At 45.2% G+C, this 72,089-nt stretch overlaps 1 protein-coding gene across 1 annotated transcript; it reads left to right on the top strand.

Moving 5' to 3' along the window:
• Positions 1–24,812: 24,812 nt before the first annotated feature.
• Positions 24,813–61,514, top strand: LOC144680393 (heme-binding protein 2-like). Its single transcript, XM_078541362.1, has 4 exons — positions 24,813–24,993; positions 34,149–34,278; positions 51,773–51,947; positions 61,358–61,514. Exons 1-4 carry the CDS (start codon positions 24,862–24,864, stop codon positions 61,512–61,514), a joined length of 594 nt encoding a protein of 197 aa, XP_078397488.1. The 5' UTR covers positions 24,813–24,861.
• Positions 61,515–72,089: the final 10,575 nt, after the last annotated feature.

Genomic DNA, 72,089 nt, shown 5'->3' with positions numbered 1-72,089 from the left:
GGCTATTCCAGATCAGTTGCACAGCTCGGATGATCACTCTCACTTAAGGTAGAGAAAACAGGCCTCACAGATATTTAACTGTGTCTGAAGAACTGATCTATCTCTCCCCAAAGGAAAGGAATTAACAGAGATTATTACCATGCTCCAGATAGCCTTTTTAACAAGTTTAAAGCTAGATTATAACAACCTGGATATTACTGGAGTCCGGGCATCTCTCCTCAACAATATACTTCTCCACTGAAGATTGTATGGAGATGGGTTTTTGAGTTTGATACAATAGACAATATGAGACAATACAGTTTCAAAATTATATTAAAGTTGTTTTTGGAACTGAAAATGAAATTCACTTTTTATGGTAAATCAATCGTAACATTGACAGTTCTAGGAGAAGTAAATATATTCTTGACTATAATAGAGAATCCAGATGTTATTCATGTTACAAAAAAAGTTGATATCTATTAATATTTGTAGTTGTTTTCTAGTAGAGAACATGATCATTGCTAAAACAGAAACATGTCAAAGCTTTTCATCTTGCACTCATCAGGACTCTCCTCAAGAACACCAATATAAGGGGAAAACAGCTGTTTATACTTTATGAGAAGTGAGTGCTGATTGGTTGGCAAGTGGACTCTGTTTGGTACAGGCATTGATATTATGTAAATCATTATTCATTGAACTTATGAACTTGGCAACTTATGCAGTTGAGTTCAGTTTTAACCACGCCATGCATACCCAAATAGATGGTGTAGCCATAGGATCCCCTCTAGGCCCAGCTTTCATGAACGTCTTTGTTTGGTTCTATGAGAAACATGCCTTTGATGTAATGACACCTAATCAACTACCCCTCCCACATTTCTGATATGTGGATGATGTGTTTGCCATATTTAAATCTGCAGCTGCATATAATAATTTCCTTACATGTATAAATGGACTCCACCCCGTGCTCTGATTTCCCTGGAAGGGCAAGTTATCCCAATAATTTGTGCAGCAGCAATAAGAGTGGTATTCACTAGTAGCAGGATGCTGCCATCAAGTCAAAAGGTCATTCTGCCGATCAGACAAATGAGTGATGTGGTATATGATTTCTCGTGCCAGTGCGATGCTAGGTATGTAGGACGGACGTGCCAATGACAGGGGATCACATCAAACAGCATGTCCCAGCCACTGTTCACAACGGGCAGGGTACAGGCCGTATCCAACCAGCCCGACCTTGCAAAAGTCAAAACACAGCGTCCAACATTAGATGTGATTCGGCGAATGGACAACATTTGCTAATTAATCCTCAGTGTGCTAAGACTGACACTGACAACCAATTGAAGATTGTCAGTTGGGCTCACAGTGTGGCACTTTTACATGAACTGGAAGCTACACATATTAATACACGGGGCCCTGCTCATCGCAGACAGAAAGAAGATGTACACATGGGGAGGTGATGGTGTTGTGGTATTTTCACTGGACAAGTAATCCAGAGACCCAGGGTAATGCTCTGGGGACCCAGGTTTGAACCTGCCAGCGCAGATGGTGGAACTTGAATTCAAAAACAATCTGGAATTAAAAGTCTAAAGATGATCACAAAACCATTGTCGATTGTTGTAAAAAACCAACTGGTTCACTAATCCCCTTTCGGGAGGGAAATCTGCCGTCCTTACCTGATCTGGCCTACATGTGACTCCAAACCCACAGCAATGTGGTTGACTCCTAAATGCCCTCTGAAATGGAGCCACACAGTTGTATCAAACTGCTAGAAAGTCTCAAAAAGGAATGAAAACGGACAGACCAGTCGGCATCAGTCAAGCAACTGCCTGACATATTCATACTCACAGAATCATACTTTACAGATAATGTCCCAGACACTAGCAGCAGAGATGGTGGCACAGTGGTATAAAGGTGGGAGGTTGTTGCCCTGGGAGTCCTCAACTTAAACTCCGGACCCCGTGAAGTCACATGGCATCAGGTCAAACATGGGCAAGGAAACCTCCTGCTGATTACCACGCACTGCCCTCCCTCAGCTGATGAATCAGCGCTCCTCTATGTTGAAAACGACTTGGAGGAAGTTCTGAGAGTGGCAAGGGCACAGGGTATTCTTTGAGTGGAAGACTTTAATGTCCATCATCAAAAGTGGCTCAGCTGCACCGCTAATGACTGAGCTAGGCGAGTCCAAATGGGCATAGCTCCTAGACTGGGTCTGCGGCAGGTGGTGAGGGAACCAACAAAAGGGAAAAACAGAAGTGATGCTCACCAACACAGCTGCTTCCATCCATGACAATATCGATAGTAGTGACCAATCGCACAGAACTTTTGAAGACGAAGCCTCATTTTCACACTGAGGATACCCTCCATCATATTGTGTGGCTCTACCACAATGCCAAGTGGGATAGATTTCGAACAGATCTCACAGCTCAAGACTGGGTATCCATGAGGCACCCAAGAGCAGCTGCAGAAACATGCTAGAAAACAACCTGTAACCTCCATGGGCCGGCATATCCCACACTCTACCATTACCATCAAGACAGGGGATCAACCCTGGTTCAATGCAGAGTGCAGGTGGGTATGCCAGGAGCAGCACCAGGCATGCCAAAAACTGAGGTGTCAGGCTGGTGAAGCTATAACACAGGACTACTTGCATGCCAAACAGCATAAGCAACAATTGATAGACAGAGCTAAGCGATCCCACAACCAATGGATCAAATCTAAGCTCTGCAGTCCCGCCACATCCAGCCATGAATGGTGGTGGACAATTCAACAACTCATTGGAGGAGGAGGTTCCACAAATATTCCCAACCTCAATGATGGGAGAGCTCAGCACATCAGTGTAAAGATAAGGTTGAAGCATTTGCAACAATCTTCAGCCAGAAGACCTCTGAATGGTCATTCTTGGTCCCTCCGGAGGCCCCCAGCTTCATGGATGCCAGTCTTCAGCCAATTCGATTCACTCCTCATCTGAAGGTACTTTATAGAGCAAAGGCTGTGGGCACTGAAAATATTCTGGCCATTGTACTAAAGATTTGTGCCCAAGAACATGCCATGCCCCGAGCCAAGATGTTCCAGTGAACGTCCAATGCTGGCATCTACCCAGCAATGTGGAAAATTGCCCAGGTATGAAAGACAAATCCAACCCGGCCAATTAATGCCCCGTCAGTCTACTCTCGATCAGCAGTAAAGTAATGGAAGGTATCTTCAACTGTGCTATCAAGCTGCACTTACCTCGAAATGACCTGCTCATTTATGCCCAGTTTGTGTTCCTCCAGGGCCACTCAGATCCTGACCTCATTGGAGCCTTAATTCAAACATGGACTAAAGAGCTGAACTGCTGAGGTGAGATGGAAGTAACTGCCCTTGACATCAAGGCCGCATTTGACCTAGTGTAGCGTCAAGGAGCCCTAGCTAAACTGGAGTCAATGGGAATCAGGGGGGATATTCTCCATTGTTTGGAGTCATACATCACACAAAGGGAGATGGTTGTGGTTGGTGGAGGTCAGTCATCTCAGCTCCAGGATATCATTGCAGCAGTTCCTCAGGGTAATGTCCTCAGCCGAACCATCTTCAGCTGCTTCATCAATGACCTTCCTTCCATCATAATGTCAGAAGTGGGGATGTTCACTGAAGATTGCACAACGTTCATCACCATTCACGGCTCCTCAGATACTGAAGCAGTTCCATGTCCAAATATAGTAAAACCTGCACAATATCGAGACTTGGGCCTACAAGTGGCCATAAGACCATACAGTGTACGAGCAGAAATTGGCCATTTGGCACATCGAGTCTGCTCTGCCATTTAATGAGATCATGGCTGGTCTGATAATCCTCAACTCCACCTTCCTGCCTCTTCCCCATAACCCTTGATTCCCTAACTTATTAAATATCTATGTATCTCAGTCTTGAATATACTTAACAACCTAGTCCCTCCAGCCCTCTGCGGTAAAGAATTCCACAGATTCACTAGCCTCTGAGAAAAGAAATTTCTCCTCGTCTCTGTCTTAAATGGGCGGCCCCTTACTCTGAGATTATGCCCTCTGGCCCTAGACTCTATCACAAGGGGAAACAATCTCTCAGCATCTACCCTGTCAAGCCGCCTAAGAATGTTATGTGTTTCAATAAGTTTGCCTCTCATTCTTCTAAACTCCAGTGAGTACAGGCCCAACCTACTCAACGTCTCCTCAGAAGAAAATCCCTCTATACCCGGGATCAACTTAATGAACTTCTCTGGGCTGCCTCCAATGCCAGTATATCTGTCCTTAGATAAGGGGACCAAAACTGTTCATAGCATTCTAGCTGTTGTCGAAATAGGACATTGTATAGTTTTAGCAAGACTTCCTTATTTTCATACTCCATTCCCTTTGAAATGAAGGCCAACAGTCCATTTGCCTTCCCTATTACCTGCTGAATCTGGATGCTAGCTTTCTGTGATTCATGCACAAGGACCCCAAATCCTTCTGTGCTGAAGCTTTCTGCAGTCTTCCTTCATTTAAATAATATTCAGCTCCTCTATTCTTCCTGCCAAAGTGCATAACCTCACATTTTCCCACATTATATTCCATTTGCCAAGTTTTTGCTCACTCGCTTAACCTGTCTATATCCCTCTGTCGACTCTTTGTGTCATCCTCACCACTTACCTTCCCACATTTTATTGTGTCATCTGTAAACATGGCGATAGTACATTCACTTCTCTCATCCAAGTCATGAATGAATATTGTAAATAGTTGTGGCCCCAGCACTGATCCCTGTGTTACAGGTTGTCATCCTGAAAATGCCCCCCTTGTCCCAACTCCCTGTCTTCTGTTCGTTATCCAATCTTCTATTCATGTGAATATACCACCCCAAACACAATGGGCTCTTATCTTATTAAGCAGCCTTATGTGCGGTACCTTCTCAAATATCTTTTGGAATTTCAAATAGATTACATCGACTGATTCCCCTTCATCTGTCCTGCTTGTGACCTCAAAGAATTCCAATAAAATTTTCAGCCATGGTTTCCCCTTCATGTCGCCTCTGCTAGACTATATTATGCATTTCTAAATGCTCTGCTATTACATTGTTTATAATAAACTCTAACATTTTCCCAATGACAGATGTTAAGTTAACTGGCCTTTAGTTACCTGTTTTTTCTCTCCGACCCTTTTTGAATAAGGGTGTTACATTGGCAGTTTTCCAACCCTCTGGGACTTTTCCAGAATGTAAAGATTCTTGGAAGATTGCTATCAATGCATCCACTATCTCTGTAGCTACTTCCTTTAATATCCTAGGATGCAACCCATCATGTCCAGGCTATCAGCCTTTAGCACCATTAGTTTTCCTATTACTATTTGATAGTTATTATATTCATTTCCTCCCCTGCTCCCCCGCTCCCCTCTTTTCCCCTTGATTATTTAGTATTTTTGGAACGCTATTAGTGTCTTCTAATGTGAAGACTGATTCAAAGTATTTATTCAACTCCTCTGCTATTTCCTCATTCCCCATTATTATTTCCCCAACCTCGTTCTCTAAAGGGCCTATGCTCACTTTGGCCTCTTCCTTCCATTTTATATATTTAAAGAAGCTCTTACAGTCCATTTATATATTACTTACTAGTTTACTCTCAAAGTTTATTTTCTTCCTCTTCATTTTGTTTTGGTCATCTTTTCTGGTTTTTAAAGCTCTCCCAATCCTTTGCCTTACCACTAATCTTTGCCACATTGTATGTTTTTTCTTTCAATTTGACATTTGGGATTGGAACATGTTCAGAGGTGACTTAGAGCATCGGTATTTGCTATATGAATCCCTGGTCTATGTACAAAGGTGTATTCATATGCCTCCAGAATTCGGACCCATCTTTGTATTCTTGCAGAGGCTATGGGTGGTATAAGGTTTTCCTCGCTAAGCAGACCCAAAAGTGGTTTGTGTTCTGATGCTATCATGAAATGTCGCCCATGCACGTATTGGTGGAATATTTTTACACCAAAAATAATCGAGAGACCTTCCATTTTGATCTGAGGATATCGTTTTTCAGCTTTTGTGTCCTGGGTACACAGCCTATCGGCCTCTCTGTGCCATCGTCCATTTTGTGAGGTAGTACCGCTCCCACTCCATAGGGGGAGCGCAGATCAGCTTCACTTCCTTCATCTGGTCATAATGCACTAAAACATTTGAGGAGTGTGAGAGCTGTTTTACTTTCCTGAAGGCTTCTTTTTGAGGTGCCTCTCAAAACCAACACTGCTTTTTCCTTAGCAGAGAAAATAGAGGGATTGGAATTGTGGACAAGTTTGGTAGAAATCGCCCATAGTCATTTATCATCCCTAAAAGTGATTGAAGTTCAGAGTTGTTCTTGGGTGCAGGTGCCTCTCTGATTGCTTTAACCCGATCTTCAACTGGGTGTAACCCTTGGGCATCTACCTGGTGGCTTAAATAAGTGACTTCATTTTCTTAAAAAGTACATTTTTCCTCCTTCAAGTACACTCCTGCTTCTAGAAATCACTTCAGGACTTCCTCTAAGTTAACCAAGTGTTCCCTTTCAGTGAATCCAGTTATCAGTACATTGTCCAGGTAGACCACAACCTGAGGTAGTCCCTGTAATAAGCTCTCCATCGTTCTCTGAATAATGACACAGGCTGAGGAAACACTGAAGTGCAGGCGTGCGTATTGGTATAACCCTTTGTGGGTACTGATGGTTACAAATTCCCAGGAGGCGCCACCTAGCTCCAGTTGCTGATATCCTGACTCATGTCAAGCTTTGTATACATTGTCCCTCCTGCTAGTTTAGCACATAGGTTTTCAGTCTTGGGAATAGGGTAGCTGTCCAGTTTGGCTGCTCTGTTGATCTTTAGTTTATAGTCCCCACACATCTGGACGTCTGGTCTGATTTAAGGACAGGGACTATGGGTGCTGCCCACTCTGAGAACTGAACTGCTTTTATGACACCCAGGCTCTCTAGCCGGTTCAGCTCAGCATCGACCTTCTGTCCCAGGGTGCATGGTACCAGTCCTGCTTTCAAGAAGTGAGGGGTTGCTTCTGGGTCCACATAAATCGTGTCCTGTAGGCCTTTGATTTTTCCCAGTTCATTCTTGCGGACAGTGTGATTTTTTTTTTCCAGCTCTTGTAGCCCACCTGCTCACACCTGGAAGATTTCAGACCAGTTCAATTTAATCTCCTTCAACCAATCACGCCCTAGAAGGCTTGGCCCTTCACCTTCTACCACCATCACTGGGAGCCGTACCGATTGGTGTCTAGAATGAACAGTTACTCTGGTGATAGCTTTTACTTGGATTTCTTCGTCTGTGTACGTTTTCAACTTGGCAGATGTTTGTTTCAAATTTAATTGTTCATTACCTTTATTTAAATCTCTGAAAGTGTGTTTTCCTATTCCAGTGGTAGAAGCACCCGTGTCTCCGTCCACTTTTAATGGTTTACCATTCACTTACGCTGTAACAAATATTGGCTCTGTCTTCCCAACTCTAATGTTGAATAATGAATAAATGTCAGGATTGGCTGTTTCTGCCTCTTCTACACTAAAGAGTTCATTGGATTTTGGCTGTTGATTGGAGGCCTGTTTAAATCTCGCTTTGTACTGTGTCATTATTAAGCTCGATTTATGCTGTTAATTCATTTATTTTGCCCCAAATACTATGTGCATTTAAGTGAAGGGAAATTAACTTTTCTTTTTTACTATTTGTTTCCCCCTTTGACCTATTTGCTGCTTTTTTTTAATGTTTGCACACTCTGTCCCTTCCTTTCACACACTGGGTATCATTACATCAATAGCTGCCCTATTCTGCTGCCATATCCATTTGCTTTGTAAGCCTACATATCCCCTCTCCAGAACCATCCCCAACTCTATCCAGTTTAAGACAAGTAACATTTGCCCCACACAAGTGCCAGGCAATGGCCAACTCCAACAAGAGAGAATCTAACCATCGCCCCATGACAGTTCATGGCATTACCATCACTGAATCCCCCACTATCAACATCCTGGGGATTACCATTGACCAGAAACTGAACTGGACTAGCAATATAAATACTGTGCTAACAAGAGCAAGTCAGAGGCTAGGAATTCTGTGACAAGTTACTCAGCTCATAACTCCCCAAACCCTGTCCAGCATCTACAAACCATAAGTCAGGAGTGTGATGGAATACACCCCACTTGACTGGATGAGTGCAGCTCCCACAGCACTCAAGGAGCTTGACATTGTCCAAGGCAAAGCAGCCTGCTTGATTGGCACCATGTCTACAAATATTCACTCCCTCCACCATCGATGCACAGTGGCAGCTGTGTGTACCATGTACAAGATACACTGCAGGAATTCACAAAGGTTCCTTAGGCAGCACCTACCAAACCCACGATCACTACCATCTAGAAGGACAAGGGCAACATATAGATGGGAATACCACCACATGGGAGTTCCCCTCCAGGTCAATCTCCATCCTGACTTGGAAATATATCACCGTTCCATCACTTTTGCTGGGTCAAAATTCTGGAACTCCCTTCCTAACAGCACTCTGGGTGTATCTACATCACATGGACTGCAGCAGTTTAAGAAGGGAGTTTACCACCATCTTCTCAAGGGCAACTTGGGGTGGGCAATAAACGCTGGCCCAGCCAGTGAAGCCCACACCCACTGAAGAAAAAAGATACATTGCACCTGTTTCAGCAAAACAAGATAAGTGATCCTATTCGCTGAATCATTCTTCAAGCCAATGCCTTGATGAATAAGGGTCAAGCTGCCTGGTTTAAATTTTAAACAATACTTGGCAGTTAACTGTCAGTCACCATCACTGGTGCATTCTCCGTGGCAATACCTCAACCAATCGGAGTCCAATTGCAATCCAACCAGCACTCTCTTCACACTCATTAACATTTATAGTAATATTTACCTTAAATCCCCAAGCAGAAAACTGCCAAGTCTAGTAAGATGCCTCGATTCAAGTTAAGGGGTGAACTATCATCACTACACTATAGCAGCATACCTTCACCTTGAGAGATGCTGGAGTGAATCCAACAAATCTAAATATCCAACTGTGTAGTTCCAATATATATACACGAACATACGAACAAGGGACAGGAGTAGGCCATTCAGCCCCTTGAGCCTGCTCTGCCAGTTAATAAGATCATGGCTGATCTGATAGTAACCTGAAAGCAGTATCTCACATCCCGCCGATAACCTATCACCCCCTTGCTTATTAAGAATAAGGGGGAAGAAAGTACAAGAGAATTTATGGTAAGGAAGAATTCATTATAGGGGAATGAATTACTTAAATTAGAATCTATAGGCAGGCCAGCACAAATCAGTAAATCAACAATTAAACAGTTAAACCAGATGATCCTTATATGCTCTCAAACTTTGTGCACACTCGGGGTTTGCAATGACCATTAAGGTCCTGGGAGTTAGACTGGAGTCAGAGAATGGCAGTTACATAGGTTAAGTGTGCTCTTCAACAGATAGGGGAAGGACAGATGGTCCCAGCTTAGATAGGAAGGCAGGTCTCTGCCTGGGTGAAAGTAGGGTCAGATGATGCATGTCCCTTTGTACCCTTTGTTACCAGGGACGTGTCTGTATAATGTAAACCTATATGTTGATAAGATGGGAATCTGGAGGATGTTCTTATCTGTGACCAATAATGTAAAAATATGGTGAACACTTGTAGCTTAGCAGAGTGCTGTCTCAAGCTGTATTGAGAAGGTGCTCTTCTTGCAATTGCTCGAATAAACGATCGTAACCTGTACCTGAGTCTCCTGTGGTCCGTTCATCAAAGATACCACTTCACTATCCACCTCGGCCTTAAAAATATTCAAAGACTCTGATTCCACCACTTTTCCAGGAAGAGAGTTCCAAAAACTCACGACCCTCTGAGTGAAAAAAAAATTGTCTCATCTCTGTTTTAAATGGGTGATCCCTTCTTTTTTAATCAGTGACCCTTAGATCTAGATTCTCCCACAAGAGGAAACATCCTCTCCATACCCACCCAATCAAGGCCCCTCAGGATCTTGACAGGTTCTCAAAATTCCCACATTTTTCATCTCATTAACAAGGATATGACTTTTGAACTTTTATGGCAGAGGACCCAACTGCTGAGTTAAGTGTAGAACCCTGCAGACAGGAGGCTAGGCCCATGAAGGCCTGGGACTTGACATGCCCAGGCTTGTTGAGTGAAATGTGGATTGTGGCCTGAAACCAGACAACAAGAGGGGACAGAATATACATTCTTCCCTTTAAAATAATCAACCCAGAGAAAGACTTCATCTTACTCGAAACTAAAGCCCATCAAAATCTTGCATAGATAATCGATACTAACTACTAAGGCAGGAAGGCTGCAATCAATGCAATTATGCGAACCTATCAATAGTCCACATATACAATGGCTTGCAGTTCAAGACTAGTGACGGGGTCAAGAAGACAATGATAAACAACATGCAAGCCCATTAAAAACAACGAGACAACAATCACTTGAAGAAGCCCACCAAAATCAAACAAAGAACTAACATTGATTTGGTTTCAGATAAGCAATTTGAAAAACTGTATAACTGGGGCACTAGTTATGATGGGGAGGAGGGTGAGCAGTTTTGGAGCAGTTGATGCAGATTTTAAGCAGGGAGTGGTAGCTGAGCCAAGTGGAGGGAGGAGATCTGGAGGTTTGCAGGCCCGCAGGCAACATCATGGCAAGGGGCATGGAGTGGCAGGCTCAACTGAAGACAACAAGGACGCAACCGCAGCCCTCCACGAAGACCGACCACCCACAACCGTGCCCTCCACCCAACTGAAGAACCTTCACAGATTCCACAGGACAGGACCATGTGGGGACGGCAGGCCCCAGAGGACACAAAGAGCGTACCCCAAAACTGCAACCAGCTTACCTGGCCGGATTTCGAACTCTCAAGGGACCCTGGTTGGTGAGCATGATCCCTGACCTCGCCAAGATCAATTTAGTTTGGTTTTGGGGGTGGGGCAAGGGTAAGGCGATTAGTAGCGTGATTTTCCCTCGTTATGCCGTGTGTTCCCCATTCTTAACTAAGTGTACTTTGTAAGTCAGTATAATCTCAGTGTAATCCTAATGTTTTCAGTTCATTTGTGACTTCAATAAACCCAGTTTTTATTTTCTTGCACCAAAACCAGTTCCTGCTGCACTTTGTCACAACCCCCAAATAAGTCCAATGTCTAGAACCCAGGGAGTTGGAGTGATTTGAACTGCTCAGAAGTCAGAGGAGGAGCTGACACACACACCACCATCCACTACACCATATGCCTTCTTAACCACCTTATCGATCTGGCCCACTACCTTCAGGGACCAGTGGGCATGCACAGTGGGGTTGGGGATAGGGGTAGTTGGGCATTGGGGGGCCCCTGTAATCTAAGGCAATCCTCCTCACTATTGACCACTCCACCATTCTGATTTTCTTCATATCAAAGTGAATAGCCTCACACTTGCTCACAAAATATTTCATCTGCCAACTTGTTGCCCAGTCACCTAACCGGCATATATCTCTTGGCAGCAGAAAAGACAGCACAACCTTCAGAACACCCAGTCATAGCTGCAGAGAATCGTATCGATCCACTGAACTGAATCCTAGGATGTAAACTATCAAGTACAGTGAATTGGTCAGCCTTTAGTCCCATTAGTTTCTCTAGTGCTTATTTTCTTCCATATTAATTACTTCAAATTCCACACTCTCTTTCACCCTTTGGCTCCCCATTATTTTATGTGGTTAGCCGTGGGTGGACCAGTATTCCCGGAGAATTTATTGTTTCTCAATGGAATGTGTTTTCACTGAGAATTTGGAATTATTTCTTTAAATGTTTACCACAGTTTATCAAAACCCCATAGCTCTTTCTGTCCATTATACAATCCCCTATTCATGTTAATGGCTCATAAAATCCGGGGAGTGACAATCACCTTTGGATTTCCACTCGGCTCCTTTTCACTCACCTAGGTGTGGGGGAGGGTCAGGATGTCAGGAAGGGTAGGGAGCTGTGAGAGGAGGTGGGGGGTATTCATGGGGGGATGGGAGTTCAGGTGATAATCAGCGGGACTGGTAGGATAGTTGGGTCAGTGTGGGTTAGTTGTAGGGTCATCAAGGTAGAAAAGGGGTGTGGTGGTTGGGGGATAGTCAGGGGTGGGATGTATTCAGAGTGTTTTGCGATAGTCATAGATTGGTGTTTGAAGGGGTGGGGCGTGGGGGTTAGTCAGGGGGTTGTGGCGTAATCAGGGAGTGCGAGGGTCAGAGGATAATGGTGGGGGGTGGTGATGAGTGGTCAGAATGTTGGAAGGTCTATCTGTCTATTATCCAATCCCCCATTCATACTAATAGCTCACAACTTCCTTGGGGTGGAGGGGTTGGGTCCAGTGGTTGGGGTGGTGGGGGTAGTTTCAGACACCTGAAACCCACTCTGAGAACTGAACTGCTTTTATGACACCCAGTCTCTCTAGCCACTTCAGCTCAGCATCAACCTTCTCTCTCAGGGCGTATGGCACCTGTCCTGCTTTCAAGAAGTGAGGGGTTGCTTCTGGGTGCATTTACAGGGCCTGCATTTCAGAGCAATAACTGGAGCTGATTTTTATATTTTAAACTGTTCAAGTGCTCTTCAATCACAAAGGCCTGAAACTACTCACAGGGCAGCCTTCCAGACTGACTATCGAGTTCAACAATTTTAGATCATGAGCTCTCTCCTCTGTCCCCACCCCCTTTCCGATTCCCCCCCTACTTTTTTTCCAATAATTTATATAGATTTTTATTTTCCCACCTACTTCCATTATTTTTAAATGTATTTCCAAACATTGTTTTATCTCTACCTTTTAGCCTTTTTTGATTCCTTCACCCCAGCCCACCCCCACTAGGGCTATCTGTACTGTGAGTGTCCTGCTTTCTACCCTTAATTAGCACATTCCTTAGATAATATCACCACCTTCAACACCTCTTTGTCCTTTTGTCTGTGACATCTTTTGGTTATCTCCACCTATCACTGGCCCTCTATCCAGCTCTACTTGCCCCACCCACCCCCATAAACCAACTTATATTTCACCCCTTTTCTATTTTTACTTAGTTCTGTTGAAGAGTCATATGGACTCGAAACGTTAACTGTGTTCCTCTCCGCAGATGCTGCCAGACCTGCTGAGTTTTTCCAAGTATTTTTGTTTTTGTTTTTGGATTTCCAGCGCTCGCAGTTTGTTGCTTTTCTCTGTAGGTAGATTATTGTTAGGCAAGGGAAACAAAGGTTTTCGGGGGTAGATGGGAATGTGGAATTCGAAACACAAGAAAATCAGCCATGACCTTATTGAATGGCGGAGCAGGCTCGAGGGGCCGAATGGTCTACTCCTGTTCCTATTTCTTTTGTTCTTAGATTCTTCTGTTACATTGGCAAGAATTCAAGTTATCAACCATCTTAAGTAGTTAAAGTCAATTCTGCCTTTTTATGTCGCTAACCTGATGCTGCTAATCTGGTTCTGCTAATCCTGGGATTAACAGCTTCAAATCTTAGATTTGCCACCTGATCTGTAACTGAATTTACAGCCTTATGCCGTGTGCAATCGCACTGCTACCCACCGCCCACCTCCTCATGTCTGCTAGATTCGGGTTTGACTACAAGCTTTGTAACTAATCCAGGGAATAAAGAGTCAGAGAGAATTACAGGTACATTTTGTGTCTCAGGTTGGAAAATCGCCAGTTATTAAAATTCAAGTATTTATTTTGTCCAGGTGCAGATTAAGTCACTTTATGTCTTGTGATGCTGTTTTTCTTCATCTCTCATTAGTTTTACATAAAAAGATGCAAAGCACATTGTAAATGTTACTGAGAAGAGGGGCCAAGAGATGACATGTTACTCTCTCAATGCAAAGTAATAAAATCAGCTGAGTACCTCACTCAAAAACAGGGTCATTGTAAATGTGGGTAAGATCTGGACCACCCAATCATCACTGAAGTAAAGCTGCCTCCAAAGATGTGAAATCAAATCCCAATTGTCCTTCCGGACATTTACTACATTTCAGAGCAATAACTGGAGCTGATTTTTATATTTTAAATTGTTCAAGTGCTCTTCAATCACAAAGGCCTGAAACTTCTGGTCGGCGTGTGGGGGTGGGCCCCTCTCACCCATGGGTAAATTGACACGCGGTGATGTCGGGCATGCGTCCTGATGTCACCGCGCGTCATTCTGACCCTGAGTTTGGCAGGTGCCCAGCGGAATCAGCTGCGCGCCCGTCGAGCTGTCAATGACCTATTAAGGCCATTTAAAAACGAATTGAAGTAATTAACAGGGCTGCCCGGCCAACCTTAAGGTTAACGGGCAGACAAAGAGCCCAGGCGGCCTTCGCATTTTACATGGAAGCTCATCGACGGGTGGGATGAGATTTCATGAAGGCTTTATTAATTTAATAAATTGTTTCATATGATTTGATAAACATATCCCACCTCATGTAACAATGTCACATGAGGGGATGTGTCTGAATAATTTTATTTTTTTGTTGATCAATTTTTATGACTTTCCTTAATGTCCCTGAGGCAGCTCCATGTGTGTGAAAGAGTGCAGGCCCCGACTCTCCCTCCTCCCCCCGCCCGCACAGGTAGCCCTGAGCACTTCCGGGTGTGCGTCTCGCTGGGCCCACCCACGCAAAATGGTGGCGCCCAGCCGATTGCGGGTGGTGATCGGCTGTGCGCCCGCCCATGCCCGGACCCACCCGACTCGCCAAAGGGGAGAAAATTCTCCCCATAGTAAAATGAAGCTGTAAAAACTTTAACCAGAGACATATTTGTTCGAGTCATTGCACATTGTGGTCACATGGTATTTATTATTGCTTCTTGGGATGTGAGAGTTGCGGACAAGGTTGGTATTTATTACCCTTCCCTTGGTGCCCTAAGATGGTGGTGAGGCCTCTTTTTGAATGGCTGCATTCCATGTGGTGCAGGTAAACCAACATTGTTAAACTGGGAGTTCCAGGGATTAATCCAGCGACAGTGAGAAAATGGAGATTGAGATCTTGGAGGGAAACTTGGAGGTGAAGGTGTTCCATTGACCTGCTGCTCTTGTCCTTCTAGCTGGTGAAGGTTGTGGGATTTGGAGGTGCAAATGAAGGCCGGCCCAGCGTGAAACAGGAGCAGCAGCAGCAGCGCTGCCTCTGCGGGCGGGGGAGGAGGGTGAGCGGGGCGAGCGCTAACTTCACACATGTGCACGAGTGAGTGATTCAAAATCTCCCTGAGGCACAGAGCTGCCTCAGGAACATGAAGCGTTTAACAAAAATAAAGATTTCAAAAATGTAATTAAAAACTCTGTCACATGAGCAGGGACATGTTATTAATTAACTTTTAAAACTTCTTTTTTATTTTTTATTTGCTTTTGGAAACCTCAACCTGCACTTGACAGCTTGTACTCACTGTACCAGGCGCTTAGTGACTCCCTGCCATGCATGGGCTCACCCTTCAGGTGGTCGGCCCGCTGGACGTTGTCTCCCCACATCTTCCTCTTTTGTGAAGACAGAACAGAAAATATGTGTTTAATTTTTCTGGCATTTCTTAGTTTCCCATTATAATTTCCCCCGTTTCTGACTGTAAGGGACCTACATTTGTCATTTTCTCTTCATACGTTTGTGGAAGCTTTTACAATCTGTTTTTAACGTTCCCTGCAAGTTTACTCCCATACTCCATTTTCTCCTTCTTGATCAATCTTATTGTCCACTTTTGCTGAATTCTAAACCACTCCCAATCCTCAGGCTTGCTGCTTTTTCTGGCAATTTTAAATGTCTCCTCCTTTGATCTGATACTATCCCTCATTTCTTTTGTAATCCATGTTTGAGCCACCTTTCCTGTTTTATTTTTTAACAGACAGGAATGAATAACTATCCTAATTCATGCATACGTTCCTTAAATGTTAGCTGTTGCCTATTTCTCTCTCAATTCCTGGTGATAGACTGTCTACCAATATTCATTACAAGCCCACTGACTCCCACAGCTACCTCGACTACAGCTCCTCACACCCTGCTTCCTGTTAGGACTCCATCCCATTCGCTCAGTTCCTTCGCCTCTGTCACATCTGTTCCACTGATGCCGCTTTCAAAAACAGTTCCTCTGACATGTCTTCCTTCTTCCTTAACCGAGGTTTCCCACCCACGGTGGTTGACAGGGTCCTCAACCATGTCCGACCCATCTCCCGCACATCTGCCCTCACACCTTCCTCTCCCTCCCAGAACCATGATAGGGGCCCCCTTGTCCTCACTGATCACCCCACCAGCCTCCAGATTCAAAGGATCATCCTCCTCCTTCTCCACCAACTCCAGCATGATGCCACCAGCAAACACATTTTCCCTTCACTCCCCCACTGTCGGCATTCCATAGGGACCGCTCACTCAGTTGCACACTGGTCCACTCCTCCATCACCCCCTACACCTCAACCCCCTCCCACAGCACCTTCCCATGCAACTACATAGGGTGCAACACCTGTCCCTTTACTTCCCCTCTCCTCACCGTCCAAGGGCCCAAACACGCCTTTCAAGTGAAGCAGCATTTCACTTGCACTTCTCTCAATTTAGTCTACTGCATTCGTTGCTCCCAATGCGGTTTCCTCTATATTGGAGAGACCCAGCGCAGACTGGGTGACTACTTTGCAGAACACCTTCGGTCTGTCCGCAAGCAGACCTTCTTGTCGCTTGCCATTTCAACAAACCATCCTGCTCTCATGTGCACATGTCTGTCCTTGGCCTGCTGCAATGTTCCATTGAAGCTCAACGCAAACTGGAGGAACAGCACCTCATCTTCTGATTAGGCACTTTACAGCCTTCCGGACTGAATATTGAGTTCAACAACTTCAGATCATGAACTCTCTCCTCCATCCCTACCCCTTTTTGATCCCCTTTTTTCTTATAATTATTATTGTTTTCTATATATATTTTTTTTTCTTTTTCCTATTTCTATTATTACTTTAAAAATTTATTTCCATCCATTGTTTTATCTCTACCTTTTAGCCTATTTCAATCCCCTCCCCACCACCCCACCCCCACTCGGGCCATCTGTCACTTGCTCATCCTGCTTTCTACTCATAATGTCACCATTAGCACATCCTTTAGCTAATATCCCCACCGTCAACAACCCTTTGACCTTCTGTTTATGACATCTTTGGCAATCTCTCTTTTGCCTCCACCTATCACTGGCCCTCTAACCAGCTTCACCTTTCCAACTCCCCTTAAACAGCTTATATTTCATGACATTGTTATTTCTCTTTATTTCTGATGAAGTGTCGTACGGACTCGAAATGTTAACTCTGTCTTCCTCGCCACAGATGCCGTCAGACCTGCTGAATTTTTCCAGCATTTTTTGTTTTTGTTTTTGTTTCAGATTTCCAGGATCCGCAGTATTTTATTTTTAGCTTGGTGAGACCACACCTGGAGTGTTGTGTGCAGTTTTGGTTCCCCTACCTAAGAAAGGATATACTTGCCATAGAGGGAGTGCAGCCAATGTTCACAAGGCTGATACCGGGGATGGCAGGACTGTCGTGTGAGGAGAGATTGGTTCGACTGGGCCAGATAAAAGCAAAATACTGCGGATGCTGGAAATCTGAAACAAAAACAAAAATTGCTGGAAAACTAGAGTTTAGTAGAGTGAGAGGGGATCTGATTGAAACATATAAAATTCTAACAGGGCTAGACAGACTGAATGCAGAGAGGATGTTTCTCCTGTTTGGGGAGTCCAGGGACCAAACTCTCAGGATACGGGGCAGGCCATTTAGGGCTGAGATGAGGAAAAGTGCCTTCCCTCGGAGGAAGCTCAATCTGTGGAATTCTCTAGCACAGAAGGGTGCCGAGGCCAGGCCGCTGAGTATATTCAAGAAATAAATTGATAATTTTTTGGATATTAGTGGTATCAAGGGGTATGGAGAGAAAGTGTTGAGATAGAGGATCAGCAGTGATTATAGTGAATGGTGGAGCAGGCTCGAAGGGCCGAATGATCTACTCCTGCTCCTAGTTTCTATGTTTCTTGTGCCACAGGAATCAGTGCTGGAGCCTCAACTTATCACAATTTATATAAATGACTTTGATAAAGGGACCTAAGGAATAGTTGCTAAATGTGCTGACAGCACAAAGATAGATAGGAAAGTAAATTGTGAAGAGAATGTAAAGAGGCTAGAAAGTGACATAGGTAGGTGAAGTGAGTGGGCAAAGATCTGGCAAATGGAGTATAATGTGGGCAACTGTGAACTGGTTATTTTTGTCAGGGAGAATAAGAAAGAAGCTTATTATCTAAATGGTGAGAGATTGCAGATCTCTGAGATTCAGAGGGATCTGGGTATCCTCATGCATGAATCATCTGGAGTATTGTGAACAGCACCTCTCTCTATACTTAAAAGATAGATGTAAATGCGTTAGAAGCAGTTCAGAGGAGGTTAACTAGATTGATGCCAGGAATGGGCAGGTTGTCTTATGAGGACAGGGTGGACAGGTTAGGCTTGTATCCACTAGGATTTAAAAGAGTAAGAATTGACTTTATTGAAACCTTTAAGATCCTGATGAGTCTTGATAGGGTGGATGTGGAGAGGATGTTCCCCCTTGTGGGAGAATCGAGAACGAGAGGTGACTGTTTAAAAATAAGGACAGCTCATTTAATACAGAGAGGAGGGGAGATTTTTTCTCTCAGGTAGTTGTGAGTCTTTGGAACTCTCTTCCTCCAAAGGTGGTTAAAGCAGAGTCTTTGAATATTTTTAAGGCAGAGCTAGGTAGATTTTTAATTAACAAAGAGGTGAAAGGTTATTGGGGTAGACAGGAAAGTGGGGTTCAGTTTACATTCATATCAGCCATGATCTTATTGATTGACAGAGCAGGCTCGAGGAGCTGAGTGGCCTACTCCTGCTCCTAATTCATATGTTCATTTGTATAATCCAAAATTGAAAGAAACACAGAGTACAGCTAAACCCTGAAGCTAAATTAGTTTTGGAAGGGAGCCAACCAGCCAGTCACTTCAAAACACCCCATTACACAGGTTGGAAAGAAAACATTTAGCCTTCACTAACTCTTCAGTGATAAGATTTATTAATAAAATAGACAATAGGAGCTTGTTTTGTCTCTGCAGGCACTGGGGGAATTTGTCCCAGATTTGCTTTAAGTGCGGTAGCAGGCGGGTAAAACAACATTTTACCCATCAGCCAGAAAACAGCTTATTGTCCCAAACCCACCGTGTTATTTATGCATTCCCAGGAAACACACTGGGCAGAATTTGGCCCTCGGATGGTGGGCGGGCCCCACTGACTCTGTGGCGGGCGGACAGCCGACCCCCACCACCGAAACGGGGCCCGCCACCATTTTGAGTGGGCGGGCCAATTAAGGTCCGCCCAGCGGCCTGCCCGACGGGAAACACTTTGCGCTTCCTGTGCAGGGTGTGGGGGGGTGGATTCCCCATCTGTCAAAGTGCGCTGCTTCCTGAGGCAAAGTCCTGACTCAGGGAGACTAGTGACAGGTAAGTAAAGTCTAAAAATAGATAAATATTGAAATTATTAACATGTCCCCCTCATGGGACAATGTCACACGAGATGGGACATGTTAATAAAAATGACATAAGCTTTATTAGACTTTTTAAAAACGGATATGAAACCTCATCCCGCCAGTGGATGAGGTTTCATGCTTTACCAGGATCCCGCTGGGGCTCCTGGCCTGCCCGCCGGCCTTTAGCTTGGACAGGCAGGTATTTAATTATCTTAATTAGCCTGTCAATGGCCTCAATTTCGCTGTCCGCCCACCTTCCTAAAAATTTAAAGGGGTCGGGATGACGTCGGGGGTTCCTCGCGATGTCATCCTACATCATTTTCCTGTCGGCGAGCAGGCCCCGCCCCCAAATCGCCGACGGGAAAATTCAGGCCAGTGTTTCCATGCCAGGCGAGCTCTCATTTGCCCTCCACACCATCATCTCACCGCTTCACACTGGGCACCATATTTAAAGTGTAGCTGCAGCAAAACCTCTCAGTGCTTCCAGCCCACGGCTGCTGCACAGAAGACATAGTCCTGAATGGAAAAAAGACTGCAGCCCTCCCAGTTCAATGACATGTCTCTCGAGCATCTTTTGGACGTAGTGGAGACTTGCCATGATGTCCTCTAACCCCACTCTGGCCGCAGGATGGGCAGCAACATCACCAATCCGGCTTGGCAGGCTGTGGCAGTGTGGTCAGTTCCAATGCCCTGCACAAGAGGACTGCCACCCTGTGCCACAAGAGGATGAATGACCTCCCCCATTCCACCAGGGTAAGTCTACCCTTTCTCCTCATGGAGTCAGGCAGGGGCCCTTGGGCATCCATAGGGGGGAGGATCAGCAGGTGCACACCCTGAGGCCATCCATCCAGGTGACGCCGGGAGTGTCCGGCACATCTGAATCCCCTCTTCTTGTGGCCTGAGCAGCTCCAGCTGCACAGGCCAATGGTGGTGCCAACACCACACAGCAGGACCCCAAAAGCTGGCTGGGGCCCTCCAGGTCTCAGCCTCCAGAGGATGCCAATCCTCTGTCTCCTTGTCTGACGAGCACTGTTCATGACACTCAGATATGAAACGTTTCTGCACAAGATAAAGGCAGGTATCTCAGTCTATGGCCTCTTGCCTGTGCTCTGTGCAGCCTTCAGAGCAAGGTGATGGTCCAGCCTCACACTCCCTGGACACATTACTGAAGCCTGCACCTAGATGGTGCTTGTTATTGGTGCCAGAATGTCATGGGCAGGCGTCCCAGAGATCCATCACTCTCTCTCTCTGTTCTCAGAACCTTTAAGGTGGGGCTGTCCCCCATCTCCTCAGCATCTGTGACCAGTGACGCTGTGCACCCGAAGGGCTCAGGTGCTTAAGGTGGCCAAAAGATCTGATGCTTCTTAAGTTTCAGGGCTATGTCTCTATGACATGACCCTGATCCCAGAGCGGAAGCGAGCTGCCCTTAGCCAGACAGGAGTCAGACATTCTCAGAGGCTACATAAAGATATTAGGTGAGTCCTCACTGCATGTCATCATCATCCTCCTGCAGTCGAGTGACTTTTAGGGCCTCCCCTGCATCTCCATGACAGGAGCATTATCACAGAGGGTATGTGCGCTACCATATGCCAGACAGGATTCAAAAATTCATAGATATAATTTGAGGATCTTATGGTGTCTCTCCACTGCATGTTGTCATCATCCTTGACAAGTCTAGAGGCAATGATGGCCTCCCGAGCACGCCTGCCTCGTTTGGCCAGTGTGAGGGCCTCATCCCCGTCATGGTCGCCTTTGAGGACTTCCTCACCCTCATCATGGTCGACATCCTCAGAGTAGGAGGAGACCTCCAGCTCCTCCATCTCCTCCTCAGCCAGCTCCTCTCCTGTTTGCAGCACCAGATTGTAAATGGCATTGGGGAGACTGGTCCAAACTGGGTTGATGACATTGCAAAGGGCTACAAGTGCCTTCACCAGTGACTGATCCATGGCCAACTTTAGCAAAGAGATTGTACAATGTGCTCAATCATCCAACAGTTCTGCAGTCCACTAAAACACTAATTTGTTTACATTCTGTGCCCGAGGGGTAATAAACTCTGGAGCACTTGGTGGCACTTTAATGCCTCTGTGTTGCTTGAGTGGGCAGATAAGCTCGAGGCCCAACTCCAATCATATCAATGTGGCTGCTCCAGAACTGTCTCAGCTGCAGAGTAAGGGTCACTTTATACAAGGTGTCCCTAATGCGTGGCCGCTTCCCTTACTCACTCCCCCACCCACCACCCCACACGGGCTTGTGCGCTACCTTCAACTGCAGGGCAGCCTTTGCCCCAAACCCCCTGAAAAACACGCCTGAGCCTTGAAGTCTAACAGGCGTCCTTGGTGAGTGCTCTGCAATGTTACTGTGCACTTGCCTCCAAGTTTGCCTCAAAGTGCAGCCCGTCAAGTGCACGCCTTTTATATGCTGTTGTGAAACACATCACGTCAGCGTGGGCGGACGATCCGGCCGGGGGAGGAATGAGTCTGACAGGTGAGCCTTACAATGATATGTAGGTGTACGACATTGAGGTTCCCCATGTCCAATGGATGGAAATACGGCCCGCCATCGATGGACTGAGTGGACGATCGCAAACTGGTTTCACAACTCCCTGGAACCCATTTTTGGCCTTCTTGCCATATTGTCCGCTCACAGCACCGAACACGCCCGACGCCAGTGGGCACAGACGATTCCACCCACTGCATTTAAAAGTTCACACCATGAGGATTAGGTCAGTCAGTCACCTTTGGAACATAAAGCGTCAGTTTTACCTTTTGAGAATTCCCCTGGGTTGAGACAGAGATATATCAAAATTCAATATCACCATCTTGAATTCATGAGTAAATATCTTTGTTAATTGCTACTGTTTGCGTTATCCAACAATATTTGCAGGTAAGTTGGATTTATAAATTCCATGCGTTTAAGACTATTATTAATGTGCTTTGTTTAGCTTTAATTATCATTTATAACTTCATGTATAAGCTACAAACTAAAATGGGCTTTAATAAAATGTGTATGTTTTTGAAGCAGGTGAAACGTGTAGTCTTAAAAATGTGTTATCTCGGCAATCTGCATAAATACGCTACTCCTGAAGTCTTATTAAGATGTCTAAGAGCTGATATTTGTTGACTTTCAAAGAAGTTGGTCAGCTAAGACAGGCCTCAATGTATGTCCCATCCTAAGATAATTTTGTGGGCTTTGAAACTCCTGGAGGAGAAGGCTTGTATTTGGGGACCCAGTCTAAGATTATGTTCCTTTAATTCATAGAACCCCTTTTAGTTGGGACTTTAAGCAAACAATAAGTTGAAGGCTTACCCTGACGGGAGCTAATAATATTGGAACCATTAAAAGGCTACTAGCTGAGACTGGATCGCATTGGGAATGTGGTCAGGGAAAAGGTCCGAAAGTGAGTGGAATTGGGGAAGGTGAAGGGATACCTGCACCAGAGGTTGACAAGGGGTTTGAGTGGATCCTGGAGTGACACTCATATAGACTGTTGGGCCTGCATGGAGGGACAGTCTCGAGGGGTTGTACTATCTATCCCTGTCCTCTTTGCCCAGTAGGAAGCCTTCAAAACATTAAAAAGATGCACATGCCTAGGCATCTTCTTATTTTTACACTGTGCCCCCTCATTCCAGGTTCCCTTTTACCCCAGGCAGTCAGTGCCAGGGGAATTGCACCCCAGTGAGAATCAGTGCCCAGGAAACAGAAACTCAGTGAGAGGCAGCGCCAGTGATAAAGTAACCTGGTGAGAGGCAGTGCCAGGGATAAAGTAACCTGCTGAGAGGCAGTGCCAGGGATAAAGTAACCCAGTGAGAGGCAGTGCCAGGGATAAAGTAACCCGGTGAGAGGCAGCGCCAGGGATAAAGTAACCCGGTGAGAGGCAGCGCCAGGAAAGCTTTTTTAAATTATTCATTAAGGGAAGTGGGCTTCGTTGGCTAGGCCAGCATTTATTGCCCATCCCTAGTTGCCCTTGAGAAGGTGGTGGTGATCTGCCTACTTGAACCAGTGCAGCCCGTGTGGTGTAGGTACACCTACAGTGCTGTTAGGAAAGGAGTTCCAGGATTTTGACCCAGCGACAGTGAAGGAATGGTGATATATTTCCAAGTCAGGATGGTGAGTGACTTGGAGGGGAACTTCCAGGTGGTGGTGATCCCATCTGTCTGCTGCCCTTGTCCTTCTAGGTGGTAGTGGATGTGGGTTTGGAAGGTGCTGTGTAAGGAACCTTGCTGAATTCCTGCAATGCATCTTGTAGATGATACACACTGCTACTACTGTGCGCCGATGGTGGAGGGAGTGAATGTTTGTGTATGTGGTGCCAATCAAGCGGGCTGCTTTGTCCTGGACAATGTCAAGCTTCTTGAGTCTTGTGGGAGCTGCACTCACCCAGGCAAGTGGGAAGTATTCCATCACACTCCTGACTTGTGCCTTGTAGCTGGTGGATAGGCTTCGGGGAATCAGGAGCTGCGTAGTTTGTCGCAGGATTTCACATCTCTGACCTGCTCTTGCAGCCACAGTATTTATATGGCTGGTCCAATTCAGTTTCTGGTCAGGATGTTGCTGGTGGGGGATTCAGTGATGACAATGCCATTGAACGTCAAGGGGCAATGGTTAGATTCTCTCCTGTTGGAGATGATCATTGCCTGGCATTTCTGTGGCACAAATATTACTTGCCACTTGTCAGCCCAAGCCTGGACATTATCCAGGTCTTGCTGCATTTGGACATGGACTGGTTCAGTATCTGAGGAGCGGCGAATGTTGCTGAACATCGTGTAATCATCAGCGAACCCAAGGCAGTGTCAGGAACTGGACTTCAGTGGGAGTTGTTACCAAGGGTTATGTACCTCAGCCAGTCTCAGTTACCTCAGGAGAGGAGGGGAAGAAACAAACAGGAACAATGTGAAATGCTCAAGTTATTGGGCAGTGAGACCCACACAGTCTTAAACTACTCAGTGAGGAAATGGTGGTCTGTCCTGCGGTTGGAGTGCAGCCTGGCCACTGGGTTCCCACTTTCTGCCGGTGCAGGAAACCCAAGAAATGAAACTGTGCAGACATGAAACCCGAATGTGAAATTGTTTTCTCCCGGGTCACTAACACCAGCGACCGGCAGATCAATCTTCCATTCCAGGCGACTCCCAAACAGGGAGGGTTGACAATCCTGAGTGTGTGAACTGGAATCAATTGTAAAATAGCTTCCCGAGTGTTCAGACTTCCCGGGAACCGGCACTCTGAGAGTTAATGGTTTCTAATGTCAAGTAACATTTCCATAATGATTCAGCTATTGCGTTTCTTCAACACAATTTGTTGCTACCTGCAGCTAAACAAAATTGAAAATCATCTTCATGAAACAATGTAAAAAGACCTGAGCTCTCTGCTCAATCTGCAGATCCACCTGAAGGTGCTGAGAGTCATTCAGTGCGTTCACCTGTGATCTGAGCAGACACCAGGATGCTGAGACTCTTCCTAACTGTGTCTGTCCTCTTCTGGCAGCAACTTGCTGCACAGGATGAGCTCCAAGAGGTGATCGACTTCTGTAATGAAAGTGACTGCATTGAGCCCGCAGAAGTCATTCAGCACACGGTAAGTATTGTTCAGAGTTGACTGCGTTCTGTCATGTTTGTACGTGGGGAAATTATTTAATGCCCAATTTTGGGGTACATAAACTGTGGTGAATTGACAGCGCATCCCCCAACCCTGAAACATGAGAATGGACTGAAACATAGAAACTAGGAGCAGGAGTAGGCTGATCGGCCCTTCGAGCCTGCTCCACCATTCATTATGATCATGGCTGATCATCCAACTGAATAGCCTGCTCCCACTTTCTCCCCATATCCTTTGATCCCTTTCGCCCCAAGAGCTATATCTAACTCCTTCTTGAAAACATACAATGTTTTGGCCTCAATTACTTTCTGTGGTAGCGAATTCCACTGGCTCACCACTCTCTGGGTGAAGAAATTTCTCCTCATCTCAGTCCTAAATGGTTTACCCCATATCCTCAGACTGTGACCCCTGGTTCTGGACTCCCCCACCATCGGGAACATCCTTCCTGCATCTACCCTGTCTAGTCCTGTTAGAATTTTATAGGTTTCTATGAGATCCCCCCTCATTCTTCTGAACTCCAGCGAATGTAATCCTAATCGACTCAATGCCTCCTCATATGTCAGTCCCACCATCCCAGGAATCAACCTGGTAAACCTTCGCTGCACTCCCTCTATAGCAAGAACATCCTTCCTCAGATAAGGAGACCAAAACTGCACACAATATTCCAGGTGTGGTCTCACCAATGCCCTGTATAATTGCAGCAAGACACCCCTGCTCCTGTACTCGAATCCTCTCGCTATGAAGGCCAACATACCATTTGCCTTCTTTATCACCTGCTGCACCTGCATGATTACCTTCAGCGACTGGTATACGAGGACAACCAGGTCTTGTTGCACATTCTCTTCTCTCAATTAATAGCCATTCAGATAATAATCTGCCTTCCTGTTTTTGCTACCAAAGTGGATAACCTCACATTCATTCACATTATACTGCATCTGGCATGCATTTGCCCCCTCACTCAGCTTGTCCAAATCACACTGAAGCATCTCTGCATCCTCCTCACAGCACACCCTCCCACCCAGCTTTGTGTCATCTGCAAATTTGGAGATATTACATTTAATTCCCTCATCTAAATCATTAATATATTGTGAATAACTGGGGTCCCAGCACTGATCCCTGCGGTACCCCACTCATCATTGCCTGCCATTTGGAAAAAGACCCGTTTATTCCTACTCTTTGTTTCCTGTCTGTTAGCCAGTTTTCTATCCATCTCAATACACTACCCCCAATCCCATGCGCTTTAATTTTACACGCCTTCTGAAAGTTCAAATAAACCACATCCACTGGCTCCCCCTCATTAACTCTACTCGTTACAGCCTCAAAAAATTCCAGTAGATTTGTCAAGCATGATTTCCCTTTCGTGAATCCATGGTGACACTGTACGATTCTGCCACTGTTTTCCAAGTGCTCAGCTATTAAATCTTTTATAATAGATTCTAGAATTTTCCCCACTACCAACGTCAGGCTGACTGGTCTATAATTACCTGTTTTCTTTCCACCTCCCTTGTTAAATAGTGGGGTTACATTAGCTACCCTCCAATCTGTAGGAACTGTTCCAGAGTCTATAGAATCTCGGAAGATGACCACCAATGCATCCACTATTTCTAGGGCCACTTCCTTAAGTACTCTGGGATGTAGATTATCAGGCCCTGGGGGTTTATCGGCCTTCAATCCCATCAATTTCCCCAATGCCATTTCCCTAATAATACTGATTTATTTTAGTTCCTCCCCTCACTAAACCCTGTGTTCCCCAACATTTCTGATATGTTAGTTGTGTCCTCCTTTGTGAAGACAGAACCAAAGTAACTATTATATGGTCAGCCATTTCTTTGTTCCCCTTTATGAATTCCCCTGTTTCTGACTGTAAGGGACCTACTTTTGTCTTCACCAATCTTTTTCTCTTCACATACCTAAATAAACTTTTACAGTCTGTTTACGATTTTCCCCTTTTTAATCAATCCCTTGGTCCTCCTTTGCTGAATTCTAAACTGCTCCGAATGCTCAGGTCTGATGCTTTTTTTAGCCAATCTGTATGGCTCTTCCTTGGACCTAATACTATCTCTAATTTAAAAGCAAAATACTGCGGATGTGGAAATCTGGAAATCTATCTCTAAATTCCCTTGTAAGCCATGGGTTGGCCACCTTTCTCGTTTTATTTTTGCGCCAGGCAGGAATAAACAATTGTTGCAGTTCACCCATGTGCTTTTGAATGTTTGCCATTGCCTATCCACCGTTATCCCTTTTAGTAACGTTCCCAATCCATCATAGTCAACTGGCGCCTCATACCATCGTAATTTCCTTTATTAAGATTCAGGACCCTACTCTGAATCAAGTACGTCACTCTCCATCTTGATGAAGAATTCTTATTATGGTCGCTCATCCTGAATCATGAAATTGGTCCTTGGGTCTTATTAACATTTTATACATGAGCTGCTGTCGGCTGATTGGTCTCCACTGCCAGTTTGTGTAGTCATAATATCAGGGTTTCCATCTCCAGCAGAGGGTCAAGAGAGCGGTTGGCGTGGTAGTAGAGAGGTTAGAGGGACGATGAGAAGGTCTCTAGAGTCGGGAACATTCCTCCCACTCCTGTATTCACTGAATCTAACCCAATTTCGGAAATTTATAACAGACTTAAGTTCACTATGTTACATCTGTAAGAAGCCAAGTCTTGTTTTAGGCGATACCCCCACACCACAGATACCTGGAAAGTCACATCAATACAGCAGTGTCCTTAAAGCAGGTTTGGCTGTGACAATTACATTCCATCCTTGCTAGGGTAATATAAATTGGCCCAGAACTTCTGATCTCTGGGGAGTTTTACCCAGGAGGTTCCCCTGAAGATGTGCTGGGGACACCGCAGATGTCCCCATGCAAGGACTGCACAGGATTTGTCCAGGAATGTTTAAACTCCCGATGGGCAATTATCCTATACTGGGAACTATCCGATACTCCGATTTACATCAGTGACTTTGGATGGTTCCGACTCTCTTAGCAGAATAGTTACCCAGGAAAAGTTAGACAGATTAAACCCACTTCTAACTCCTGGCTACCTATGGTATTGAACCTCCAACTCCCCATTGGAACAAACCCCACCCCCACCCTGACCACCCCCCACTGCCCAACTACCCCTATCCCCAACCCCAACTACCCACTAACCACAAATAACCCCCCCACCCATCTGACTAAACCTCCCACCCCTGATTGCCCCCACCCATCCAATTACCACCCCTGGACTAACCACCCCAACCCCAACCATTTCCCGACTACCCCCACCCCTCCAATAACCACCCTCGGACTAACCACCCCACCCCAAACATTTCCCAACCTCCGACTACCTCCACACCTATCTAGGCCCCAATTTCCATCCAAGCCGCTTACTGCACCCCAACCCTTCCACCCAAACTCCAGATCTTCCCCCACACCGTGACTATCTCCGACCACCCCAAGCCCCATCTACCCCCCACCACAACCCAACCCCCCCCCAGACTACCCCCTGGTCCGCTCACCCCATGATTGGTCCACAACCCACTGACTAACCTTCCCACTCCCCGAGCTCCCATCTGATAGCCCACCACCCAAACCCCAGACACTCCTCCCATACCACAAATACCTCCCTCCACCTCGACTACTCCCCACCCCCTCCACCTACCCCTGGCCCTCCCACCTCCTGATTTCCCAACAGCCCCACAAACTCAGCCCCACTCCCTGACTACCCCACCACCCCGACCACTGGACCCCCGCCACCCGTCTGGCCCGCCTCGGCCCTCCTCCACTCCAAGGAGGTTGTGAGCCATTAGCATGAGTGAGGGATTGGATAATAGACAGAACGAGGACAGAAAGACCTTCCACCACTCTGACCACTCACCATCCAACCCGCGATTATCCCCTGACCCTCCCACTCCCTTATTACACTACAGCCCCCTGACTAACCCCCACACCCCACCCCTTCGAACACTGGACTCACTGCCCCTCCTCCAATCCATGACTATCCCAAAACAATCCCACCCCTGACCATCCCCCAACCACCCCCCCCCCCCCACTTACTACCTCAATGACCCTCTGACTAACCCCCACTGACCCAACTATCCCACTAGTCACGTCTATAGTCCCACCTATCACCTGAACTCCCACTTCCCCGTGAATATCCCCCGCCTCCCCTCACTGCTCCCTACCCTTCCCGACATGCTGACCCTCCCCCACACCTGGGTGAGTGAAAAGTAACGGAGTGGAAATCCGAAGGCGATTGTCACTCCCTGGATGTTGTGAGCCATTAGCATGAATAGGGGATTGGATAATGGACAGAAAGAGCTATGGGAGGTTGATAAACAGCCTCAGTGAACAGGTTATTTCTAAGCAAGTGCTCCATGATAGCATTGTTGATAACCCCTTCCTTTTCTTTACTGTCGAAACTCTTGCTATCCGTTTTTACATTTCTAGCTAGCTTCCTCTCATACTTTAATTTCTTCCTTCTCATAAGCCATTTAGTAATGCGCTGCCATTCTTTGTATTCTTACCAATCACCTGACCTGCCACTCAACGATGCACAATTATCGGCTTTTTTCTTCAGTTTGGTGCTTTCTTTAACTTCTTTAGTTAACCATGGATAATCGGTCCTCCCTTTAGGATTTTTCCTTATCATAGGAATATACTTATTCTGAGTATTCTGAAATATCCCCTTAAATGCATTCAGCTGCTTCTCTGTTGATCTATCCCCTAGCCTAGTATCCCAGTTCACTTCAGCTTGCTCAGTTTTCATGCCCATGTAGTTACCCTTATTTAAGTTTAAAATACAAGTCTTAGACCCGCCTTCCTCCCTTTCAAATTGGATATAAAATTCAATCATAATGTAGTTGCTGCAATCTCAGAGTGCCTTCACTCTGAGGTCATTAATTAAAAACAAAAACAGAATTACCTGGAAAAACTCAGCAGGTCTGGCAGCATCGGCGGAGAAGAAATCAGTTAACGTTTCGAGCCTCCATGGTCCTTCAGCATCCGCAGTAGCTTTTAGCTTTTTGTTTTTGTCATTAATTAATCCTGTCACATTACACAGCGCTAGGTCTAATATAACCTGTTCTTTGTTTAGTTCTGCTGCTCTAAAAAAAAATCTCGAAAGCATTCCATGAACTCTTCATCCAGGCTATCACTACAAGCCTGATTTGTCCAGATTATATCTAGTTTAAAGTCACCCATCCCTTTATCAAAAGCACCCAATATTTCTTCTTATATACTTTGTCCTATACTGTGGTTACTTTTAGGGGACCTGTAGACCACTCCCACGAGTGACTTCTTTGCCCTACTATTTCTCATCTCCACCCAAACCGACTCAACATCCTGATCCCCTGAACCAAGGTCATCTCTAACCATAGCACCAATGCCATCCTTGATCAACAGTGCTACCCCTCCACCTTTACCGAGCTTCCTATTCTTCTTGAATGTCATTTGCCCTTCAATATTCAGAACCCAATCCTTGTCATCCTAGCAGCTACTTCTCTGAAATGACTCTCAGATCATATTTATTTACTTCAATGTGTGCTATCAATTAATTTACTATGTACTGAATGTTTTGTGCATTCAGATACAGAGTCTTTGGTTTTGTCTTTTTGTTATCTTTGTAATAAATAGCCTTGACTGTTGGTGTATTCTTAAGTTTTTTTTCTCTCTGTCCCTGCCATTCTTTAACCCTCATTTCCTATATTACTATTTTGCTCCTCTGCCTTGTCTCTACACCTTGATTTTCAATACCCACACAAGCTTGATGCCTCACACCCTTTATTTAGTTTTACCCCTCTCTGTTTCCCCAGCTATGTAGCTCGCTAGAACACTTGTCCCAGTCAATTTGTCTTATGCCAATTTACACATGGCTCAGGGAATAATCCAGAGATTATCACCTTTGGAGTTCTGCTTCTTAATTTGGTGCCTAGTTCCTCACACTGACTATGTAGTACCTCCTTCTTTCTCCTGCCTATGTCATTGGTACATGGACTATGACAACTGGGTTCTCCCCCTCCCAGTGCAAGTTGCTCTCCAGCCCTGAGCAAATAGCCCTATCCCTGACATCGGGCACGTAACACAGCTGCCTGGACTCTCATTCTTTGCTGCAGAGAACAGTGTCATTCTCCCTCACTATACTGTCCCCGACTATCACTATATTCATTATAGCTCGCTCCACTTGAATGGCTTTGTGTTTGCCCTGGATGACAGTGGTATCCAGGAGATCCCACATGCTGCAGCTGTGTCACATCACCTGTGCTGCCTTCCTTATGTGTTTTAATTAACTACTTAATTATTTTATTGAATTATTTATTTTATTTTATGTATTTTATTAATCTTACCACCAGTTCCTATGCTATTTGAAACCTTAGGAATAGAATAGACCTGCACCACAGACCAGATCCTCACCAAACAGCTAGCTCCTTCCCATGTAGTAGAGCAAGTACCAGTTCCTACAGGTGAAAAAGTGAGAAAAAACAGAATTGCACCTTCCTCCCTTCCTCACTGAACTCCCAGCAGTGCGATGAGGTCACACTCCAGTGCTAAGTTGCACTGAAATGTTTGAATTCATGTGCTATGAAAATAATGGCACTAGCTGAGCCCAGGTACAGAAAAACATTGCAAGCTATCTACAGCTGTGCCCCAGTGGTTAGCTACTCTCTCCCTGCTTGGGCCCCTGGATGAGTTTTAGAATTTAAACAGTATTGGCAGTTAATTTTTAAATGCCAAATATAAACATTATTAGACATTTAAAAAGAGATTTATGTTCCCTCAATTGACCAAACTCTCAGGACTCTGTTGAGGTCACACTGAAAGTTGCTGTCACTTTTTTTTTTCCTTTTAGAGATTCTTCTGCATAAATTACACTTTTCCACTTAATTTCCCTGTTTTGCACAGATCTCAGGAACAAGCAGATTTTTAAAAAAATTGTATTTTGACATTTATTTAGTGCAAATGAAATGCAACATCATATTGAACCTGTGGATAGGCTGTAAATTCAGTGCTCAACACAACTTGTACGACAGCTTCTGGGCGCAGGGGAATCAATCCAGTTCTTGAGTGATGGCCGTACGGAATGTTTGTACCATGTATCATTCTACTCTGAAAAATTCAGAACAACGATTCTCTCTACAATTTTTCTGAGCTGCTGGTAGATATCAGAATGTCAAATCCTTGGTTAGTGGCATTAGCATACAAGGGACCGATGCCATTTAAGGTATACGATGAGTTGGTGCCAGTGAAGTCAGAATGGCAAGGTTATATTGTTACAGAGTTGAATTGTTTTGTAAATGTAGTGTTTTCTTTGTAGCCACTTTGCTAACACTAGTCAAGTGCTCTGTGATTAATTATCCTAAGAGAATCAGCATTGGTCCAACAATATCACCATTGCTACAGTCACTCTGCCTATCCATGCAGGTGTAATGAAAGAAAGTTAAACATGCATTTATACAGCACCTTTCACAATGTCTCAAATCACCTGATAGCCAATTAAGAGCTTTTGAGTTGTAATCACTGTTATAATTTAGGGAATGTTGTTAAATGGCAGAGCAGGCTTAATGGGCCAAATGGCTCACTCCTGCTCATAATAGTATGTTTGTGTGTCATTCTGGATGGATCCGATAAGCTGGTCCAAATGGCCTTTATCATCCATAATTATCTTGCCATCAGGAAGTTGAATCATTTCTGGAGGTCTGTTTATTTTCTTGCTGATGGAAGTTTACTGTGAGCATGTTTTGTGGAGTGGAATTACAAGGACACAAGAGCGTAATGGGCTCATAGAGAATCAGTAATCTATTTTACACCCTATGTGATTCTTAAGAGCCTTTTCCCTTGATTTCAATCTTTTTATCTACTTAACTATTAGCTTACTCTATCTTGGTGCTTTTAATGTTTCCTTGAGGCATTGAAACATCAAGATGAAGTTGTGTTGCAAACTAGATATTAAAAATATATCCTAGTAAGAAGCAGCAATCAGAAGAGTGTTCAGACTTGCTGAACAAGAAAATACAAATACAAATGTGAACCATTCAGACTTTGTCCTCTGGCCTTCTAAATATTGTGTTGCACAGAGGCACATTAGGGTTCCAATGCTTCTCATTGACAGTGAAGACCATGTTGTTCCATAATTGCACTTTGTTGATCAGGAAGTATTTGATATTTCTAGCCTATGAGATTACTGATAAAGTAGAATCCAGTAATAGTCCTTGTGTGAAATAATTGTATTGAATAATATGCACCTAAGGCAGAATAAAGTATTCTACTGCTTTTATAGAATGGGATAGATCTTCTGTAGTTAATCTGAGGTGCAAGTTTAGAATATTTCCACAAATATTAATTTACTGTCATCACTGCCAGGAAGGACAATGCGTGGAATATTATAATGAGGGCTGAGGCAGTGAACAAAATCAGTGTTATCGTCTGCAGTGTTATAAATAAGTAATGGGGTATATTATACAATGCTGTTAAAGTAATATCTGTAATCTCTGGTTCGTTTAGTGGTCGTGGTGGGATCACCTTTTGGGTGCAATCAAACTAACACTGCATTGTATCATTCTTGCTCTTACTATTAATGAGCCATGCTGCATAAATATCAGATGATATTTGCAGCCAGATGCTAACAATGGGATTTCCCATTTTACTGGGACCTTTCTGTGATCGTTTAGTGAATTAATTGGTGAATGTTGAATGGGGATAAATCATCCTGCATGATTGAGGGAAGAGGGTTGGGGGCCGGTGGGGGGAGGAGGTGGGGGTGGGATTAAGGGGCCGGGAAACAGGAGAAGCACTAGGGCTCAAGACTTCTCTCCCTGGCCCTGAGAACACTCAGAGGGGCTTGATTCAGTGTAAAAGGCTTCCAATAACACTCTCTAATTTTTTTTTATTGAAAACCCAAGGGGAGGAGCAAGGCCAATAGTGCAGGACAACGCTAAAGCTGAAAGAGTGAAAGAAAAAGGAAAATGAACCAGGAAGTGTTAATGCCAAGAATTCCATCAAACCTCCTAACTCTATTTCAATCCCAGCCCATCCAGGACATGAATGCTGCTACCACACCTGGGAAACTAGGATGCCCTCTGAACACTGACGCTTTACAGAGGGAGTTCAGTTGTGTCATATGGTAATACATTCTGCTCTTTTTGTCTTAGAATTATGAAGAGGAAGAATTCCTACATTTCCAATGGATTGGAACAATGGTTCATGGAATGGATTTGAATAGTGCAATAGAGACCGGCCTGGACAGACTTTTCAATTATTCACATTTCTCTAATGCTGCAGGTACATCCAATGTTCCCTCAAAATAACAAAGGAATAGAAAACAACCTTTCGATCTTTGATCTGTCTTGTTTCAACCTAAGTGTGTAGACTGAGACACTGACCGAAAAATCCCCCCATTGTCAATCCCAGAGGCTTCATTGTTCACTTGTTCCCAGTGGGTAGAAGTGCCACTTGGGCTATTCCTTTGATATCTGCAGACTTTATGCTCCCAGAATAGGAAGGTTTCCCACATATGGGGCGGAATCTTCCCAGATTCGTACTCAGTGCCGAAGCAGGCAGGTAAAACGATGGTGGGTTTTCACGCCGTATCATCCCAAACCCACCACATTATTTATGTACTCCCGGGAAACGCGCTATTTCCATGGCGGGCGGGCTGTCATTCGCCCTCTCACCATTACCCCGCCGCTGCATCACGCCGAGCACCACATTTAAAGTCCAGCTGCAGGCACACATCTCAGTGCTTCCAGACCACAACTGCTGCACCTAAGACATGGCCCTGAAACGGAAAAGACTGCAGCCCACAGGTTCAGCGACGCGCCCCTCGAGCACCGTTTAGATGCTGTGGGGGCTCCCGGGATGTCCTCTACCCCCACTCTGGCCACAGGAAGGGCATCAACAGCACTAACCCGGCTTAGGAGGTGGTGGCATTGGTGGTCAGTGCCAACGCCCTTCAATAGAGGACAGCCACCCAGTGCTGCAAGAGGATGAATGAACTTCCTCATTCCGACAGGTTGAGTCAGGGTAAGATCTCCCCCGTTACACCAGGGTAATTAGGGGAGGTGGTAGTGTAGTGGTATTGTCACTGGACTGGTAATCCAGAGGGTAATGCTCTGGGGACCCAGGTTCAACTCTCACCACAGCAGATGGTAGAGTTTGAAATTTTAATTCAATTAATATCTGGAATTGAAAGTCTGATGATGATCATGAAACCATTGTCGATTGTCATAAGAACCCAGTAATGTTCTTTAGGGAAGGAAATCTCCTGTCCTCAGCTGGCCTGGCCTACATGTGATTCCACACCTACAGAAATGTGGTTGACTCTGAAAAATGCCCTCTGAATAAGGGCAATTAGGGATGGGCAATAAATGCTGGCCTAGCCAGCAACGCCTACATCCCAATGAGCAAACAAAAATAGAAAAGCCATTCTTCTCATCGCTTTCAACACACACACTCAAAAACCCATCGCAGATCCATAGGGCCATCACTCACAGCTGGCTCAAGAGCCCAATGGCGGAATGGCTGAAATCAAGGTCCTCACGGAATTTGAAAACAGAGCCGCCCAGCTGGCTGGTGATGATCTGGACCGGTCCAGTGCTGACGGTGAGGTCAGCGGTGCTCTTACAAGTGAGGGTCCAGCAGTGCAACATCCATTAGACAACTATGCTGTGAATGACATGTTCTCTTTCACAGGCCAATGCCATGCACTAATTATCTCCCCTTGCTTGCGCAAGCACATCTGCCAAATAGCCGATGGAGTCCACAACCCAGCGCCTCCAAACAAGCCCCGAAGAAACCTCTGTGCAGGAATCTGGAGGCACCCTCCCTGAAGTCCCATCACAGTGCTGACCCTCACCCTCCACCAGCGCAGAGATACACTTTGGTGGGACCGAGCCTTAGAGTAGCCTTGGGATCACAATGTGGTGAGCACATCGCACAGCAGGCGGAGGCAGTGACCCCCGAGGTTTCTAGCACTCCGAGGACCGCTGGAGGCCAGAATTGTGCTGAGTCCGAGTCAGATGACGAGCCTCTGGACTCAGTCATGTCACAGTTGCTGGAGCTGCAAAGGCAGGCTCAGGAACATCAGGAAGGGATGTCCACTGCATTCCTCAGTTTGTAATGCATGATGGAGGAGTCTGTCAGCCTTCAGCCTGAGGTGACAGTGCCGACATGCCAATGCACTGAGGTTAACACTGGACCAGGATGTTGCTTCTGCACTGCTGTGTGGGCTCAACTCCATTGCTGATGCTCATAGTAAGCCTCCAACAATGTGTTCGCAAGATGGGTGCCAGGCAGCTCGATCTCAGCCCGGCTACCCCTGCTAGTGGTCAGCCTGGGGCCCCTGGGCACCTGTAGGGAGGAGGATCAGCAGGTGCACTCTCCAGGCCCATCCATCTAAATGACTCATAGAGTATCCAGCCCACCCGACTCTCAAGAATGTCTCCCTGCCTATGGCCCCTTGTCCTGATGAGTAGTGTTTTTGTCACTCAGATATGAAACCTTTCTGCAGAAGATAAAGGCAGGTGTCTCAGTCCAGGGCCTCTTCCCTCTGCTCTGTGCAGCCCTCAGAGCAAAGTGATGGTCCGGCCTCACACTCCCTGGGGCAGAAATTTGCCCTCATTGGGCGGGCTCGCTGGGGGCAAAGTGGAAGTGGTCGGGAAGCCAACAGCCGCCCGTGAATGGGCCATAATCGTTATTTGACGCTGGCGGGCCAACTAAGGCCTGCCCGGTGTGAAAGGTGCAGGACAGCGCTCAGCACTGCCTGTGTAGGGGGAGGGGGAGAGGAGGGCCAGCACAGAAGTTCACACATGCGCACGGTTAAGCAAAGGAAAAGCTCCCTGAGGCTCAGAGCTGCCTCAGGGAGATGGAGATTCTTGGAATAAAAAGAAAGATTGTAAAAATTTTAATAACATGTCCCTGCTCATGTGACACTGTGAGATGAGCAGGGATGTGTTAGAAATTAGTTTAAACATTTAAATTTTTTTGGATGACTGATTAAAACCTCATTCCGCCCGTGGATGAGGTTTCACAAAAAATCCAAAGGCCGCTTGGCCTTTTCACCCACCCACCAACCGTAAGGTCGGACGGGCGGTGAAACATTTCATTCACTTGGACCTTTAATGTCCTTAATGAGCCTGTTAATTGTCGGCGGGCGAGCTGCCGACTGCTGCACGCGCCTGCCCACTGAAATATCGCGTGAGGGAGCGATGACGTCGGGATGCTCGCCTGATGTCATCCTGCGTCATTTTACACACGTTCAGACCGGGCGCGCACCCGCACGACGAACGGAAAATTCTACCCCGGGAAATATTACTGATGTCTGCACCTCGACAGTGCTTGTCATTGCTGCCAGAATGTAGTGGGCAGGTGCCACAGAGCTCGCTCATTCTCTCAGTGTGCTCTCAGCACCTTTAAGGAGGGGCTGACCCCCGTCTCTTCAGCATCTGTGACCAGTGACGCTGTGCTGCTGAAGGGCTCAGATGCTGAAGGTGGACAAAGGATCAGATGCTTCTAAAGTTTCATGGCTGTGTCTCTATGATATGTCCCTGATCACAGAGCACAGCCGACCTGCCCCTCAGCCAGACAGGAGACAGTCTTTGTCAGAGGCTATGTGAAGATCTATGGAGTGTCCTCACTCCATGTCATCATCATTCTCCTGCAATTAAGCAACTATTAGGGCCTCCACTGTGTCTCCATGACAGGAGAATTATCACAGAGGGTATTTGCGCTGCCATAAGCCAGACTGGAGTCAAACATTAACAGATGTGATGTGAGGAACTATGGTGTCTCCTCACTGTATGTCATCATCATCCTCCACAAATCTAGCAGCTATGAGGGCCTCCTGAGCACGCCTGCCTCATCTAGTCAGTGCGAGGGCTTCATGACCATCATCGCCGCCTCCGAGGGCCCCCTCACCCTCACCCTCACCCCCTTCAGCGTCCTCCTCATCAGAGGAGACGTGCAGCTCCTCCATTTCCTCTTCAGCCAGCTCCTCTCCATGTTGTAGGATCAGGTTGTAAAGGGCGCAGCAATGTGTGTCACCCTCTGCGGAGTGTATTGCAGGGCTCCACCAGACTTGTCCAGGCAGCAGATCCTCATCTTCAGCATCCTGATGTTCTGCTCCAGCAAGTTACGAGTTGCAGCGTGAGCCTCATTATACCGTTGTTCTGCTGCAGTCTGAGGCTGACGCACGGGTGTCATCAGCCCCGGCCTCTGCGGGTAGCCCTTGTCCCCAAGGAGCCAATCCTGCAGCCTCTGTGGACCCTGCAAAACTCCAGGGATCTGTGACCGACTGAGGATGTAGGCATTGTGCACACTCCCTGGAAACCGTGCGCACTCCTGCAGGATGTGTTTCTAGTGGTCGCACACTAGCTGCACATTCAGCGAATGGAACCACGTGTGGTTGATATAGTCCACTATGTTGCAATGGAGACCTGAGCACCACATGGTGCAGTCAATCGCACCCTGCACCTATGGGAAACCTGAGATCTGGGAGAATCCAATCGTTCTTGCTTCCTGGCTGTCCTGGTCCCTGGTGAAATGCACAAAGTTGTGTGTCCTCGTGAAGATGGCATCCGTGATCTCATGGATGCATTTGTGGGTGGAAGCTTGTGATACCCCACAGAGGTCACCCGTGGAGCCCTGAAAGAGGCACTGGCATAGAAATTGAGTGCCACTGTCAATTTCACAGCCACTGGCATCAGATACCCTCCATGTCCCCATGGCACCAAATCCTGCAGGAGCCGGGAGATGGGACCGACCAGTTCCCCAGACATGTGCAGTCTTCGGCGACACTGGTTCCTGGTCATCTGCAGGAATGACAGGCAGCATCTATAGACCCTGGATGTGGCTAGGCGCTGGCCTGCAATGGCTCGTTGGGGCTCTTGGGTGACGTTTGCTGGAGCACCAGCTGCCCCTTCTTCCTGAGGTTGCTGCTCCTGCCTCTATGCAGCCAGGATCCTCAGTCGCTCTCTCCTCCAACGTCTTTGCATCCTGTAGGCCATCAGGCACACAGCTAGTTCACCAGGCTCCATGATCCTGATGTACTCAGCCTGCAGGATGAAAGTGAGAGACATGTGGTTAGCATGGGTGCACTAAGAACCTGTCCTGGTTAAGTGTAACGGCCCCATAACACTTCCCGGAGAGTGCTGGCCACCACTTGGATGGTCAGAGAATAGTGCGCTGCATGGCTGCCCTATTAGCTTGAGCTATTGGGGAGACGGGTCCAAACTGGAATGCTGACATTGCAAGGAGTGTGAGCGTCTCCTGCAGTGACTGCTCCACGGCCAGCTTTAGCGAGGAGATTGTACAATGTGCGCAGTCATCCAACTGCTCTGCAGCCCACTAAAATGCTCATGAATTTGCAGTCTGCCTGTGGGGTGGGCTGAGGGCGGGTGGGTCGGCTGTGGTGTACGTGGAGCTCTGGGGCACTTGGTGGCAATTTGCTGCCTCTGTGTTGCTTGAGTGGGCAGGTAAGCCAGGAGCCCGACCCCAACCATATCAATGTGGCTGCACCTGAGCTGTCTCAGTTGCAGAGGAATGACCACTTTATACAGGTTCCCTAATGTGTAGCCACTTCCCTCACCCACCCTACCCACCCGCACTGAATACTTGGGCACTATATTCAATGCCAGGCCTGCCTTTCCCCGCCCTCCTCCCATCAGTCGCCTCAATGGCAGGGCTGCCCTTAACCCCGAACCCCCCGATTCTCCTGAAGCTTGAAGTCCAACAGGTGACCCTGGCGAGAGCTGCACAAAGTTACTGTGTACTCACCTCCGAGTTCCCCTCAAAGTGCAGGCCACCAAGCTCACTCCTTTTATGTGCTGTAGTGAAACACGTTGGCGGACTATCCTGCTGACATGGACGGATGACCCGGGGAAGGGGGGTACGATTCTGGCGGGCTGAATGATAATGATATGCAGATGTATTACAATGAGTTTCCTAATGAGTTACAATGATGTCCGATAGCGGGCTGAGCGGGCAATCGCAAACTGGTTTACTGCTGTCATGAAACCAATCGCGCCATATTATCCGCTCACGCCACCGATCATGCCGACTCCAGCGGGCACAGAAAATCCTGCCCATGGTGGGATGGGATTCCAAACTCATGTTCCTACTCCAGCAGTGGCTGCTGAATTTTCCTAGTATAATAAAGGCTCCATATGCCAGGCATGAATCCCACTACTGCAGTCGACATGTACCCTTGTGGAAGCTGATACATTGCATCTCTCTCAGGTTACTGGATGCTGCTGGAATGCTGGGTCCAGACTGAGGTTCAGTGGCAGGAAATTCTGTCTTGTTACAGATAAATCATGTTTGACTAGCTTCATTGAGATATTTAATGGTTAATGTTGGATGAGGGCAGTTGACATTATGTCTATACACTTTCAAAAGATGTTTGACAAATTGATACATAATAGACTGTTCGTAAAATTAAAGCCCATGGGATTAAAGGGGTTGGCAGTGTGGATACAGAATTGGCTAAGAGACAGAACACAGAGAGTAGTGGCGGACAGTTGTTTTTCAGACTGGAAGGAAGTTTACAGTGGTGTCCTCCAGGGGTCAGGGAGTCTTACACTTTGGATACAAATTAATGACCTGGAAATGCCAACATTTGCAGATGATATTAATGTTGGGAAATGCAGTAAAAAATAAGGAGGTTCTAACAGAACATCCAATATGAGCGTAGGAGCATGGGAGCAGGAGCAGGCCATTTGGCACTTTGAGTCTGCTCCACCATTCAATAAGATCATGGCTGATCTGGCTGTGGTCCCAGCTTCACTTTCCTGTCTGCCTCCCCATAACCCTTGACTCTCTTGTCTAACAGAAATCTTCTAACCCTGCCTTAAATAAATTCAAAGATGTAGCCTCCACTATTTTCTGGGGAAGAGAATTCCACACACCAATGATCCTTTTGGAGAAAAAGTTTCTCCTCAGCTCTGTCTTCAAAGGGATTCCTCTTATTTTTAAATTATGTTTCCTAGTTTTAGTCACCCCACAATAGGAAACATTCTCCGTGTATCTACTCTATCAAGTCCCCTCACGAAGATCACCTCTCATTCTTCTAAACTCCATTAGATATAGGACTAACCTGTTCAATCTGTCTTCATAAGACAACCCCTTCATTCCAGAAATGAATCCAGTGAACCTTCTTTGAACTGCTTCTAAAACAATTATACCTTATTTTAAATAAGGTGATCAAAACTGCCCAGATATGGTCTCACCAAGGCCCAGTACAGCTGTAGTAAAACTTCCTGACTTTTATATTCCATTCCTCCTGCAATAAACACCAACATTCCATTTGCCTTCCAAATCACTTGCTGTACCTGCACACTAACCTTATGTATATTCATGTATGAAGACACCTAAATCCCTCTGTACAACGAGGTTCTGCAATCTCCCTCCATTTAAATACTATACTGCTTTTCTATTCTTCCTGCCAAAATGAACAAGCTCACATTTACCCATGTTACACTTAATCTGCCAAATTTTTCCCACTCACTTAATATTTATATCCCTTTGCAGACTTACTACCTCTTTTTCATAACTTACTTTCCTATATACCTTGGTGACCTTGGCAAATTTAGCAACCATACATTTTTAAAAATTCATTCATGGAATGTGGGCTTTGCTGGCTAGGCCAGCATTTATTGCCCATCCCTAATTGCCCTCGAGAAGGTGGTGGTGAGCTGCCTTCTTGAACTGCTGCAGTCCCTGTGCTGTTAGAGAGGGAGTTCCAGGATTTTGACCCAGCAACAATCAAATAACTGGATTCGCGTTCCATCCCTTCATGCAAGTCATTGATATAGATTGTGAATAGCTGATGCCCCAGCGCTGAACCCTTTGGCACTCCACTCGTTACAGCTTGCCAATTTGAAAAAGACCCGTTTGCCCCTACCCTCTGCTTCCTGTTAGCCATCCAATCTTTTATCCATGCTAATATGTTACCCACTAAATCGTGTGCTCTTATCTTGTGTAGTAACCTTTGATGGGGTCCCTTATCAAATGCCTTTTGGAAATCCAAGTGCACCACATCCATAGACTCCCCTTCATCCACCTTGAGTGTTACTTTGTCAAAAAATTTGGACAGATTTGTTAAAAACGATTTCCCTTTCACAAAGCCATGTTGGCTCTGCCTGATCAAGTATCCTGCTGGACCCTCCTTAATAATGCTTTCTAGCACTTTCCCTATGGCTGATGTTCGGCCAACTGGCCTATATTTTCCTGCCTTCTGCCTCCTTCCTTTCTTGTATGAAGGTGTTACTTTAGTTATTTTCCAGTCCACTGGATCCTTTTCATAATCGAAAGAATTTACAAGATTATAACTCATGCATCTCTAATCTATGCCACTGCTTCTTTTAAGACTCTCGGATGCAGGCCATCCGGTACTGGGGGCTTCTCAACCTTTAGGTCTTGTTTCAGCTGCAGCTGATGTTAATGCTCAGCAAGCCAGATCTCAGATTGAAACCCATCTCGGCTGATTGTAATTTTTTTTCTGTATTGTAGAAACGAGGAGGGAAAGCTACAGAACACAAAAGTATCAGGACTCCAGTTATTACTTTTAAAAATTGAAAAATTAACATGTTTATTAAAAGAAAAAAAGAAAAGATGAATCTTAAACACACAAGATAGAAGATACAGTGAGAAAATAAGTCGTACAAAATGATACCCAAAATGCTTTATCAAAGTTACACAATAAAACTATTTTTTCGCAACAGCCTTTACAGATTCTTAACCATAAAATCCAGGAAATATTCCCCAAACTGAGAATTTGCTTTCACTTTAAACAGAAGTAAAATCCACGACTTCACAGAACAAATCCACACTTATGTGGCTCTTCCAAAGGGAGAGTTCGAACAAACTGTTTCTCAGGACACATATTCTCCTGGCCCAAAACTGTGCTGCTTTCCTCAATTAAAAGGTTTTCCGAGCTTTTCTGCACACTCCAAAACACTGGGGTTGGCCTTCAGTGGGACGTCCCCCACAGCAACTGCTACAGCTGAAAACCCATTTGTATAAATACCTTTTCACCCCTTTCATCTTAGTTCTCCATTGCCTTTAATTATCTCTTTGAAAACTCAGGTTCCCAAATATCAAAACCTTTCATGTTCCTATTTTACCTCTATTTCGGGTCCATAAAATTTAAAACGCCTGCCCCTGTTTACTCACAAATCTCCTGTAAAATGCAAATGTTCTTGTATCTTTGAGACTCGTTTGAAATACAGCAGCTACAAATCAATTTCAAAACTTATCCCCAAATGCTGATTTCAGACCAACTCTGTTTCCTTGTAATTTAACACTCACTATAAGGTCTCATTCCGAAATGCAAGAAGATAACACCCTTAGTCTTTTGTGCCTTAGACTCTACAGAGAATCTAACTCCAACAACCTCACTTTGATTAAAAAGAAAAATTGCCGGAAAAACTCAGCAGGTCTGACAGCATCTGTGGAGATAAAGACAGAGTCAACATTTTGAGTCCGTATGTCTCTTCATCAGAACTCTGCATCCGCAGTATTTTGCTTTTATCACTTTGATTAAGCCTGGACACAGACAGACACAAATTACCCTTACCTACATAGGATATACACATAAACAGAGAAATTTAAAAACGTACTCCTATCATCATGGTCCAATAGTTTAAAAGTAAAATATTGTGGATGCTGGAAATCTGAACTAAAAACAGAGAATGCTGGAAAAATGCATCAGGTCTGGCAGTATCTGTGGAGAGAGAAACAGAGTTAACGTTTCAAGTCCGTATGACTCAACTTTGAGAAAGAACCATACAGACTCAAAACGTTAACTCTGTTTCCCTCGCCACCGATACTGCCAGACCTGCTGAGTTTGGCGGCATTTCCTGTTTTTATTTTAGGCCTAATAGTTTTCCTAGCACCCTTTCCCAGGTCAAGGTGATTGTATTATGTTCATCCCTCCCTTGAATCTGAAGGCTCTTTGGGAAGTTTTCTAAGTCCTCTACTGTAAAAACAGACACAAAATCCCTGTTCAACGCCTCCACCATTTCTTTGTTTTGTGTTACCGATTCCCCAGAATCACTCTCTAGCTTTCGTTATTCTTTTCCTATTCAAACACGTGTAGAAACATTTTCTACCTGTTTTTAGATTACTAGCGAGCTTTCTCTCATACTCTACTTTCTGCCACTTAATTATCTTTTAAGTAATTATTTGCTGGTTGTTAAAATCTGTCCATTCTTCTGACCTACCACTAATCTTGCACATTTGTACAGTGTTGCTTTGAATTTGATACAATCCCTTTAATATCACCTTCAATTTTGTCAATGCAACTTTACTGTATTAAGTTTTAGTTTCCAAGTTCACCTAAGCCAACTCTGCCTTCATAGTTTCATATGGGTTTATTATTTATTTATTATCTGGGTTTAAAACACTAGGCATGGACCAACACTTCTCCATTTTAAACTGAACATGAAATTCTATCACATGACTGCTGTCCCTTGAGGCCACTTTACCATGAGGTTATTGATTTATCCTGTGTCACTGCACATTACCAGATTTTATCTGTTCCCTGGTTGGCACTAGAATGTACTGCTCACAGTACATTTCTTAGATACCCCATTTATTTCTTCCTGTATGCTTTGTCCTACACTGTAACTACAGTGAGGAGGCCTATAAACTCCTCCCACAAGTGACCTCTTACCTTTTAGTATTTTTTATCTCTTGCCAAACTGATTCTACACCTTGCCTTTTCGAGCTAAGTTCTTCTCTCAGTATTGAGCTAATGCCCTCTTTAATTAACAGAGATACCCCACCACCTTTTCCTAGCTTCCTGTCATTTTGATAAATCAAAAATGCTTCACCATTCAGACCCCAGGTTTGGTCCCCTTTCGACCATGTCTCTGTAATGCCTATCAGGTCATCCATATTTATCTCTAGTTGTGCTAACAATTCATCTCTTTTGCTACAAATGCTGCGTACATTCAGATGCAAGGCCTAAAACTCTGCTTATCTTACCATTTTCTGCTTCATCTGCTGGTGCACTCTTATGGTTGTATTTTCTGTCCCTTCCTGACACACTCTGGAACTCATTCCCCAAATTTCTGCCCTGCTCCATTGCATTGTTGTGTCCCTTTACTTTACTGAATATCATTACATATGACCCCTTCCCCCCATTATTTAGTTTAAAGCTCTCTCTACCACCTTAGTTATAAGATTCACCAGAACACTGGCCCCAGCACGGTTCAAGTGTAGACCATCACAATGGTACGCTCCCACTGCCTGCACCCCATGAATCGAAACCCATTTCTCACACACCAATTCTTTGAGCCATGGATTCATATCTCTAATCGCAATTACCCTGCACCAATTTGCTCGTGGCTCAGGTAATAATCCAGAGATTGTTATCTTTATGTTCTGCCTTTTAATTTAACCCCCAGCTGCTAATAATCTATAAGTAGGGGGAGGGGGTGGCATAGTGGTATTGTCTGGTATTACAGAGACCCAGGGTAATGCTCCGTGGACCAGGATTCAAATCCCACCACAGCAGATGGTGAAATTTGAATTCAGAATGAATCTGAAATTAAAAGTCTGATCATGGCCACGAAACCATTGTCGATTGTTGTAAAAACCCAAATACTTCACTAATGTCCAAAAGGGAAGGAAATCTGCCATCCTTACCTGGTCTGGCCTACATGTGACTCCCGGCCCATAGCAATGTGGTTGACTCTTAAATGCCCTCTGAATAAGGGCAATTAGGGATGAGTAATAAATGCTGGCTTAGCCAGTTATGCCCTCATCCCATGAATGAATAAAAACAGGATGTAGAAACTCTTTCCTAGTCTTATCTATGTCATTGGTACCTACATGGATCACAACCACTGGATTCTCTCACTGCCACTGCAAGTTCCCCTCCAGCCCAGAGCAGATATCCTGAACCCTGGCACCAGGCAGGCAAGACAACTGCCTGGATTCATGTTCTCAACTGCAGAGAACTGTATCTATCCCCCTGACTATACTGTCTCCTATCACTACCACATTCCTCTCTGCTCACCCACTTGAATGACATCCCTCACCATGGTGCCATGGTCAATCTGCTCATCCAACTTGCAGTCCTTCTCCTCATCCACACAGGTAACAAACACCTCCGCTGGGAAACTCCACTATGCACCTTCCTCCAGTCCGAAGAACAGGCTGTTTCTGTTTCCTGTTGCTCAGCCAATTTTGTATCCAAGTTGCTACTGTCCCTTTTATTTGATGAGATAAATCTTTGCTCAGCTGTCTGTTGTGCAGCACTGTATCGAATGCCTTTTGGAAGTCCATGTACACCCACATCAAAAGCATTAACCTCATCAACACTTTCTGTTACCTCATCAAAATGTTAGCTAAACACGATTAGTGCTTAATTGCTCTGGGCTGGTTTACCTTCATTAACCCATGTTTGCTGAATTGAGTATAAATTTTGTCTCAACTTATTTTTTCTAGAAGTTTCCCCAACTCCAAGTTTAAACTGACTGGCCTGTAGTTGTGTTTATCTTGATATGCTGTTTTGAACAATCATGTAACATTTGTAATTCTCCAGTCATCTGGCACCACCCCTGAGTCTAAGGTAGGCTGGATAATTATGGCCATTGCGTCTGCAATTTCCTCCCTAACTCCCCTCTGTATCCTTGGATGTATCTCATCTAGTCCTGTTGCCTGATCAACTTTAAACAAGACAATCTATTCAACACCTCCTCCTTATCAATTTTAAACCTTCCAAATGTCTAAATTACCTCCTTTTTCACTATGACCTGGTCAGAAACTTCTTCTTTGGAAAAGACAGATGCAAACTATTCATGTAATACCTCAACCCTGCCCTCTACCTCCACGCATTCATTCCCATTTTATCCCTAATTGGCTTCACTCCTCCTTTTACCACTCCTTTACTATTTATAAGCCTACAGAAGGCTTTTGGATTCCATTTTATGTTAGCTGCCAGCCTCATCTCATTCTCTCCCTTTGCTTCTTTCATTTGCTTTTTCAATTCCCCTCTGAACCTTCTATATTCAGCCTGGTTCACAGCTGCATTACCAACCTGACACCTGTCATGTGTACACTTTTTCTTTTTCAGCTTAATCTTTATCCATGTTGTCATCCAAGGAGATCGGGATTTGTTTGCTCTAACATTCCCTTCTGTGGGAATATACCTTGATGGTGAGTGAACGCTCTCTTCTCTAAAGGCAGCCTGTTGTTTAATCACCTGCTTACTTGTGACACCAGTTTTTCTGGGCCAGATCCATTCTTACCCCACTGAAGTTGGCTTCCCCCTGTAATTATTCTGACTATGGATTGTTCTTTTTCTTTTTCCATCATCAACCTATTCCCAATGATTAATGTCCCATAAATGTTCCCCTTCTGATCCATTGGACCCATCACATTCCCAAGAACCTGGCCAAGCACTTCCTCCTTTCTCACTGGACTAGAAAAATACTGCTGAGGAAAATTCTCCTGAACACACTCTAGGGACTCTTGCCCCTCACTATCCTTTCCACTCCGACCATCCCAATCTATATTCTGATAAAGTTCCCTATTATAAATACTCTGTAATCCTGGCACCTCTCTATAATCTCCTTGCAAAATGTATATCTTCCCGACTAGTTGGTGGCCTTTAGACTACATCAAACAATGTAATTATGAGACTTTTTCTTCCTTAGCTCTAGCCAGATAGTTTCTATCCTTGACCCCTCTGGGACACAATCCCATCCAGCTTTGCAATGTTCTGTTTAATCAATGCTGCCACCCCTCCCCCTTTCCTATTTTTCCTGAACACCTTGTACCCAGGAATATTTAATACCCACTTCTGCCCGCCTTTGAGCCAGGTCTCCGTTATAGCCACAATGTCACATTACCATGAGGCTATCTCCGCCTGCAACTCATCAATCTTATTAAGCACATTCCATGGGCTGAATCTTCTGGCTGACATGCGGGTGGTGGAGCCTGCACGTCAGCGCTTAAAATCTCACGGCATCGCGATCTTTAGGTTGGCGGGCGCTATGCAGCGCCACACGTTCCCGCCGTTAATTAAAGGCCCTTTTAAGGCCATTAAGTCACCAATTGTCGATGATTTTGAGGGGCCCATGCGAACTTCGGCTCTGCGCATGGGCCCAACGGGCAGGCGGGAAAGTGATTTTTTTAACAAACCTCATCCACTGGCGGGATGAGGTTTGATTTCGGATTTTAAAAAGTTTAGTAAAGTTTCTGTGTACTTCATTAACATGTCCCATTTCGTGTGACACTTTCACATGAGGGGGACATGTTCATGATTTTTTAATTTTTCTAGTTTTGAACTTTCACCACCTTTCAGTGATCTCCCTGAGGCAGCACTTAGCCTCAGGGAGATGTGCGCTCTTTCGTGCGCATGTGTGAAAGAGCGCACTCTCGCAGTTGGGGAATCCCCCCCCTCCCCGCACAGGAGTGCACAGCGCTTCCTGTCCAGCATCACACTGGAATCCCCCCCTGCCCACGTAAAATGGTGGCGGGGCCCGTTTCAGCGGCGGCGATCGGCTGCCCGCCCGCTGCTGAGTCGGTCGGGCCTGCCCGCCCATCAAGGGCAAAATTCAGCCCCATGGATTCACATACATGCACAGTAACGCTAATTTAGACAATGTTACTCTCCCCCTTGCTCTGAACCCACCTTGTATACTTTAAAATGGAACACCAGTAAAACTAGGAAATAAGAATGCCGGTCAAAACTGTTTTTACCTTCAAGTCATTAGCACCACCATTGGCTCAGCTGTAGAGAGACACATGAAGAAGACTGGAATAGTAATAGGGCAATAGTAACTTGCTATTCAAACAACTTGCTATTTCACACTGTAGTGCTATCTGTCTCTCCCAGTGTTTTGTGCACCTTGGGAACCCCTGGTTTCCATATCCCTGCCATGTTAGTTTAAACCCTCCCCAGTAGCATTAACAAATCACCCCAAAAATAAATTGGGCCCGGCTCAGTTTAGCTGCAACCCATTTGGCTTGTTCAGATCCCATCTCCCCTAGAACAGGTCCCAATGTCCCAGGAATATAAAGCCCTCCCTCCTGTCCATCTTTCCAGCTATGCACTCATCTGCTCTGTCCTCTTATTTCTATACTCACCTGAATGTGGTACTGTGGGTCATCCGAAGATTGCTAATCTTGAGGTCCTGCTTGCTATTTTCCTACCTAGCTCCCTAAATCCTGACTGCAGGTTTACATCCCTCTTTCTACCTGTGCCATTGGTACTGCTTTGGGCCAGACTGCTGGCTGTTCACTGTTCCCCAGCAGGGTGCTCCGCAGTTGGCCAGTGACATCTTTGACCCTGGCACTAAAGAGGCAATACACCATCCTAATTCAAGTCTGCTGTCATCGAAAAAAACAATCTGTCCCCTCATGATTGAATTTCCTATTATTATTGTTCTTCCTGTGTTCTTCATGTGTCCATCTACAGCTGGGCCGTTAATGACTTCCGCAAAGGTAAAAACAGTTTTGACAAGTATTCCTAGTTTTACTGGTGTTCCATTTTAATGTATACAAGACCAGTTCAGACCAGTATTCTTATTTCCCAGTTTTTACTGTTTTTCCCTTCTGGGTTGACTCTAGTCCCCACATAAACCAGTATTTTCATCAGTATTCAGAACTGAATACTAGTTAGACAGTGTGGTGCACAGAGGGGGTTCCTGCACTACCTGCCTGTTTCTCCTTGACTGCCTGGTGGTCACCCATTCCCTTTCTCTCTGCATACTTTTCAGCTGTGGGGTGACCACATCAAAAACATGCTATCGCAAAGCTCTCTAACTTACAGATGTGCCATAGTGATAACAGCTGCTGCTCAAGCTCTGAAACCCGGAGCTCGAGCTGCTGCAACTGATGACAATTCCTGCACAAGCATCCTGGAGTTCCTACGTAGCGCAGGATGTGCATTCAACAGGTCAGAGCTGCCCTGCCATTCCTCTATCTATTAGGTAAGAAAACTTACTACCACTAATGCAGCTTACTACTTAAAAAGATAAAGACTCACCAACAACTCACCTTCTTTTTGCTGTTGTCATTTAAACCGAGGGAAGATAATGAAATGTTTTATTTAAACCTCATTTTCTCTCCTAATTTTTTTTTTTGTTGCAGTTTTTAATTTCCCAGCTCCTTAAACCCTCTCAGAAACTTTGCAGATAGGGGAAAAAACTACACTACTCACCAGCCAATCAATTCATACTTTCCAGTGATGTGACATTTTGATTTATTTTTTGTCTCACATTTTATTTCAAACTCTAGCGTGCCCATCCCAATCCTCCTGCCCAGACTGTCCTCGAGTAATGGAGTTGAATATAGAAGTCGTGATGGTTTTCATGTAGTTGTATAGGGCATTGTTGAGACAACATCTAGAATATTGTGTACAGTTTTGGTCTCCTTATTTAAGAAAGATAATTGCCTGAGAAGCAATTCAGTGAAGGTTCAGACGACTGATTCCTGGGATGAGGGGTTATCTTATGAGGAAAGGTTGGGCAGGTTGGGACTGTGTCCATTGAAGTTTAGAAGACTTGAGGTGATTTTATTGAAACATATAAAACCCTGAGGAGGCTTGACAGGGTGCTTGTTGAGAGGATATTTACCCTTGTTGGAGACACCAGAACTAGGGGACATGGTTTAAAAATAATGGGTTTCCCATTTAAGAGACAGATTAGGAGAATTTTATTCTCTCAGAGGGCCATGAGTCTATGGAACCCTCTTCCCCTGAGAGGCAGGTCATTGAATAATTCTAAGGTGGAAATAGATAAATCCTTGACCAACAAGGGAACCAAAGGGTACAGGGGGTAGGCAGGAATGTGGCACTGAGGCCACAATCAGATCAGCCATGATCTTACTGAATGGTGGAGCAGGCTCGAGGGGCCAAATGATTTACTCCTGCTCCTAATTTGTATGTATGAATGTAAGTAAGATCAGGCGATTGATTTGCAAAACACATCCCTTCAGCCTTCAAGCCTCTGTTCAACTGTCATTTTAATTCTCCACCTTGCTTCCATGCTGATCTTGCTGTCCACAGTCTCCTGCCATGTTCCAATGACTCTCATCAGAACCTCTGCCTCCATTTCCTTTTCTTTCCTTTCTCTTTGCTGGTTTCCTTTTTTCTCTCTTGTTTTGTTCTTTTTGTTTTCAGGTGGTAGTTGTTCAGATTCTGTCAATCACACCTCCTCCAGGCACATCTTTTGTTTCTTTACGATAAGAAGGAAATCAAGGCATTGGAGAGGGTGCAGAAGAGATTTACTAGAATGATAGGAGTGTGGATGGACCTCAGTTACATGGAGAGACTGGAGAGGTCGGAGGTCATTTCCTTCGAGCAGAGAACGTTGCCAGGAGATTTGAGAGAGGTTTGAAGAACCAGGAATGGATTTGACAGAGTAAATAAGGAGAAACTGTTTTCAGTGGCAGAGCAGCCGATACCCAGAGTGCATAGAATTAAGATGATTGGCAAAAGGATCAGGTGCAACATTTATTTAAACAATGAGTCACTGTGATATGGAGAGCACTGCCTGAACTGGTGGTGAAGCAAGTTCAATAGTAAAATTCAAAAGACAATTCTTGAGATAATGGGATACATTTTTTGTGTGTGTCTGTGGGAAAAGAGGAGGTCAGGGTGATTAGTCGGATATGTCCACCAAACAACACAGGAGCATCTTACCTGGAGGCTGTATCATTCTGTGTGTCTATGATTCAATATAGCCACATCAGTGTTTTCCACATCTCAGCAGTCTCCCTGACTCACCATTAGCAATGCTGTAACAATGTGTTTCTTTGTCTACAGGTACAATTGTTCCCATCTCTGCACCTTGGGTAGTTTCTGGATACATGGAAAATGGCACAATGGGACAGGCACTCTTGATATCTGTTATGATAGTTGCTGAAGTCATCAATCCACCAGAACCAACAGATCAAACAGTTCAACTAGGAAGTATGCCTGCTGATTGGTGCTATATCAGGTGAATTTAGTTACTGATTTGTATTGTGTTTGATATTGCTTTAACTCAGCTCTTGTGTCAACTTCACTCAACCGAGAGTCGGGCTGTGATTATTGGGCTCATCTGGGTGCACGGGAACATTGGTCAATATTAATAGTATAATGGAATGATTCATATCTCACAATCTGCAGTTCCTTCTTCTGAGAACACAGCGAGACCTCCCCATTCACATTAGTCAGGTTCATATGGAGTTGGCTCCTGTTTTTCCGACATTCTCACATCCACCACGTTGTTTATATTTTGAAGAACAAATTCAAATCCGTGTTCTCATTAGATACAATAAGCATAGTGGGAGAGGAAGTACTGGAGGGACTGCCATCATTGAAGGTGGATAAACCACCAGGGCCGGATGGATTGTATCCAGGCTGTTGTATGAAGCCAAGGATGAAACCGCAGATGCTCTGAGGATCACTTTCCAATCCTCACTAGACACAGGCGAGCTCACAGAGGATTGGAGGCCTGCGAATGTCATACCATTTTTTAAAAAGGGTGTGAGGGATATGCCAGAAAATTACAGGCCAGTCAGTCTGATTTTGGTGGTGGGCAAATTATTGGAGACAACTCTGAGAGACAGGATAAACTGTCACTTAGAAAGGGGCAGATCGATCATGGACAGTCAGCATGGTTTTGTTAGGGAATATTGTGTCTTACTAACTTAATTGAAATTTTTGATTAAGTAACAAGGAGGATTGATGAGGGTAGTGTAGTGGATGTTGTCTACATGGATTTTAGTTAGGCATTTGACATTCCCCACATGGCAGACTGGTCAGAAATGTGAGATCCCATTGGATTCAGGGGAAGGTGGCAGGTTGGTTACAAAATTGGCTCAGTGACAGGAAACAAAGGGCAGGATTTTACGCGTCGGCGAGTGGGGATGGGGCCTGCATGCCGACACGTAAAATGACGCTTGGTGAAGTCGTGGGGAACTCCCGACGTCACCACGTGCTATTTAAATTCTTTGTACAGTTCTCGTCACTGCATTACAGGAAGGACATAATTGCTCAGGAGAGAGTGCAGAGGGGATTTACAAGAATGTTGCCAGGGCTTCAAAATTGCAGCAATGAGGAGAGATTGGATAGGCTCAGGTAGTTTTCCTCAGAACAGAGGAGGCTAAGAAGTGACCTAATTGAGGTGTACAAAGTTATGTGGGGCCGAGAATGTGTAAACAGGAAAGACTTGATTCCCCTGGCTGAGGGGTCAGTTAGCAGAGGACATAGATTTAAGGTGATTGGTAGGAGTATTAGATGGGACATGTGGAAAAACTTTGGAATTCACTGCTTAAGTTATTGGTTGAGGCTGAAAAGCTCAACTCATTTAAATGGTACCTGGACCTGCATCTGAAACACTGTAACCTGCAAGGCTACGGACCTATTGCTGGAAAGTGGGATTAAAATGAGCAGCCAGTTTCTTTTTCCTCTTTTTTGGCTGGCACAGACATGATGGGCTGAATGGCCTGTTTCTTCACCGTAACTTTTCTATGGTTCTATGGTTAATCAGTGCCTCACCCAAAGCCATTTCAATTCATCATCTTCTCGTTGAGATGTCTGATGTTCTATTCAATTAGTTTAAACGTCCCTTTATCTAATCTCTCTGTGCGTAGCCATAAATGGCACAGTTCCAATGTTACTGGCCATCCTCCCATCGACTGTGGAGGGGACATTTTCCTCATATGTGTCTGGACAATGAATGTCGGTGTGATTTGCTGATCTCAGAGAGGATCAACCTGGGCCCAGTTGTTCCTTCACTAAACATTCACTAACTCACACTATCAGTGAGGGTCATGACACAGGACGATCTCCAATCTGGAAATTGTCCTCCTGGAGTAATGAACGGTGATGCTATTTTGTCATCTCTATTATTGCACATTGAGCTTTTACAGTGAGCAGCTGTGATTGCAAAGATTGCTGTTTGGGAAAATTACAGCCTAGTTTTTACTCCATTTAAATTATTGACAGAAATTCAGGCACTTCGGGCCTCTGAATTCCCAACCAGTGAGCCCTGTGAACAACAATTCACTCCAGGAATTCCCGATCAGGAATTCTGTCCTCATATTTTAAACAATCAAAGACATTTGAAGTTTCCCTTCAAGGAGCAGAAGTTAGGGTGGGAGGAGTATCTGAGATATCAGCTGGGTGTGGGTCATCCTTTATATGGGTTGGCAGTATGTGGTAGAGTTGTAGAGAGCAGGAAATGCTGCAGGCAATTTGTGCACAGCAAGATCATACAAACATACAAATTAGGAGCAGGAGTAGGCCATCAGCCCCTGGAGCCTTCTCTGCCATTCACTAAGATCATGTCTGATCTGATTGCGGCCTCAATGTCACTTTCCTGCCAACCCCCTGTACCTTTCACTCCCTTAATAGTCAAGAATCTATCTCCCTCTATCCTAAAACTATTGAATGACCCTCTTCTGCTCCCTGGGGAAGACAGTTCCACTGACTCAAGACCCTCTGAGAGAAAAAAAAAAGCCACCTCAGCATCTTCTATGTTTCAATAAGATCACCTCATTCTTCTAAACTCCAATTGGCCCAACATGCCCAACCTTTCCTCATAAGAGATCTCATCCCAGGAATCAGTAGAGTGAACCTTCTCTGAACTGCTTCTAAGGCAATTATGTCCTTTCCTAAATAAGGAGACCAAAACTGTCCACAGTGCTGTTGATGTTGCCTCACCAATGCCCTGTAGAATTGTAGCAAAAGATCCCTACTTTTATATTCCAGTCACCTTGCAATAATGTTAACATTTCCCTTCCTAATCACTTGCTGTATCTGCATACTAACTTCTTGTGATTCATCTACCAGGACACCCAGATCCCTCTGTACCTCAGAGTTCTGCAATCTCTCTCCATTTAAACAATCTGCTGCTTTTCTATTCTTCCTGCCAAAGTGGACAAGAGTAATTACATTCACTATTTTCCAATCTGATGGGACCCTTCCAGGATCTGGGGAATTTTGGAAAACCAAAGCCAATGCATCTACTATCTCAGCAGCCGCTTCTTCTAAGACTCAAGTATGAAGTCCAGCAGGCCCTGGGGACTTGTCAACCTTTAATTCCAATAATTTTTTCAGTACTCTTTCCCTGTGAATATAATTGTTTCAAGTTCCTCCCTTCATTTCACGTCTTGGTTCACAATTATCCCTGGGATGATATTTTTTCCTCTACAGTGAAGATGGATGCAAAATATCTGTTAAATTTATCTACCATGTCCTTATTTTCCATTATTAATTCCACATGCACTCTCTAGGGGATAAACATTCACCTTAGTTATTCTATACCTTTTTAAATACTTGTGGAAACACTTATTATTCATTTTGATATTTCTACCAAATTTTCTCCCTTAATCTAATTTCTCTTTATTTTTCTTATTATTATTATTCTCATTGTTCTTATAGCCATTCTATGTTATTTATATACCCAGTCCAATTTTCTGATCTTCATGGAATTTTATGCTCTTTCTTTCAATTTGATGCTATCTTTAACTTCCTTAGTTGGCAATAGATTGTGTGTTCCTCCCCAGAATCTTTCTTTCTCACTGGAATGTATTTTTGCTGAGTGTTATAAAATATCTCCTTAAATATCTGCCACTGCATCTCCACTGAACTATCTCTAAACCTATTTCCCCAGTGCACTTTAACCAGCTCTGTCGTCATACTTCCATAATTGCCCTTATTTAAGTTTAAAGCATCAGTCTTAGACCCGCTGGCCCATAACTTCTGTTCTCCGGGGCGTCAAACCCAGGAGATAGCCCAGAAGATGCACTGGGCATCCCACGGAAGTCCCCATGCAAGGATTGTATTCAAGTTCAAACTTCCCATTGGCAATTACCCTGCACTGGGAACCATCCGATGCTCCAATTTAATTCAGAGACTTTGTTGATGGTTCCAACTCTCTTAGCAGGATAGTTACTCAGGAAAAGTTAGAATAATTAAAACCACATCTAAATCCTGGCTAACTATCGTACTGACCTCCCCCTCCCCGTCCAGAAACACCCAGGGGGCACCCTGGACACCCCACATCCCCCAACCACGCCCTGAATCTCCTGATTGTCCCCAGCTTCCTGACTACTCCCCCACTACCTGACTACCCACCACCCGCCGAGGTCTCTCCCATCGCCCCCGACTGCACTCCTGACCCTCCAACCACACCCCACTCCCCTGACTACATTCTCTAACCCCCAACAAAATGGCAGCACACTGACTACAATCCCAATTCACCAACTACCCCTCTAGCAACCCCCACCCGCACACTCAGCCGCCCTTCCGACACCCCTAACAACCTCCCACTACTCTCCTGATCTCTCAAATACCCCCTACCCATCCCCGACTACTCACCCAGCACCTTCTAGAACCCTCCCCATCCCACGATCAACCCCCATCCTCCCCGGATACCCTCCCATTCCCCTGCCAGCCCCAGACTCATCCTACCGCCACACCACCCCCACTGACCACCAGACCTCCCCCAATCCTACACGCTTACCTTGCACACTTACCTTCTCCCTTGCTTCTCAAAGTGGCTAGATCCAAAAGTTCATAAGACGTAGGAGCAGAAGTAGGCCATTTGGCCCATCAAGTATGCTTTGCTGTTCAATGAGATCATGGTTGACCTGATAACCCACATTCCACTTTCCTGCCTTTTCCCATAACCCTTGATTGCCTTACTGATTAAAAATCTGTCTATCTCAGCCTTGAATGTATTTTGCGGCCCAGCCTCCCCAGCTCATTAAACTTTAAACTTACCTGCTTTATAGCAGCTGGTGCCACAAAAAGGGGTCTGACCTCCTCTCAAATGATTCTGCTGCCCTCGACTGAAGGCCTCGGGAACACGCTGCACTGCACATTTCTCACCTGGCCCGAGGAGAAAGGTCGGGAGAGGAAGGTGCAGCTCCTGAGTAAGGTCGGAAAAAGGAGCAGAGTGGCAATCCAATAGTCGTTGTCAATTCTTGGAAGTTCTGGCCCAAGTTCTCTGCCTCAAACTGAAAGCAAAATTCAGTCATATTATGGTCACTGCTGCCTAGATGTGCCTTTACTGTTACGTTCATTAAATAATCCTGTCTTGCTGCCCATGATCAGGTGTAGCATCGTCTGCTCTCTGGTTGGCTGTAGAATGTGCTGCTCTAAGATACTGCCCCGAAAATACTCTTATGAACACATCGTGTCAATCTGATTCATCCAATTTATATGTAGATTAAAATTACCCATGGTTAACACTGCACATTTGTCACAAGCCCCCATTATTCCTTTCTGATACCCGCTCCTACAGTGTGGTTACTGTTCCTGGGCCTATAAACCAATCCCATAAGTGACTTCCATCTCTAAACAAACTGATTCTACATCTTGATATTTAGAACTATAGTCATCTCTCTCTAAATTACTAATGCCAAACTTAATGAGCAGAGCCACCCCTCGAAGTTTTCCGAGCTCCTGTCCTCCTGAAATGTCACATACCCTCAAATATTCACGTCCCAGCCATTGTCATCGTGCAGCCATGTCTTTGCAATGGCTAGCAGATCATACACATTTATTTATGTTTGGACTCTCAATCCATTTGTTTTATTGTGAATGCTCCATGCAATTAAATACAGAGCCTTTAGTTCTATCATTTTACTATTTTCACAACCTCCAGTCTTATCTGCTGGCACACTTATAAGTTTGTACCCTCTGTCCCTTCCTGCCACACTCCGACTATCATTTCCCCTATTGCTTCCTTGCTCCCCTGGCTTGTCTTCTCTCATCACATCCTGTAATACTTGATCCCTTGCCCCCACTAATTATTTTAAACTCCTACCTGCCAACCTCTTTACTTGACTCAGCAGATCACTGGTCGCAGCACAGTTCAGATTCAGACTGTCCCAGCAGAACAGCTCCCACTTTCCCCAATACTGGTGCCAGTGGCCATGAATCAAAACCCAGTTCTCCCACACCGCACTTTGATCCACCCATTTAAATTTCTAATCTGATTTATCCTATGCAAATTTGCTCGTGGTTCAGGTAATAATCCAGGGAATATTACATTTGAGGTTCTGCTTTTTAATTTAACCCACAGCTGCTCATTATTCCTAAGCAGAACCTCTTTCCTCATTCAACATATTTCATTGGACCCCACGTGGGCCATGACAACTGGATCCTCCACCTCCCACTGCAAGTTCCTCTCCAGCCCTGATCAGATGTCCCAAACCCTGGCACCTGGCAGGCAACCCAGCCTTCTGCACTCTTGCCCTCAGCTGCAGAAAACTGTGCCAATCTGCCTGACTATACTGTCCCCTGCACCCACTACATTCCTGTCCACTCCCCCTACTTGACTGGCTTCCAGTACGATGGTGCCATGGTCAGTTCGCTCATCCACCCTGCAGCTTCCACTTTCGTCCCTACAAACTGCAGGAACTCAAACCTGTTGGACAACTGCAAGGGCTGAGGCTCCTCCACTTCTAACTCCTCGATCCCATATCTGCCTCACTCACAGCGACACCCTCCTGTCCCTGACCACTGACCAAATCAGCTGACCCTATCCTAAGAGGTGTGATCGGCTCCTGGAATGAAGAGTCCAAGTAACTTTCCCCCTCCCTGATGCCTCGTAGTGTCTGCAGCTCGGCCTCCAGCTCAAAGACTCTGAGCCGAAGCTCCTCGAGTCTCTGGCACTTACTGCAGACATGTTTGCCCTGGATCACACACGTGTCCATGAGCTACCGCATTCTGCAGTCGCAACACGTAGATACCATGAGAAGTCCCACAAGCGACATTTTCTCAATTCCTGGAAAGTACGAAACTCCCTCTATAAAATACGAACATATCAACATATCAACATATAAACTGGGAAGAAACCTGTGATTCCTTCAGGACACTTCTTTTAAAAGTACTGTCCCAAGATTCACTTTTCCAAATCAGACCTTGTAGAAGGAAGGATATGAGTGAGAGAGTTTTCTCCACAGGGCAGAGCTAAAGTTAGTAAATTGAGTAGAGGTGTGGATCATAGACACATAGGGCGATATTTTAATGTAGGCAATGGGGATCTCTGCAGAAGAGCTGACAAAGGCCCTGCATCACCTCCTTTAGGGAGGGCCTGCTGCATTAAGTGCCTTTCAGGTGGCCAATGGCAGGTTTTCCCTGGGATCAAGGACCCCAGGAGGTAGAGTCCTCGCCCTCCAAAAGCAGCTGGCCAATAAGAGGCCAGCAGCTCTCAGCGCTTGTCAGCATCAAGGAGGTGTAGTGTCTGCTGTTGGCTCTGTTCATGAGAGGCCGAGGATCAGTGCTGGACCCCAGGATAACAGGTGACTGATGGCAGGAAGAGGATTGCAGGAAAGGTGGTCATGGGGGAGGGGGTGAGATGTGTAGGAAAAAGAGGCAGAAGGTGGCTCTCCACGGCTCCACCCACCTTCCCGATGACAGTCCCTCGACAACAAAATGGCCCCTCCAAAAAATCCGAAAGCAACCAGCGTAGTGACAGGCCCTCCTGCCTCTGGGTTAAGGACATCAGCTACAAGAAGAGACTCTAAGTGGATGTGAATTGTCCATTTAAGTGCCTCCATCGATGGTGGGTTGGGAAGGGTTGGGCTGCCCGTGCACGAACCTCCCCACACTGAATTTAATCTTGGTGGAGGCAGTAAGGCAGCGGGGTGCCCATCCGCCACCAACACAAACAATTAAATGCCCTCTCCGCCAGCAAACTTGCCTCAAGGGAGCACAATAAATTTGGCACGTAGAATCATGACTGCACAGAAGGAGGTAATTTAGCCCATTGAGACCATGCTGACTATATAGAGCAATCCAATCAGTCCCATACCCTCCCTTTAACCCTGTGAACCTGCAAGTATATTCCCCTCAAATGCCCATCCAATTTCCATCTGAAATCATTCATCATCTCTGCTTCCACCGCCTTAATAAACAGTGAGTTCCAGATTATTACCACTCGCTGCATAAATGGTTTTTCCTCAGATACCCCCTGAATCTCTTGTCCAAAGTCTTCTCTCTGTCTCCCCTAGTTCTTGCACCATCAGCTAATGAGAGCAGCTTTTCCTTTTCTACCTTATTGAACCCTGTCAGAATCTTGTACAGCTCTATCCAATCACCCCTCAACCTCCTTTGACCCAAGGAGAACTACCCCAGCTTCTCCAACCCAACCATGTCACTAAAATCCCCCACCCGGGGAACTATTCAATTACGTCTCCTCTGCACCCCCTCAAGGAACCTCACATCCCTCCTAAATTGTGGTCTCCATCAATGGATGCAATACGCTAATTGTCGCTTCTCCAGATCTTTAAACAGGTTCAGCATCAATTCCTTGCTTTTGTAATCAATACCTCTACTTATGAAACCCAAGTTGCCAGATACATTGCTGAACATTTTCTCAATATGTGCTCTCACATTCAAAGATCCATGCAGCCCAAGGTCCCTCTGTCCCTGCACACTCTTTAGAATTGTGTCATGATGTCTCCATTACCTCTCCTTATACCTTCTGCAAAATGCATCACCCCACTTTGTTCTTAGTTCATTCATGGAGTGTGTGCACCACTGCTTAGGCCAGCATATGTTGCCCATCCCTAATTGCTCTGAGAAAGTAGTGGTGAGCTGCCTTCTTGAACCATTGCAGTCCATGTGGTGTAGATACACCCACAATGCAGTTTGGAGTGTGTTCCACAATGTTGTCCCAGCGACACTGATGGAACGATGATACGTTTCCAAGTCAGGATGGTGAGTTGCTTGGAGGGGAACTTCCAGGTGTAGGTGCTCCCATGTGTCTGCTGACCTTCTAGATGGTAGCAGTTTTGTGTTTGAAAGAGGCTGTCTAATGAGCCTTGGTAAGTTCCTGCAGTGCACCTTGTAGATGGTACACACTGCTGCTACTGTGCATCAGTGGTGGAGGGAGTGAATGTATGTGGATGGGGTACCAATCAAGTGGGCTGCTTTGTTCTGGATAATGTCAAACTTCTTGAGTGTTGTTGGTGCAGCACTCATCCAGGCAAGTAGAGAGTATTCCATCACACTCTTGACTTGTGCCTTATAGTTGGTGGACAGGCTTTGGAAAGTCGGGAGGTGAGATATTCACCACAGGATTTCTAAACTCAGACCTTATCTCGTAGTCACAGTATTTATATGTCTAGTTCAGTTCCGTTTCTGGTCTATGGTAACCCACAGGAAGGTGATAGTGGGGGACTCAGTGATGGTAATGCCATTGAATGCCATTTCCCTGTATTAAATCCAATCTGCCACTTGTCTGCCCATTGGGCTATCTTATCTATTATGTTACTACAGCTGTGGATGAACTGAATGGTGGAGGGTCCTCAGTGGACTGAATGTCCTGACAATCCATTTGGCTTCCATACGGGCTTTGTCAGGAGGAACAAAAATGAAAATTATATATTCTTAATTCTGTTGCAGGACTTTTGACCAGAAGGTTGATGGGCAACAATATGAAGGACATGTGACTGAATTCCAGCAGGACTTGGAACAAGACAATCGACACTTTGATCCAGGATTCATCATCAGTTTTTATAACACACATGGGCTGATGCAAATAGCTTTTAGAAAATTGTAAAAGCTACCTGCTAGGGTTTGTTACCCCTATAGATATAAAACAGTGAGATGTGCTTAACTCTATTCTTAAACTGATTGAACCTTCCACTAATTACACAATGAGTTTAAGCCGGAGTACTGTGCAAAGTTCTGGTCTCCTTTCCTAAGGAAGGATATATTTACCTTAGAGGGAACGCAATGACTGTTCATTAGACAGATTACATATATGTGCCGGTATTGGGGTTTTGAACAAATCCACCAATGACGCATTCAGCACTGAGACCCTGTTTAGAAATATTGGCCAAAATTTTTCCCTTGATGGGCGGGCGGGCAGCCGAACTCCGCCACCGAAAAGGGCGATGGGAAGCACCATATGCTTCCTGTGCAGGGGGGTAAGGATTCCTCATCTGTCAAAGTGCGCTCTTTTGCACATGCGCGCGAAATAACGCACATCTCCCTGAGACTAAGTGCTCTCTCAGGTAGATTAATGAAGTGTAAAAAACTTGAAAAATAGAAAAATATAAAAATTATTAACATGTCCCACTCATGTAACATAAGAAGCACGTAAAATTTATTGATGTTTTTAAAAACGGACATGAAAACTCATCCCGCCAGTGGATGAGGTTTCATGTATTATCAGAAGCCCACTGGGGCTCCTGGCTTGCCCGCCAACCTTAAGGTTGGACGGACAGGGCCTTTAATTATCTTAATTATCCTGTCAATGGCCTTAATTGGCCATTGACAGGTCGGTGGGCGGACAGCTGATTTCGCTGTGCCCCCGCCTTCCTCAATATTTAAATGGACCGGGATGATGTCGGGGGTTCCTCCCAACATCATCCCATGTCATTTTCCCCTCGGCGAGCGAGTCCCGCCCCCAAATCACTGAGAGGAAAACTCTGCACATTGCCCTCTACTGACAGTTAATTCTGACTCCCACACACACTGTTGCATTTATTCTTTTTATAAATTATGCAACCATGTTAGCATCAACAGTGAGCATTTCTTCTTCATTTACATAAACTGCTCCCTTTGGTTGTTTTGTTCAGTGATTCTAAACAACGGCTCTTGCCGGGTGTCCAGCTCAATGTCTCCCACACTATCCTGTGACAGACAGGTCATGGTTCTCACCAGGGGCTGTCCCTCCTTGTCTTTCCCAAAGTCAAATAAAACAGAGGCTCTTCAATCCTGCTCCACCATTCAGTAAGATCATGGCTGATCTTCTACCTCAATTCCACCTTCCCACACTATCCCTCGAGTGTGTAATCTGTCTAATAAACAGGCATTGCAGTCCCTTTAGGGAAAGTTCATCTAACCTTAGGTAAGGAGAGCAAAACTACAGGTGTGGTGTCACCTATATAATTGAGGTAAGATTTATTTGCTCTTTAATCCCTTTGTAATAAAGGCTAAGATACCATTTGTATTCCTGATTGCTTGTTGTAACTGCATATTACCTTTCTATGCTGCATGTGTAAAGACACCCAAGTCCCTCTGAATAACAACATTTTCCAGTCACTCACCCATGCAAAATATTCAACTTTTATATTTTTCCGATATTTGACTGACTTCATACGTCCCCAAATTATATTCTGTCTGCCACATTCTTACCCACTCACTTCGCCAACCAAATATGGAGAAACCACATGGTCTTCTACGTTAACCAGACATGAGGATCCAGCCCTGGCAGATCTGACTGTCCCTGACAGAGGAGCCCTGACCGCTGCTGTTGCTTTTCCTGTTGTTTATAATTAGGTTCCTCCTTCAATTCAAACTATTTGCCAAACTTGCAGATTCATTTCTGACCAACCACCTCTGTGGGCAGCAATGGTGAAATGAGTCTAACATCTCCGCACTGAGCATACACAGGCCTAATCCCAGTTGGACATGGGTAGTGGGCCCTCCATTGGGGAACAGGGATTAATCACTGCAGTAATTTGCCTTTTCTATAATGTTGCTTTAATTGAATCATGAACAGACTGAGATTGAGATGGTCCTAGTGACTGATATAGTTCCAGAATGTTCTATCTTGACACAGCGATGGATTATATTTATGTTTATCTCAGTCATTCTGATCAGAATGTTTAAAGGTGAAGTGAAAAGATCTAATTGAAAATGGGATGTGTTGCAGAGCAGAGAGAATTGAAGTTGTTACGAATGAAATTATGGAGTGGTCAGATGTGGCATTGTACCTGAGCTCAGGGAGGGGAGCATGAGAATGGCAGCTTGCATTGAGGCCCAGGACCGACACGAGTGACTCAGTGTTGGAGGGTTAAGTGGAGTTGAATCGGGGTTCAGGGGCATGCAAGAGTTAAAGAGTGTGTGAGGTGCTCGGTAATAGAAACAGCCAGAGACACCTAGAGTTAAAGTGCATGAGCAACATGGCTCCTTGTATTAAAACATATTCTTCAGACTCTCCACTTCTTCCTGCAGACTCCCTCTGTGGGTATAATTCTGTATGGAAGATTCCAGTGAACAATATGTACAGATTGCAATTTCAAAACAGTAATCAATGACGGAAAGATCCAAGGAGGGCAGAGGGTGGACTTGGGGCAGGCAGAAGTGAAAGAGGAGGGGCCTGGCATCTTGGTATGGTAGGGGTGAGGGTAGGGGAGGTGGGGAAAGGCAGTCAAGGTAAGAAAATGAGGGACCTAAAGGACAATATCAGGACATGTGGGTCCATTTCTAATTGTTGGTTGGCTGAGTCCTTGAATTCACCTACAACATTCCAATTATCCCTGCTGAGAGTGATCATCGACAATCTCCTTTACAATGCATAGAAGGGAGAGCCAGCTGAGCCAGCAACTCCAACCATGTTCCACAGAGCAGTGAGTGCAACACTGGACACTAACATAAACATTCAGTAAAGAGTGAACCTAGACACACAATATTATATCTTCCATGATAAAGATATGTCCCTGATTCTTTTGTAACCATCAATGTGTGCCAACTATGAGCTGTGCCAGGACATTGAGTTTTCTGATTAAATGAGTCTCAATAAATAACGATGGTGCCGACATGAATAAAGAGAAACCAATGTAATGTGAAATACTTACAAGTGAAGTTTAAATTTGAAAAACACGCATGCCGCCTTTGGGCTCTAAATAATTCTCCTGTTAGTAGCAATGGAGCTGGGCAGGGAAGTTGTGGTCATGATGAAGTTCCTCCCTGTTTCTACAGGAGACTCCTTTATAACCCGCCTGTACCTGCTGCATTGTTAGCTGACAACAGTATTCACCAATGAAAAGCTTCCCCGCAGCATGATCACACACGTCTCCCATGCACACCACCAGCAGTTTAAATTTTCATTAGAATCATGAGGAAACTGAAGTGGAAGTTTTGACGACTCCGGTTTGAAGCAGCTTAAAACTGAGAAAGAATCCCAATCTAAGATTAGATTCCAGAGACTAAACATGGAATAAAGTTCAGATTCCCATCTCCTCACACCCATACTGGGAACTCACATTCGGAACATCGACAGACTGAACCTGTGATTGAGAACATGATCTATTCAGATATTACCCCTGTTAACAGGTGACCCATTCACAGGCTTCTCTCATGGAGTAAATTAGCCATTGTCTTCTAGCTTTTGTTTGCCTTTTGTTTTTCAAACTGCTGGGAATGTATTCTCACTGTGAAATAAAGAGGGTGATGCATTTCAACTTTTGGTCTCATGTTAGTTTCTTACTCAGAAATAAGGCTGAGTAACGCATTTGTTATTTCTGGGGAGATAGTGGTGTAGTGGTAATATCACTGAACGAGTAATGCAGAGACCCAGGATGATGCTCTGGAGGCAGGTGTTTAAATCCCACTATTGCAGCTGGTAAAATTTAAATTCAGATAATAAAATCTGGAATTGAAAGCTTGTCTCAGTAATAGTGATAAAAGTAAAATGCTGCAGATGCTTGAAATCTGAAATATAAACAGAAAATGCTGGATAAACTCTGCAGGTCTGAAAGCATCTGTCACCCCTACTTGAAAGATCATATGGACTGGAAACATTAACTCTGTTTCTCTCTGGTAGACCTGGTGAATTTTTCCAGCATTTTCTGTTTTTATTTCAGATTTCCAGCATCCGCAGTGTTTTGCTTTTATCTTAGTGTTTAATTCAGTGCCACCTCTCTTCCAGGAATGCCTGCATTGAAGAAGTACTGCTCTTCCCTCAGTAATAGTGACTCTGAAACTAACATTGATTGTTGCAAAAACCCATCTGCTTCACTAATGCCCTTACCTGGTTTGGTCTACATCTGACTCCAGATCCAGAGCAATCCACAGCCAGGCTTCGAATTAACCGTGTCACGTCCTGGTCTGTATTTAATTGGGTATCCTGGATCCCCTGTCCCCACCCCAAAATCTCCTTAAGCTTAAAGCTCAGTGTACGGACCTTCTGATCAACAGTTGCTAGGTTGATGGAATTAACTATTGATGTCCCTGTATTGAATAATGTGGCAGCGTCATTTGTCAGGCTGCGCTTAGCTCGGTCTCCCTCTGGGCCTGATCGCATCCCGCCATTAAACTGGACCGCTTCAGCCATCAGCTGGCCCGTCAGAACCGTATAGAGTGCTTAGGTATGGGTTAAGCACCACTGGGTCACGATGATTCCGGATATGTTCAAGACGACGGTTACCAGCACATGGTGTACATTATCATACAAAACTTCTGATTAACCAGGGCCAAACCATTCGTCGGTCCTGGATGCATAGTCGGAAAAGGTGGGTCAGTCGGTGTGGTTTGCGGGGCTTCAATTATCTCTACTCGGACTGTGAAAGTAGAGGTGGGAGGTGGCTGGATAGTGGCGGACCTCCCATGCCCGATCTGAAGCAAACTCTTGCTACAATTCGAAAGCACTTGTTCTCTCACTGTTACATTTATCATTCCCCGTTGCGTGTCGCATTCGGCACTATCCGTGCTGTACCAAAGTTCCTCCTGCGGTGCGGGATGAGCAGTGATGATCCCTGACCTTGTTGCCAGTACTGATACGTCCACAACCAGGATCATAGATCTTTGGAGACATTAACAAAGAAAAGAACAAAGAGCAAAGAAAAGTACAGCACAGGAACAGGCCCTTCGGCCCTCCAAGCCTGCGCCGATCATATTGCCCGTCAACTAAATCATTTTGCACTTCCGGGATCCATATCCCTCTATTCCCATCCTATTCATGTATTTGTCAAGCTGCCTCTTAAACACCACTATCGTACCTGCTTCCACCACCTTCTCTGGCAGCAAATTCCAGACACTCACTACCTCTGCGTAAAAAACTTGCCCCGCACATCTCCTCTATAGTTTTCTCCTCTCACCTTAAATCTATGTCCCCTAGTAATTGACTCTTCCACCCTGGGAAAAAGCTTTTGACTATCTACTCTGTACATGCCACTCATAATTTTGTAAACTTCTATCAAGTCGCCCCTCAATCTCCGTCGCTCTAGTGAGAACAATCCGAGTTTCGCCAACCTCTCCTCAAAGCTAATAACCTCCAGACCAGGCAGCATCCTGGTAAACATCCTCTGCACCCACTCCAATGCTTCCATATCCTTCTGGTAATGTGGCGACCAGAATTGCATGCAATATTCCAAGTGTAGCCTAACCAAGGTTCTATACAGCTGCAGCATAACTTCCCAGCTTTTATACTCAATACCCCTGCCAATGAAGGCAAACATGCCATATGCCTTCCTGACTACCTTATCCACCTGCGTTGCCACTTTCAGTGACCTGTGGACCTGTACACCCAGATCCCTCTGCCCGTCGATGCACTTAAGGGTTCTGCCATTTACTGTATAATTCCTGCCTATATTAGACCTTCCAAAATGCATTACCTCGCATTTGTCCGGATTAAACTCTATCTGCCAATTCTCCGCCCAAGTCTCCAACCGATCTATATCCCATTGTATCCTTTGAAAATCCTCTTCAATATCTGCAACTCTCCAACATTAATGTCGTCTGCAAACTTACTAATTAGCCCAGTTACATTTTCCTCCAAATCATTTATGTATACTACAAACAGCAAAGGTCCCAGCCCTGATCCCTTCAGAACTCCACTAGTCACAGCTCTGCATTCAGAAAAGCACCCTTCCACTGCTACCCTCTGTCTTCTATGACCAAGCCAATTCTGTATCCATCTTGCTAGCTCACCTCTGATCCCGTGCGACTTTACCTTCTGTACCAGTCTGCCATGAGGGACCTTGTCAAAGGCCTTACTGAAATCTATGTATATAACATCCACTGCCCTTCCATCGTCGATCATCTTTGTCACTTCCTCGAAAAACTCGATCAAGTTAGTGAGACACGACCTCCCTTTCACAAAATGATGCTGCCTCTCACTAATACGCCCATTTGCTTCCAAATGGTAGTAAACCCTGTCACGAAGAATCTTCTCCAATAATTTCCCTACCACTGACGTAAGGCTCACCGGCCTGTAATTTCCTGGATTATCCCTTCTACCCTTCTTAAACAATGGAACAACATTGGCCATTCTCCAGTCCTCTGGGACCTCACCCGTAGCCAGTAGGGATACAAAGGTTTCTGTCAAGGCCCCAGCAATCTCCTCCCTTGCCTCTCTCAGTATTCTGGGGTAGATCCCATCTTGCCCTGGGGACTTATCCACCTTAATATTCTTCAAGACGCCTAACAACTCCTCTTTTTTGATCTCAACATGATCCAGGCTATCTACACATTCTTCCCTAGACAAATCGACTGCTAAGTCCTTCTCTTTGGTGAATACTGATGAGAAGTATTCATTTAGTATCTCTCCCATTTCTTCTGGCTCCACACACAGATTCCCACCTCTGTCCCTGAGTGGGCCTACCCTTTCCCTGGCTACACTCTTGCTTTTTACATATGTATAAAAGGCCTTAGGATTTTCCTTAATCCTGGTTGCCAGTGACTTTTCATGACCCCTTTTAGCCCTTCTGACTCCTTACTTAAGTTTCTTCCTACTTTCTTTATATTCTCCACGGGCTTCATCTGCTCCCAGCCTTCTAGCCCTTATGAATGCTTCCCTTTTCTTTTTGACTAATCTCACAATATCCTTCGTTACCCAAGGTTCCTGAAACTTGCCATGCTTATCCTTCATCCTAGCAGGAACATGCCGGTCCTGAATTCTTATCAACTGATGTTTGAAAGCCCCCCCACATGTCAGTTGTTGATTTGCCCTCAAACATCCGCCTCCAGTCTAGATTCCTCAGTTCCTGCCTAATATTGTTATAATTAGCCTTCTCCCAATTAAGCACCTTAACCCGAGGACTCCTGTTATCCTTATCCACCAGTACCTTGAAACTTACTGAATTATGGTATTTTTCCCAAAATGCTCTCCTACCGAAACTTCGACCACCTGGCTGGGTTCATTCCCTAATTCCAGGTCCAGTATTGCCCCTTCCCTAGTTGGACTATCTACATATTGTCTCAGGAAGCCCTCCTGGATGCACCCTACAAAATCTGCACCATCCAAACCCCTAGCACTAAGTGATTCCTAGTCAATATAGGGAAAGTTAAAATTACCCACCACAACAACCCTATTGCTTTTACATCTTTCCAAAATCTGCCTACATAAATGTTCCTCAATCTCCCGCCGGCAATTGGGAGGCCTATAGTAAACCCCCAACGTTGTGACTGCACCCTTCCTTATCCGGAGCTCTACCCATATTGCCTCGCTGCATGAGCTCACCGAGGTGTCCTCCTGTCGTACAGCTGTGATATTCCCCTTAGCCAGCAGTGCAACTCCCCCACCTCTCCTACATCCCTCTCTATCCTGCCTGAAACATCTAAATCCTGGAACGTTTATCTGCCAATCCTGTCCATCCTTCAACCAAGACTCTGTAATAGCAATAACATCATAGTCCCAAGTACTAATCCAAGCTCTAAGCTCATCTGCCTGGCCTGTTATACTTCTGGTACTGAAACAAATGCATTTCAGACCCCCAGTCCCACTGTGTTCAGTCATTTCTCCCTGCCTGCCCTGCCTCTTAGTCCTACTGGCCATATTCACTGGTTCCCAGTCATTTATTTCACCTGCTGACCTATTGCTCTGGTTCCCACCCCCACACCCTCCCGAGTGACACTCGCAAACCTCGCAGCCAGGATATTGGTGCTCCTCCAGTTTAGATGCAACCCATCCTTCTTGTACAGGTCCCACCAGCCCCGGAAGAGATCCCATTGATCCAGATATCAGGAACCCTCCCTCCTACACCATCTGTTCAGCCACGTGTTCAGCTGCACTATCTTCCTATTTCTAGCCTCACTGGCACGTGGCACAGGGAGTAATCCTGAGATTACAACCCTAGAGGTCCTGTTTTTTAACTTTCTGCCTAACTCCCTGAACTCCCGCTGCAGGACCTCATCACTCTTCCTGCCTATGTCGTTAGTACCAATGTGTACCACGACCTCTGGCTGTTCTCCCTCCCCCTTCAGAATGTCCCGTACCCGATCAGAGACATTCTGGACCCTGGCACCAGGGAGGCAACATACCATCCTGGTGTCTCCTTCACGACCACAGAAGCGCCTATCTGAGCCCCTGACTATAGAGCCCCCTATGAAAATTGCTCTTCTGTGTTTTGACCCCCCCCCCTGTTGAACAACAGAGACAGCCATGGTGCCACTGCTCTGGCTTCTGCTGTTGTTTTCCCCTGATAGGCCATCCCCCCCAACAGTATCCAAAATGGTATACCTGTTAGAGAAGGGGACAGCCACAGGGGATATCTGTACTGACTACCTGCCCCTTCTAGCGGTCACCCATCTATATGTCTGTACCTTGGGTGTGACCACGTCTCCAAAACTCCTGTCAATGACGCTTTCCGCCACCTGAATGCTCCTAAGTGCATCTAAGTGCTGCTCCAACCGATCCATGCGGTCCGTGAGGAGCTGCAATTGGGTACACTTCCTGCAGATGTAGTTGTCTGGGACACTCGAAGCATCACAGATTTCCCACATCCCACAGGTGAAGCACTTCACCCCAGCAACTGCCATTTCTAGAACTATTTAATAAATTAATTTAAATCTAATAACTGCTTATTGACTCCTTATTAACTATATATTCCCTAGGGCTAGATTTCTAATATAAATGCTAAATTCTAAGAACAGTAATCCCCTGATTCTGGTCTAGATACCCTCTACTTATTAATTAAGTAATTAATTTATTTCGTTTAATTAACTTAACAATGTTTTAGTCTCAAATTCAGTTTAGATTCTCTACCAGCCAATCAGGTCACAGATTTACCGTGACGCCACAGTTAATTTTTTTTTAAGACCCGAGGTCCGCGAATCCTCGAGGTAAGGTTTTTATACTCACCTCTCTGGAACTCCACCCTCCGACTCTGCTCCCTGGAACTAGGCCGCGAATCCCCGAGGTAAGGTTTTTATACTCACCGCTCTGAAACTCCACCCTCCGACTCTGCTCCCTGGAACTAGGCCGCGATTCCTCGAGGTAAGGTTTTTATACTCACCTCTCTGGAACTCCGCCCTCCAACTCTGCTCCTTGGAACTAGGCCGCGAATCCTCGAGGTAAGGTTTTTATACTCACCTCTCTGGAACTCCGCCCTCCGACTCTGCTCCCTGGAACTGAGATAATACACTTTCGAAATTATATTAAATTTGTTTTAGGAACTGAAAATGCAATTCACTTTTTATGGTAAATCAATCACAACATTGACAGTTCCAGGAGAAGTAAGTATATTCTTGATTATAATAGAGAATCCAGATCTTATTCATGTTACAAAAAAAATTGATATCTATTAATATTTGCAGTTGTTTTGTAGTAGAGAACATGATCATTGCTAAAACAGAAACATGTCAAAGTTTTTCATCTTGCACTCATCAGGACACTCCTCAAGAATACCAGTATAAGGGGAAAACAACTGTTTACACTTTATGATAAGAGAGTGCTTATTGATTGGCAAGTGCACTCTGATTGGTAGAGGCATTGATATTATGTGAATCTGCATTAATTGAATCTATGATCTTGGTAACGTATGCAGTTGACTTCAGTTTTAACCATGCCACGTAGCCCCAAATAGATGGTGTTGTCATAGGATCCCCTCTAGGCCCAGCTCTCATGAACATCTTTGTTGGGTTCTATGACAAATGTCTCTTTGATGTAATGACACCTAATCATCTCCCTCTCACACATTTCTGATATGTGGATGATACGTTTGCCATATTTAAATCTGCAGCTATATATTATAATTTCCTTACACATATTAATGGAATCCACCCCGTGCTCTGATTACCCTGGAAAGGCAAGGTATCCCAATAATTTATGCAGCAGCAATAAGAGTGGTATTCACGAGTAGCAGGTTGCTGCCATCAAGCCAAAGGTCATTCTGCCTATCACACAAATGAGTAATGTGGTATATGATTTCTCGTGCCAGTGTGATGCTAGGTATGTAGGCTGGACGTGCAAAGACAGGGGATCACATCAAACAGCATGTCCCAGCCGCTGTTCACAACGGGCAGGGTACAGGCCGTATCCAACCAGCCCTTTCTTGCAAAAATCAAAACACAATGTCCAACATTAGATGTGATTCGGCGAATGGACAACATTTGCTAATTAATCCTCAGTGTGCTAAGAATGACGCTGACAACCAATTGAAGATTGTCAGTTGAGCTCGCAATG

The sequence above is a fragment of the Cetorhinus maximus genome, chromosome 5 (assembly GCF_964194155.1).
Source record: "Cetorhinus maximus chromosome 5, sCetMax3.hap1.1, whole genome shotgun sequence".
Classification (NCBI taxonomy): Eukaryota; Metazoa; Chordata; class Chondrichthyes; order Lamniformes; family Cetorhinidae; genus Cetorhinus; species Cetorhinus maximus.
Note: the sequence above shows the minus strand (reverse complement) of the source record. Positions and strands in the feature narration are given on the sequence as shown.

Bases quoted from the DNA above. Each gene is read 5' to 3' on its own strand.
- LOC144680393 (XM_078541362.1), top strand. From the start codon at position 24,862: ATGCTGAGACTCTTCCTAACTGTGTCTGTCCTCTTCTGGCAGCAACTT. The intron at 24,994-34,148 runs GTAAGTATTGTT...TTTTTGTCTTAG, and splicing joins CAGAAGTCATTCAGCACACG to AATTATGAAGAGGAAGAATT. The intron at 34,279-51,772 runs GTACATCCAATG...CTTTGTCTACAG, and splicing joins ACATTTCTCTAATGCTGCAG to GTACAATTGTTCCCATCTCT.